The following is a 72,089-nucleotide window of genomic DNA, read 5'->3' as shown; positions in this document are numbered from 1 at the left end:
TGATGATACAAATATCATAATTTAGCTGCAGCAGCTCCCAAATTGTGGAATTAGAAATGATCTGTATTAGTTGTTTTAATGCTGTTTTATTATGGATCTTTTCATTTATTTAAATGTACCGTACTTTGGTCATGTTCTGGTTGTTGAAGAGTGTGAGTAAAAAGAAAAAGAACTAACTTCCAACAAATGAGTCATGGGAGTGAAAGGTTACCTTTCTTTGTCCATTAGTCCATTAGTAATAATTTTTCCTACTGTGAGTTATTTCAGATTGTGTCAAAGGTGGGAACCATGGCAGGCTTCTCCTAAGGTCCAAAAAGGGGAATTTATTGATGCTAACCTTTCAAAAAGCTGTCTGGTGTGGCAATCAATAGACCAGTCTCTTCTTCTGCTCCAATTTGTTTCATAGGCTAAATTTTCTTTCGTTTTCTGCTAGACTTTTCAGTCACATACAGAGGGGTGACTGAAGACTTTGACATGACACGAATGCACAAAAGAACAGTAACAAAACAGGGAAGGGTTGGATGCAGCACACATCTTCCTCTCTGTAAGCTATGCAGTTGACAAAAGAGATTGTCTGAGATCAAGCTTCAGTAAAACTGTATTTTATGTGTGTGTTAATATCTGTCTAGCATTTTATTGTGTGTTTACTTGAAAACACCTTTAACATGAGTGTAGCTATGGAGAAATTATAATTATTTAGAAAGACATTAGGTCCTATTATGAATGTGAAGTTTACGTGTAACTTTGAATAGATCCTTGTTTGTGTGCGTGTAAACATATGTATTGGTATTGAGAATGTAAAATGTTCCCTTTTTTCCCTTCAGTACTTAATTGTCAGCTGACCACTGTGGCACACAAAGGGATAAATAATTATTAGCTAAATTTATTAGAGAAGAACTTGGAATGCCCTCCCATATGAGCCACTTACAGCATTCAGCATACTGAGGTGAGTGAATTAAATTTATTTTTCATTTGTGTTACTTAAACTTCTTCTTGTAGACTGAACTTGTTCAGAGTTTGTTTCTTTCATATTCCTCAAAACATTATAAAAACAAAAATATTTAAAAGCTGTTCACTCTCAGCAGTTAAAATGACATTCATACATTAATGTGCTTCTCAATAACACTCCAAGTCAAACTCAATTTTAAGCTGAAATTAAATATTTAGTTACTCATTCAGAAAAAAATATTTAATATAATGAATTGTGTTTTTTCACACTTTGATTTTGCATCGATTGATGCATATGCTACACAAAACTGCCCTAAACCTAAACGTCAAAAACGTTTTTAATTTTAATGGTTCTTCTTTTTATCTTGGTAAATTTTTCCCTTGCACTTTTGGCTGAGGTTTTAGAGACGATCAACTCACTTGCAGCATAGAATCTTTACTAATTAATGTTCTTCTGACAATTTTTTTGTCTCATTACAATTCCAAACCTCTACCTGTTTTTGAGGGAAGTACCAAGAACATTTAACTGGAAACGCCAAGCATTTATTTTGCTGGTGAGTAAATTTGAGCATGAGAAAAAAAAAACATATGGACAACACTCTGATTTTGGCCAACAGTATTTATTCTTTGGGTTTTCAGCAACCAGCTGCACCCTATATTTCTACCCCTTTTTAACAGCAACAATGATGATAAATCAGCACATATGAACGTGTACCTCCTGGATATCACCACGTCTGTATGAACAAGTTCACACCCCACTAGACAGGGAAAAAAATACATACTGACATCAATAAACCCCTTGATCATGAGGAGTTTTTTATATTTTAAAAAAATAACCTCAACATAGCTGGAAACCTTTAATCTCCAGGTTTCCAGGTTTTTATTGGAGGAGAAGTTCTTAAACTTATCCTCCAATAAAATAAAGAAGTGTCTTGTGGTTGGCTGTCTTCGGTGTATTTCAAATGTTGATTAGCTAACAAAGTTACAGAATAAAAGTTAGAATTTCAATTTTGAAATCAAGTTTATGTTAAAAAGAAAAAAAATCATATAGACAGGGGAAAAAAAAACATATAATTAAAACTGATGACAAAGGTTTGAATTGGTCAATTAAACACAATAGCAGAAAGCTTACAGTCATATTGCAGGTGCTAAAATGAGCACACTCTTCATACTTTGTCCCCTGAAAGCACAATTCAAATTATTATTAAAAGATGATAACTTAATCTACCTATAACATAATCTATAACCAGTTGTCACTGTCACTCAAACCGCAGTCAGAGCACCATGACCATTCAAAGCTGTGACTTGAATAAAGGCATCTTGCACTGAGTGAATAGCAGATAATCTGTATCGCTGTGGCAGAAAAAAGTAAAATCATGACATGAAAGTTGTAAAACATTGTCTGAATAGAATAGAAAAGAATAGAATTCAACTTTATTGTCATTGCACTGTCACAAGTACAAGCAACGAGATGTAGTTTGCATCTATCCAGAAGTGCTCTACGAGATATAAATATTTATTTACAGATGTACAAGACTATGTATGTATGGACTATAAGGGGTTATAGCAAAGAGATATAGATATTGTGTATAAATATAAATATAAATATAAATATGGGAGCTGTATGCACAGATTATACAGATTATACAGAATATACAGATTATACTATAATAGGACAAAAATACTAAAATAAATAATTAATGTGACCATTATACTACATATTTTATTTTGCCAGCATGTACTGATTGTGAATTTTGATTCATATTTTTTATATATTAAATGTTTGTGATATTGGTAAAGTTGTAGTCTATGCTTGTGTGAGTGAATACAAATGAATAAATAATTAAACATAACATGTAAGTTAAGGTTTAAATCTTAAAACTGTATATAATTGCAGTATAACTTTGTGTTATATCATTGGAAAACTATGCGATTATGAAGCGTTACATAACTATAGTAGTAAGAAAAACAGGAACTTAACTCAAAACACTTTAAAGTGAACATGATATGGTGAGAGAGAGAGAACATTTTGAACACAGCTTGTGCCTCAAGGCAAAAATGTTGTGTACATTGTAAAGTCCTTCAAATAACTTATCTTGGAAGTGAAGGACTCTTTTGTTTCAGGCTAGCACTAAGCTGCCACAATCATATTTAATACATTTAGTAAATTATGTACATAAAACTATAGATCTTTGTAGAATGTTAAGTTGAACAGTAGAAAAAGAAAATATCCCCCTTTGGGACTAAGATAGTAGAACTTTTAGTCCAGCTATCCCTTTTATCTTCAAACAGCTGATGATTGCAGTAAAATAATACAGTTTACTGATGTAGTTTCATCCAATCTATGAATACACAGATAATTAGACAGTTCAGTTTGAGGTCGCAGACTATATATTTGGATTGATGAAAGCACCTTTAAATCTGCAAAATAACAGAATATTAACAAAATTGTACAAATGGTTATTTGCACATATTTTTAAAAAGGAACCTACTATAAAATAAACACAGTAAGGAACATGCAAAACATTCACACATGATGCTGCCACCACCCTGCTCTCCATACATGTGCAAATTGAACATATATGGTGGAGAAATGAGTTGATTTGTTCCAAAACTTTAGTTTGAGTCATGTTTACAATTTTACAACTTTCAGAAGTTTCTCAGACACCTTTTTATGAAATCCAAATGTTTGGTTGTAATCTTTTATTCATCTTTGTGGAAAAATTGTGCAGATCCTATAAGTGACATTACTTGTTTTTTTCTAAAAAAAAAAAAAAAGTAATAATATTCTAGTCTTGCCAATCTAGATGCAATCATCATATGTTTCCAAATGCTGGTTTCAACAGATGCTTTATTTCTACCTTATTCCTTTCAATATTTTGAAATAATGGAAATCTTCACTGTCTTTATTGCAGAAAGAAGGTTGACAGTTGTAAAAGATGCTAATCTTTTACAATCACACAATACTGATTAAGAAATTGACGTGACTTTCATTCTGAACATTCAAGGTTCACTGCCAGAATAGAGCTGGGTATACCTCTACTGATAAGATACCAAGATGTTTTATTTTATATTGTATGATTTATAACTTGATTTTTTTAAGTTAAAGACACCGAAAAAATCTAAAAACAAGATGGATATACAATTAATTTGGGAAACAGAAGACAGAACAGATGGCAGATCTGTGCTTGAGATGTTGGAAGTGCATCTCTGAGGAAATGCTCCATTGGACATCTGTTCAGAGTGTGTGTTGTGTAAAGTCCAGCTTCCTCTTTGCATCACTGTGTCCGTGGCTATCCTGCTGAAGCAGGAAAGGATGAAAATCCTCTGAGTCTTTGCAGTCAAGCCACAGCATCTTAAAGGCACTTTAGATGATGTTTGGTATTTGCGACAGTGTTTATTAGTAATTAACTCAAGAACTTGAGACCAATTTAATTCACAGCCTCTAATGACCTCTACCCTCTTTTCAATAAGCTTCATCTCTGATTTTATAATGGTTTTCGGTTCCTTATGCTTGTGCATTACAGGTTTCAGGGACAAGTGTGTTTACCACTAGACAGTTAATTGAGCCGTGATGGTCAAATGAAACTGTAATCAATCAAAAAGCTTCTACGTGCAGCACTGTTTCCTGGTTTAAGTAATTTAACTTTTTGTATTAGCCTATTTGTAGTTCTTGTAATGCTTTATATGTTCTCCACAAGGGTGCTAGAAGAAGTTAAGTCCATGCAATGCTGTGGTTGCTGCCTATTAAATACCATTAGATTCCAAATTTGTATAATTTGTATTTTATTCCCATCAGTGCTTTACGTTCTGTCTGATTGAGCTCCAGACTCCTGCTATGAAAAAGAGCAGAAAATCACTTTTTTCATTCCTCAGAAGCTAAGAAGTGTTTGTCATGTCACACAAACCTGTCATGGTGATATGGACTCTAGAGCTGGCAGCACTTACAGACACAACATTAAGATTTGAAACTTGTTTTGAAATCAATGTTTAATGTTTGATGGATCTTCTGGATTTTCAGCAGGGTTAAAGTTAGGCAACGATATATTACAATGAGGTATTAGAATGATTAGTAGAATGATTCTTATTGTTTGTAGTGAAGGAGATCCAGAAGGGTTGGGGTTAGGGTTAGGGTTATATCCACAGAGTCTGAGGTTGGCAGGCGGTGTTGAATGGAGGCTTACGAATATTACGAATGCTTTGTTTTCCTCCAGAGGTGATGTTTGAGGGTCAGGTTGGAAAAAAAGGTTTTTGCACTAAGATCAGGTGATTTTTCGGCTGTATTGAAATGAATGTATTACACAAAATTGTACAAAACTGACTCATGATTGTGTTGATCACAAGAGTCATGTGATCAGCAACCAAATGTTACTACTGGTGGAAACGCAGCTAAAGAAAAGGAATGAGGAAGCAAAGAAGTGCAACATAGCAACTGGACACAAACACAGACTGAAAAATGAAGAAGAAGAAAAAAGAATAGGAAGAATTAGCATCAGAATTCAGGGAAGAAACACACAAGAGAAGGTGGGCCCAATTACCATGCAATACAGCCAACTGTCTGAGGATATCTGGTCCTTTTTAAGCCCTTCCTGATTGGTTTTGATGAACTACAGCAGGGGGTGGACACCTGCCAGTCACACCTTGCAAAGGAAGAGCTGAGGACAGACATGCATACACACACACAGCTCTGTAAATATGACAAAGCCAACTGTTTATAAATACTTTTTTGTCTGTATTTGGTTTACAGCTGTTTTCCTACTTGGTTTGGGGTTTTGCAGATATGGTTTTCTGTTTTCTATAAAAACTTCACTGTTGCTCCATGGGAGCTTGTTACCTGTGTAGCTCCAAAATAATTTGTAATTTTCCAGGTCTTTTCCCTTTCCCTGTTGAAGAAAACTCAGACGTTTCTTTATTTATCTTTCTTTTTATTTTTTGCTCTATTCCAGCACAGGAGGATAAATTAAGACTGTCGCAATAAGCACATACTCAATCACATAATAAACCCACATGAGCCAACCCAAATTAATATTTCTTGAAGGACAACTTTGTTTACAGAGACTTCATAATCCATTTTATTTATGGTTTTGAAGTTTTATTTCCGTTTTATTTATTGTTCAATACGCGTGTTGAGAGCAGTTCGTCTCGACCGCATAGTGTCAGTTTCTAGGCAGCCGAGGCAGCAGCGTCGGTCCGTAACGTTCCGGGGGTCTTGTGTCGCTCCTGCCACGACCATTTAGCTGACCTTAATATTTCCTGTGTTTTATTTTGGTCGCAATTGTTACACATAGTGTTGATATGTTATTATGTCTAATAGACAGACGTGTCTATTGGACATTTATAAAAATACGGAACTAATCGCGTCCCGTATCACATTTAACAGCCAAATATGTGACGATTCTGTATTTTACGCGACGGGTGGCAACTTTAATAGGACCTCACTGAACTAATGTAATTTGAGAAGATAATCAGCAGCTTCAGATCTCATTAAAGGCTTAGAAGTAGCTGCAAATGTCTGCATAGCCTTTCGGTTAGAATTTTAATTGGAAGAGCCACAACATTTCTGTGATTTAATTTGAAAATTCTTAGTTCAGACTATTTTGTGTAGGTCAGCATCCTAAAATCCCAAATTATACTGAGTAAAATTACGTTGCAGTGCAGCAGACTGATGGGAACACACTTTCAAGGCTTTGTGTTTCCTGTATTACACTGTTACTGTTTAATAGAGCTTGCTTAGTATTGTGCTTTCCCCTTATGTAATTCACTGTTGAATCTGTTGTTTGTTTACTAACTTTAGTCCCAAAATAAATTTACTTGTTGTTAATGTTCTTTTTTGTCACAAGGTTCATTAACTTTGATGACTCATAGCATCTTAATGCAAAACAAATATTGTACTTTATGTAAAGACTAATTTAAGACTAAGTATGTCATCTATAATCTTGAAACCAAACTATGGACAAACCAACCACTTTCCCTCAATTTCTTCTTCTACTGACCTGTTGTTTGTTTTGCAGATTCATATCAATACTGTCCAAATTTTTGTTTGTAGCATATACAGTGGACTTCCTCCTCATTTTATTCAGTTTGCTGTACGGCCTTAAAGGATTCCTTAGGTTTCCCTGCTTTTAAAGACACAAAAAATATTTATGCAATGCATTTATTGAATTTAAAACGTATGCATATATCATTTTTTCAATTCATTTATATGCATCTGTGCTACTGTAGGACTAATCATTATTTTCCATAACTTGACTGCAAATGTTTCCATAAGCTTAATGCGATGTATTGATATTTACACAAAAAGAGTCCTACCCAGCACCGCCGCGTGCTTGGAAAAGAGAAGGTGACAGTTTGGCACTTTTGTCTACATGCCTTTAGGTTGTGATGATGTATTTGTAAGCCAGTGTCTTTGATGTGGCAGCAAGACCTCCTCCTCCCTTTCTTCTTTGCAGCTTGAAAGACTTTTTGCTTTATGAAGGGAGTGTGTTCCTCTGAGCGGTGCTGCAGCATCTCCATACGGAGAGTTTGTTGCCTTAGCAAAGAAAATGTTCATGTTACTGCACATCCAGACCTGTATGCATTTCACTTCATGGATGTTTTGATTCGTTATATTTTAGTCTGATAGTCTGTCGTCCAGATTTTCAGCCAATTCACTTTATTCTAAAATAAAGAATTACTCAACACCTTTATTTTGCATTTCTCTACAAGAAAGAAATTCAGAATACTTGTGATGATTGTAGATCTGCAAATTGATGTTCTTTTACTGCTAATTATGTTTTTCTTGACCTTATTATGTAAGGGGTTTTCAATAAAACGTGTTTTTACAAACTTCTTATTAATTTCTTTCTCCATTGTGCTGTGGGTAGCTAAAGTTGGTATCACTGGCTGTATTTTAGGTTTTAATTCCCAATGGACCTTTTAAAATGTGTCAAAGCCTTTATCTGCTTGGCACAGAAACTGATGAGGAAGAACTCAATAAGTTTTCTTTTTGCAAATTGTCCAAAGGTACCAGCACTTTCTTTAATCACTTTTGTGGTCTAGAAGCAAAATAGCATTTTGTCTTTGTTCATTTGAAATGAAAGTCCAACATTCTCACTTGTTGACACACTACAGGATCCAACAGTAGTTAGCCGTTAGTCATTAGCATCACCAGTTTCTAATCGCTGTTGATTTCCTGCAAGCCCACCAGGATGTTGCTCTTCATCGTTTCCACAAAAGTAATAGTGAAATATTTCATAAAGCACAATCTCCAGACCAAATGCGATTGTTAAATTTAAGCCCTTTTGAATTCTTGAATTCATGTTTTCAACGATAAAATACTCATACAGCTCTTTGAATCCCTTGAATTCAATGCTTCTGTAACCCCTGCTTGTCACCTTCTTCACTGGATTTATAACACACAACTCAACTGGCAGAACTGATGATCAGGGTCTTTTTCATTTAGGGTCAAAGGCAGCACAATCACTCTTCAAAATGTGTGACTGGAAACTGCATGCAAAAGCCTCTACTAGCATCCATAAGAATATTTTTTTATTTCACGTGATTTTTTATTTACATATGATTGTGCCTTTGTGGGAGTTATAAAGGAGCAGAAATAAATTTGGGAAATGATGTAATCAAAAAATAACCTGTTGAAATAAAACAAAAAGTGTTCACATTTCAGAAGCTCTTTATATCTCTTCATCTGGCTTGCATCAGCAATAAAACACATAGACAGGTGGAGAGAACTTTGCCTGTGCTGAGTCAAGTTCAATTTAAATTCAAGTAAGCGACCGAGCTGCAATCAGTGTGTCCAGACAGGGCTCATAAACAAAACCTGGGTGGACTTCAAGGATCATCCCAGCCTAGGGGCACTGATGCTTATAGCAACCCTCAAATTTTGCAAAGTGGCAACAACAAGCATGACTATAAACGCTTCTGTGACTCTATCATGGATAATTAAATGTGTTAAGTACAGGTGCAGTAGAACCTGAATGGCTCCAACCAGCTTTACGTTAGCTAGCTTTGTGTAAAAAAAAAGGTTAAAAACGTGTCTAAATGTTTTCAATCATTCGCGGCACAGTCCTGCTACCATTACATCCTAAAACTGCCATCAGCAACTTTATAATTTAACAGTTTGGAGTTTTTTATGTTTAATAGTACAAAAAAATTTTGACAGACTCAGGTTTGCACTCACCGGGTTGCAAGTGTCGCATGCGATGATGTCAGCTTTTTGAATTTTTGGGTGGGTGGGATGCGTCCTTATTTTTATTTTTATTATTTTAATCAAAAATATTGAAAACATGTACAGAACCGTTTGGCATGCAATCAGAGGAGAAAATCCATCCTCATTCTTCTAAAACATTTTTATTAAACTTCTTCTTATTACTAATGGACTGCAAACAACTTTGGAGGTGCATGCAGCTCGCTATTATACATGCCTGTGTAACCTCATAAACTCCACCTACCATATTCATTTTACTTTTTTTCATTATGTAAAAATGAGAACATTGCAGACATGAAGTTACAATGACATCAGGGAGGCTGATGTAATTATATCATATTAAAATATCCATGTGTCTGATGAAATGAAGATAAAATCATGAAAGAAAACTCAGAGAACTGGAGAAACTTTTAAATCTCAAGTAAAATTAACGAAATTGTTAAATCCTACAGATACATCAGCTGTGCACGAATTGTATCACTTTTTATATGCCTTTTAAAAAATTAGAATACTCATCCTCTTCGCTCCTAGACCGTCAGTTTCGGACGCTTAGGGAGCGCTACAGAAATCAATGAAAGCACCTTCAACGTCAATTATTGACAGGAAGGGGGTATCCAATGTGTCAACAAGTGATGCAGAGGGAACCTGACCAAGCGTCCATATATGACGAGCTGGAAGTGAGAATGTGTTGGGAAGTCGTGTCACAAAAACTTTAGAGAAAACACTCAGAAGCAAATCGAAGAACAAGCAAGCCATTTTACAACCGTGTTCCAATTATGCAAATTGGATTTAAGTGTCATAAAGATAAAATTTTTTGTTGTGCTATTAAATTTATAGATTGTATTGTATGTCGGGGCTCTTTGAATCACTATAATTAATTTCAGAGAGCTGGGTTGATTAGTTTGTCTGGTGAGCTCAATTAAAGGAAATCTGCATAAGAAGGATGTTCCTCATTATTAAGCAGGCCACAGGTTTCAAGCAATATGGGAAAGAGAAAGGATCTCTCTGCTGACGAAAAACATCAGATAGTGTAGTGCCGTATGACAAGGTATGAAAACATTGGATATTTAATGAAAACTGAAGCATTATCATACTGTGAAGAGATTTGTGACTGATTCAGAACAAAGATGGGTTTGTGCAGATAAAGGCAGAATGAGGAAGGTTTCTGTTAAACAAATTTATAGGATTAAGAGAGCAGCTGTTAAAATACCCTTACAAAGCAACAAGCAGTCATTTGAAGCTGCTGGTGCCTCTGGAACCTCAAGGTGGAGGATCCTCCAGAGGCTTACAGTGAATGAACCTGCTATTCGGCCAACCCTAACCAGAGCTCACAATCAGAAACGGTCGCAGTGGGCCCAGCCGTACATGAAGATTAATTTTCAAACAGACTTGTTCACTGATGACTGCTGTGCAACCATGGATGGTCCAGATGGACGCAGTAGTGGATTGGTGGTGGATGCCACCACATCCCAACACGACTGTGACGTCAGCAAGGAGGTGGTGGAGTCATTTTTTGGGCCGAAATCACGGGGGGAGAGAGAGCTGGTCGGCCCCTTCAGAGCCCCTGAAGGTGTGAAAATTACCTCAGCAAAGTATATGGACTTTCTGACTGATCGCTTTCTTTCATGGTTCAAAAAGAAGAGCCGTACCTTCAGTAGCAAAATCATCTTCATGCATGACAAAGTACCATCTCATGCTGCAAGGAATACCACTGTGTCATTGGCTGCTATGGGCATAAAAGGGGAGAAACTCATGGTGTGGTCACCATCCTCCTCTGACCTCAACCCTTTTGAGAACCTTTGGAGTTTCCTCAAGCAGAAGATCTGAGGGTGGAATGTAGTTCATATCAAAACAGCAGCTCTGAGAAGTTATTCTGACATCCTGCAAAGAAATTCAAGCAGTAACTCCACAAACTCACAAGTTCAATGGATGCAAGAATTGTGCAGGTGATATCAAAGTAGGGCTCCTATGTTAACATGTAACTTGGTCTGTTAAGATGTTTTTGATTGAAATAGCTTTTGATTTTAGTATATGTGACCACTTAATGCTGCACATTCAAAGAATGACCGTTTTCAGTTCTTTATAATCCATAAAATGTTTAGAAAATCTGCTGTGCATAATAATTTGGAACAGTGCATTTTGAGTTTTTTATTTTTGAAAAAAATACTGTTCTCATGGGGAGCTTTGTTCAGTTTGATTTATACTGTAATAGTTCATGATTTGAAAATTATACTGACCATCATTTGCATGGACCATTTAAGAAAATCTGAGAAAATATCACTTGCATAATAATTTTGAACATGGTGTATGTGAAGCTGTATCAAAACTATGAGGGGAATTTAAGTCTCCTGGTTGGGATTTCTTCCAGAGAAACTGCAACAGAACAGAACTGGGTTAAGTTTCCAAGGGGAATACTGTCGCTGACTGGCTATTAAATTTGTTGCATCAGACAAGAGGGCAAGTGACAAGTCTGAAACAAATTGAAACAGAAAGAAGAGCAGATAGAGGAGCAAATAGAGGAGTTGTTCCTGAGCGATTTTGGGACTTGATAGTACAGTCATGATTTTAAGGCTTTACATTGACCAAAAAAATGTGCTTTGGCTCCAATATTAGGAAATCTCAATTAAAAACATTTTGTACATATTTGTTTGTATATTATGCTAACAGAGAACCATCTGGATAAAATCATAGTGTGGAGTTGCTTTTCCTCCAAAAGAGTAGGCTTATGAACCCATGAAGCAGTTAAGAGCAACACATCCTTTTACATTATTTTAGATGTTTTTGTAATCATTTTTGTCCAGTAAAAGTCCAAGTTTAGTTTGTCCACCTGAAGCCATCCATCCATCTGTAACATAGGACTAGTAACCACATCCACAAGCAATTTTAGCAAGACCCATTAACCCATGAATGATTGTGTACCGTAATTGAGCACACCTGAATGTAACATGTAACATGAGGTGTAACAATGACAGATATTTTTGACTTATAGTGAAATCTGTACTGGTATTACACACAAATACAGTAAATATTTTTTCCAAACAGTGCATGTAACACGGCTGCTTAAAAAAAAAAAATGCAGAAGCCAAGCAGGAAAAGTCATTGATCGCTATCTTCATCTTTCTCCACGAAAGACGTCTTTTTCAATGTTGGAATTGAACACCCTCACACACGTGTTACAAAATTAGAATAAAAACTGCATCAGTTTTGGACAAATGTGAGCCTACATTGATACCAGAGAATGTGACTTATCTTGTCTATCTAAAGGCATCTTTACTCTAGCAAATTGGACACGGATGTTTCTGAGACACTGGGACACCTAGAATGAGTTTTAATGGGGAAAGCTTCATGGAAGTCATATGAAGACCTTTATTAGGCTTTAACAAATGGAGAAAAAAATCTAATAACTTTTTTTTTCATTTGTGCAGTACAGAGGCCAAGTCTGAGGAATGTACTGTACCTTTCTCTTTGTTTTGAACCTTTATAATGACACCATCTCTGTCCGATCATTAAGTAGACTGTGGAGCAGCACTGACAATAAGCTTCAGTGATATTTGAGGCACAGCTGACTGGAAGACAACAATCTGTTCTGGTAACATGTTGCTAACATCTTGTTCAAAAGATCACCTGCGTCAGTCATGCCCCAACAGGACGGCAGATTCTATACCAATGCATGCGACAGTAAAGGAAGATCTAATAAAATGTCAATCTAGGCATATACAGTTCCAAGATCTGTCCTTTCATTCTGACTTGATGTTCAATTCTGCTGTCATTGTGAAGCTGCATTGGTCCAAAATAATCCATGATTCCAAAAATGTTATGATTTCACTTCAGATTGAAACTATTCTGTTGAAAATTACACATAGAAGTAACTGTTTTCTTAGTTCTCTGATTGCTCTTTCATGCAAATTTATGTTCTGTGTAAAAAAGGCAGCCCTCCACACTCTCCATGTCCACTAAATTAGCAGAGGAAAACATTTGCTTCACTCACTTACTGATTGGATTTCATGAAGATGGCTAATAAGCTTCAGATTATTTGCTGCTGCTGTCTGCTCAGTGCACTGATCTTTTTTTCTTTTGTGTGAATGTCTGATATCTTATCTGTATGGCTTTTGTGTGCTTGTTCTCTACCGGGTGCTCTGCTTGAATGTGGCTGCAATTAAGCAGGGCTATATGACAAACCACAACGGAGAGGGCGCATGTCTTAGAAAATTAAGTGGGAAACAAAGTGGAGTGGGGAATGTATAAACAGAGCATGTTGATGTTTCAGATTACTCAACACATGCAGCTGGCCATTAAATCACTTGCTTCCTTGGTTACCTTAAAATTCAATGCATCTAAAACTCTTAATTAGACATGATACAAACAAGAGATTAAACAAAGATAAAATATTGTTTAAGTTTAATTTTACTTAGAAAGCATCTGGTTTAAATTGGTTGACTGAAAATATATGTAATTTAGTTGGTGTTTTCTAAAGCATTGATGAGTCTGAGTCCCAAGAACTACTTGCAGGATTTTTGGGAACAAATGGTTGCTACTGAGCTAATGCACTGCTTCTTTCTGAGCATCTCATAAAGGTATGTTTTAAGTGCACAGCAAAATAGATGCTCTCTCTTCAACCACAGTGCTGAATCCAAGGACTAATTATAACTAGTACATGATGGCTGGGATCTTTGTACAACATTTGAAAAGCAAGACAGGTTACCAGGATCATGGTGAATAGCAGGAAGAAATCCTTGGTGATTGGTGAGTGCATGTCTGAGAATAGCTGAACTCATTAAAAGAAATGTTCTATGAAGAAAGATGGGAAAGAATAGCTTTAGAAATGATGTTCCTCTGTCTGCATACCTAATTTCTGAGTACACTAAGTGCTGTTGAACTATAAATACAGTAGGGTAAGGGACAGTGAAAGCTTTGTCAACATTAACACAATGATTTAAATGCAGAAAGTCTTTAGGAACAGTTTTGGTGGTCTACCAAAGTTCTGGCTGGATTATCAACCAATTTCATATACAAATTGTAGATCTTATGTACATAGACTGGACTTTAAGTATATTTCATGTAATTGATGTCAGACTGTTACATTAATATCACCCTGATCTATCTGCTCCAAAACAATTTCTGATTTGGTTCCTGTTTATCTTCTGCTTTTAACCATGTGACCTAAGCTGTTCCTCTCAAATGAAATAAAATAGCTTTGGATGTTCATAAATTGTCCACAGAAGGTGGTTTTGAATCCTAGATTAAGAGTGCATTCACACCATCCCTGTCTAGTCCACTTTGATCAAACTCTATTTTGTTTGCCTAGAAAGTCCAGATTGCTTGGCGAAGTGTGAAAGCGAACTCTAATGTGGACCAAAAAAGCTCCAAAAGCAGGGAGTGGATTATACTGCAGGCATTCTGAATAAATACAACCAAAACAAACATGAGAGTCTAATGCTAGTGGGAGAAATGCCTTGTGATCTTTTGCCAAAGATAAAAGAGAAATCCTACAACTGATAAAATCTGAGACAACTCCATTTTAAGGAAGTAGCGTTCGTGTCTTTTTCAGAAGTTTTTGAGTCATTTCCTTCAGTAGATCTTGGTGCTGCACCACCACAGGTGAAAGGGTAAACAGGTTTTTCTAATGGTTTGGATCATATGACAGTGCACTGTGAAAGAGAATCGCACTAGCTGAAAGGGTAACAAATGTTGTCATTTTGGTTCCCAATAAAATGGAGCTTAGCGGGCTATCAGATGTAAAAACAACCTAAAAGGATTACACTAAAGTACCAAACACATATTCCTAAATTAGAATTAGGAAAATTGCAGGTACTCAGATAATCTAGTATAGTAAGTAAATAGAAAAGTTTTATAGTTAGACAAGAGAAAGATTTTGCTGTTTGGTCGTATTGACAAGAAGAATATTTTGAGTCAAGGTAAGTGTCATCCTAACCATATCAACAGTTATGCACAGTAGTGGTAGCATTATGCTTGACTGGTTTTGCATGTTTGTTATGGCCTATTTGTGTGTCATACTGGTATGTTGTACATGGTGGATAGAATAACAAAGAAAAAATCTGCATCCACACTTTTCAAATTCCTTCCTAACTAACGCTTTATTCTCAATAAAAGACATTTTAATGATTAACATTGAAAAAGGAACAGGATAACTTGGGCCATAGGTTTTCATACATAGAAAATAAACATTTTATATTGGACAACCGTTTTTATTTTTGTGGGACTCTGTAATCGCTGCACATCTTGGACCACTTTGTGGTTGATCTGCAACATTTCCAGTTTTCTGAAACTTGAAAACAAGTTTTGCCACAGCGTCGTGTGTGTGATGTGTGTGAACGTTTAACAGAAAACGTTCCATGTTTTCTATTAAAGTTTTGTGCAACCATGCGACTGCTTCCCAATCCAGCCATCAGTATAATTTCAATTCTTTGCTCCTATGTCAAACGCATCTTCTTGGGTATCTGAAATATAAAAGAAATACACATTTTACATTTTCCTATGTATGGAAACTTATGGCCCACCCTGTAGAATGACCTCAATGACACTGAAAACTTTTAGATTAATTTTTAAAAGCCAGAAACATGCCATGAAACCAAATGATTTACTTTTATCATTTTTGATAACAATAGACAAAAATCCAGTCCAAATGCAAGTTGTATAACATTCTTAATGGGGAATGTCAGGTACTCCAGCTCAGAACAAGCGATGTTGAAATTTTTTTCATGTACAGCAAGATACCAGAGGTCGTCTACTGGGCTGTGGTTTAATTGCAGACTGATATATTTCTGTCTGTAGGGGAGAAAGCATCAGTGCTGGAGGGGCCAGCAGGACCTATGAAGTCAGTGAACTGTCAGGAACAAAGCATTTTCAGGCAAGAGTCTTTTGAAACAGGACAGGATGAACATCCTTTATCTTAATCTGTGGAACACTCTTCATTATAGTCATTATTTAAAAGTTATATATAAACTACTTTTACCCTGTTATCCATCTAAGTAGTTGTTAGTTAATGTGTTCTTATACAAGCTTAACTGACTTATGTAACACTGTAATCTTTTTTTCTGTTATGTATGTAGGCTAAAGAGTTTTCCAAGACCCAGATTAACAAATTATCTATGCCATACATAACTGTCAAACAACATAAAGATAAAATATTACTACTTGTTTTAAATATAGACCATTTCAAACCTAAATTCAATAAAGAAATCAAATTAAAAACAACTGTTGTGTGGGTCTCAATCATTAGTTTCTTGCTACCACATTGTAAAACATGCAGTGGGATAATTTTCTGTCTTTTGCAATTAGAATTATTTCTTCTTGTGATGCATTTAAGTTTTGATAAAAACTTCTGCAGCTGGTCTCCTGCTAATCCCAGACCTGTCACATCTGTGCCATATGTTTATAATCTACATTATTTCCCTACATATACGGGACGTTTATGCACATTCCTGATCAGTTTCGGCTTTAATGAGAAGATGCTATTATCATCGGGAGTTTCATCGTCTCATCAGTTTTCTGCAAAGTAATGCAGCATGCCTTCCTATCCAGTAGTTTTTATTATTTGTCTATCCAGCAGCCATCCTAATTATTGCACAGTCTCTTTTGGTAGTTTATTAACTACTGCGTAAATTAGCTCCTAATGCACACATAAAGGAGTTCTGCTAAGGATATTAAAAGCTGCTTGGGTGGGCTGCTGTAATTTTTTTAGCTGATAGCAATTCATACAGAATAAAACTTCAGCTGATCCTTCTTTTTAAATGCTCTTGTTGATGGTAAAACAATATTTTTTCTCCCACTCAAACTCCTCTCGGGGGTAATTTTTAAAGATTTAAGTGTTAAACTGGAAACAGATTGTGTCTTTGTTCCAGTGCTGTTAAAAGTGTCTAAATATCAAAGTTAAAATCAATTATTTGCTAAGCACTTAGTTTTGTGAAGGGACACTTATTCATACTTTCAGTTCAGAAGGTTTTAATGTGTGAAAGATTTATAGATTAAAGTTAAGTGGCTTAACTGTCAGAAAAATATCTTTGTGTTCAGCAACAGAAGACACAAGTACAGTACATAACCAGACATGACTGACTAACCTTTTGCAAAATGTTCTTGAAGGAAGATTTCTTCCTTAAAATGCTTAGAAAAACTTTATATTAGCATTTTTCTTCTCCTGGTCAAGATCAGATGAATGTTTCCATTACAGTGTCACATTGAAACTGCATTTTTTAATATGTCTGGTTATATTTTCAAGTTACTCTTCTTAAATGTAAGTGCTACACATCACTTTTGGTTAATAAAAAAATAGGTTAGCATTGAATGTACATTGAAACAGGGAACATCAAAGGGCAGGTCACCAGGTAGTTGCTGCACACATTAAGCATTTATTAGCAGCAAAATGACAAGCAAAGAGTGGTATATGTTTGAAACCACGAAAAGACACAGACAATAATCACAGTGAAAAACAGCTGAGTGCTCTTGGCACATGAAAAGACGAGATTAAAAATAATCCTTTTCAAGTCAACTTTTAAAGCTTCTGCTGCAGCTGGAGAGGCACTGACGAACATGCAAAAAAAAAAAAAAAAAAAACACAGCTAAATTGTAATTGGATGTACTGCACAGCTTCACAGCCAACACATTAACTGAAAGTAAATTAGATGCTGATTTTGATGTGGAAAACAAAAAATGACTTACAAGCCATACAGATAGAAAATTATGTGAACAAAAACTAAAAATTATACAGAATTTTGTGTCAAAATCTCAACAAATAAGCTCAAGTAAAGAAAATAGACATTTTATATAACTGCAGACTTATTCTTTAGAAAATACACGATATAAACTATTCACAATGTGACTGTGATCCACATTTTACTCTGTGTCATGGAACATCCCTGTCACCCAGACACTCAGGTAAATTAGTCAATATCAATCTGATATGTATTACAATAGTGACAATGGTTGGACAGACATTAAATTGGGAAAATAGACAAGTAGTTTAAAAAAATGACAGCAAAATTAGAAAGTTTTGATAACTTTAAAAGCATGAGGCACTTACGTTGGATTTTGAAGTCAGATTTGATTATTGAGGTGAAATCTCACAGATTTTCCAGCTGAAATGGAACGCCATAGGTAGTATTTTTTTATTAAAATGAATCTCTTCTTCTGTGACAAGCAGAAAGTGAATTTACGCCTGCAAATGTCTTCAAAGAGACAAACTTTCAAAGTGGAAAAAACAAACACAAGGACGTATGCAACATTCTTGCATATGTTAACATTTTTGTGACCACAGTCCTCAGGAATAACCAGGTGCAAAACGGAGGGAGTTTTTGCATTCTGTAGTAAAGTGTATCTTTTTGTCTTTTACAGTTTTCTATCAACATACTTTTCTGACATGTATATTTGTTTAAATATTTTTCATTGACATAGGAATGTCAATGACATTCCTATGTCAATGAGTTTCCTTATAGTCAACAGTTAAGACTAACTTCTTGTAGCTGTGGCATAGTAGCACAGTCTTCCTGGAAATCCCACTGTGTTTCAGTTCTAACACTTCCTTCTTTTAAGTGCAAAATACTACTTTTGTATTCATTTTCTGAATAGTTCATTGTTCTGCAGCATTACTGTTAGCTTCCTTTAGCAGCTAGCTGTGCTGCAATGATAGCATGAAGAGCAACACGTACAAAATTTGGATTCAGCAGTAAATTCTTTCAGTTCTTATTTATCTCAACTAAAAAACAACAATGCTCATTCTGACTATTCAGTTTACACATGCTTCAGCTATAGCTAGCATGGGCGAGGGTTGATATTAATTCCACTTTCTGTAAAGTGCTACCTTGTAGTGTTTTCTTTCTTTGTTAAACCACAACATTATTGGTGGTTAAATTTCTTTATTTAAAATTCTCCAGAACTATGACAAGTTAAGAATGAAGGAAGGTTTCTAAATTCACTAATAATAATTTGAATTATCCCTTTTGTCTTTGGTATGAGTGGCTTTTCCATAACTTGAAAACCAATAAATAATCTTTGGAACCCTTTTTTTGAAAATTAAAAATTGTTTCCAACCCCTGTCACATAACTTCTCCTTTCTGCCTTTCACTTTAATGGCACAGGAGAACAAACCTATATGGAATAATGCTCTTAATACCCTTCAACACAGTAGGACTAACAATTTGATCACAAGCTGACTGCAACAAATCAATTTAGACATAAGAAATTTGGCTGCATGAAAACGGCATATCTTTCTCCATGTAAGTAGCAATGCTGCACATTAGAGGCACTAAAACCGATCAACACAACTTTGACTCAAATGATATAATAACATCAATAAACCACACTTTACTATCTGCAATGGTGAAGATCCACTCACCTCAGCATGCTGCATGCTTGAAACTGAAATTGACCGGTATCTTACTTTCTGAGTTATTTTGCTAGTAATTTTCCAACCTTCTTTGGTGACTCAAAGAACATTGGAATTTCCCCAATTCGCCAAGACCATTAAACATTATGTGAAAGAAAAAATAAATAGAAGCAGACAATGACATCACAGCAAAAGTAACATACCAAGACCTTATGCAGCAGAAACTGCAATTTTTACAGACTTTATCCCAACAAACATTCACCTTTCAGACCAGGGGCACATCAACAACAATATGTACTTCAAAGATGCAGCAGGACTTTCAAAATATCCAATTCACTCTCTGCAAAATGCTCTTATTTTTATACGACAGTCAAAATAGCAAGGTAGGAAACAGTGATTCAAATATCTACTAGGATAAAACATAAAATTCATAAAAGACATTGTATGGAAAATTTCTCTGGACCCAACAAAACATTTTAAGATTTTATTCTCTGCTCAATGGAGGTAATGGAGAAATATAGCACACACTAAATCTTTAGAGGTTAAAATACTTTTTTTTTTCTTTCTAAAAACAAATGTTTCATCAATACAACATTCCAGGCAATAACTTGTTTTTATGTCTGTCATGCTACCTGTGCTGTCACTGCTATCTTACAAACACCCTGTTTTATGTAAACAATAATCTGTGCTTCTTCTGACTGGAGATTCACATTTAGTTTCAGATGTGATCCTAATTAAAGGTACACACCAGTTAGCAGCAAGAAAAAGAAGGAGCTTCCAAAACTTTTTTAGGTACATGTTTCTAACTTCAGTACTTGTATGCAGGAGCTTGCTTCTCGTTTTTTAAGGACACATCTATTGAGTGGCCTCCAGAGGCAGTTGGATAAATGGAGTTTTCTTCATGACAAAAATAAGGGCTCTTTTGTTGTCTCAATCCTCTCATCCACATTCTTTTTACAATGTGCAATATCACAGCCCCAAAAGCCCTTCTTACCAGTGCAGCATGAGTTGTTACAGGTGGATATTAAAGTTAAAGTCAAATGTATAAAATGAATATGCTTGCTTTTAACACCTGCACCAGAGTCACAGCTTGGGTTAAATGAGTTCTTTAAATCCAGGTATAAATATGATTCGAGTGTCTCGTTGAGTCTCTCTTGAGAATAAAAAAAGAACCTGTTGATTAGTCCTTTCAGCCATATAAAAACTTATGAATCGTGTCGGGCACTGGAACTAATTTCAGTATTGACTAATCCACAGAGTTCACAATGCTCCTTTGCTTTTAGTTTTCATTTGTGTTAGCTACCTTTGTCAGAATTTAAATTACACAAGAAAGTAAAGAGTTCCACGGCTCCACCGGTAGAAAATTTAATCAGTCTCTTTTTGCATTTTTTGCCAGCTACAGCTCTTCCTCCTCATCCTCAGCAGTTGCACTTATATTCAGCACAGGCAGGTTTTCCTTGAGTGAGATATCGTCCACTCTTTTGGGGCCGCTGTCCTCCAGCTCTTCGGGTATGGAGGGATCAGAGTTTGTCATCACATAACCCGGAAGGGTGGCATGCACGTTGATGGAGGGCGCGCCCGTGCTTCGATAAGCTCGACTCGAAGCAAGGGTGGTGGAGCGTGTGGAAAGGCCTCCACCGGCCAGGTGGGACTGACTGCTGGTGCTGTTGTTGTTGAGACCTACGACCACGGAGCCGTAACGGTAGCGACCGCAGACCACCGGGCCCTCCCACTCAAAGGCAAGGTTCCAGCGTGTCCATGTTTTCTTTATTTCTGTCTGAACCTGCGAGAAACCGAAATTATTTTTTAATATCATGCTGACTTTATTTCACCTTTAAGTGAATAAGGTGATATTTTGCAGTAACACAGCAATGTCCTTAACCTATCTAACCCTGCTTTGGAGCAGTACATTGAGATTCTTCTACAGAAACTCCTGAGGGATTAAAAGACTTATCGAGAAAAATGTCCTGGAGCGACTGCAGAATCCAGAACTTCACTTGTGTGGTGGGCAAATTATTATAAGTTAACACCTGCTGATCATGTTATATTAAATACTTGTGAACTCTCGCCAAAAGAACTTGTATCGGTTACACACACAAGGTTGGAAGTTGTTTCACACTCACAATGTACAGATATTAAGTTGACATATATATATATATATATATATATATATACCACAAAGGAGATCAAAAATGAAAAATAAAAAAAAATCTAAATATGTGTATGCATGTTAAAGTGTCCAGTCATGTTAACTTGCAGATGTTATATTATCCTAACATTGGATGCATTGACTTTGTGAGAGCTTTGTCTGTTTCTCTGTTGTGACATAACAGATATTTTAGGGAGTTGCACATAACTTTTGATTGTCTGTCAGATTCTCCTACACTTGCCTAAAACACATTGCTATATTTGCAGTGATACTGCTCAAGCTTTCATGTGTTTGTTCTAGATATGTCAGCTTCTCGTGAAATGAAACACTTAGATGCTGATCTTGGGTCTGCATGTGGACCAAATTATATCCTTAAAAACACATTTGTTACAGGGATTCACTTTTTGGTCACAAAATGTGACAAGGAGTTTTTTTTAGTATATGTTCACTTATTTTTTTTACGTGGAGATTGTTCCATCAGTGTTACTTTGAGTTCAGTAGTTTAAGAAATTAAGAATACTGCCACCGCACTTATTTTTTTCAAGCATGTTGAATATTTTTAACATTGCGAAACAATTCACCGATGAATCATTTTAACCCAAGACGAAGTTTAAGAAATATGAATTTTCTCTTGGTTCAAAGTGATTTTTTGTGTTTTTATATTCAATTTCTAGCTGAATGAAAAGTTTTCAGTAACAAGTAATGTAGAGTAAACATTAAGTAAAAAACAGCGTATAATTTGAACATGTCAAAATGGGTTTGTTGCTTTTGTAATTGGAGTACTTTAAGATATTTTAGCAAATTCTTTTGCAACCTGTAAATTTATACTGCTATATTTATATTTGCTTTTAGCATTTGCTCTCCAATAACTATGCTTACAGAAAAAATATCAACTCACCTCTCCGTTGCAATAGCAATAGATAATGGACACAAAGAAGCCCTGGAAAAAAAATAATGCATCTTAGTAACTCAGGGTAAAATGGATTACACTATAATTATAATCACATGTTCCATATGAGGGCATCAGAGAAACAGAGAATGATGCCAAGAAAGGCTTAAAATTACCAGCCACTGTCTATTTGCTTCTCTTGATACAATAAACAGAAAGAAACCAGATTCAGATTTGTTCTTCCATGCTTTGCTGTGTGTTGATTCAAATCATGACAGGGACAAATTAAAAGTATGATCCCTGTGAAAATTGAAGTCATTTCAAAAATCACATCACAGACATTTCACCTTCTTCATGGAGCAAATAATCTAATATTGAAAAATACTGAATATTGAGAAATACACAAGGTTAGACCAAAATACCTTTTCATGGTAAAGACAAAAAAGTCTTTGGAAAAATCATTACACCAACACCTACAAATTTGAATTGCAAATATATACGATAGACCAACCAAAAGTTGGTGTTTGTGGATACGTCTCTCCCAGTTTTGCAGATCGAGAGACAGAAAAATTGCACCCATTCTTGGACTGATAAAATCTGTGAACATCCAATTTTTTTGTTGATTTTCTTTTGAACTTTGATTGGGCCATTTTAAGACATAACACATTCTATGGTAACTGTCTGATTGTGATCCTGCTCAAAAGTGTTTCGTAATTTCCATATTTTCAGCTCCAATCATCGTCCGCTGACTATGACCAGCTTCCTCAACCCTGCTGAAGAAAACAGTGTTTCCATTGGACTTTGTAGAGATTGTAAACAAGTATTTTTGTTTGTTTTTCTATAGATGTGGATTTTTGTATACAATGGATTATTAGGGCCATGCTAAGAAAATTTAAAAAATAAAATTATGAAAATAACGTCATACAATTATTAGAATAGCGTCACTATTGTGAGAATAAAGTGAAAATATTACGTTACTGGTAATATGACTTTATTCTCGTAATATGACTATCATATTATTACGACAATATTCTTGTATAATTTGCAATATTATGACTTGGCTCTATTCTCGCACCACTTTATTCTCATTATTTTTTTTTTTCTTAGTATGGCTCTGTCGTGATTGTCCAGGTACTCAGGTTTTATCCCCCTGCCTAAGAACATGCTTAATAATAATAGTAATAATAATCTTATCCTATAACTTGTACAGTCTCCACTGAAACACTGACTAGGAAATAAGCAGTTATAGGCACCAAATGGACGAGCATACAAAGCTTCACCTTCCATTTCTAAGTCTTTGTTTTTATAATCTTTGATGTAAGATCTCTCCCTTTGTGCAAGTCAATTTTCATTTAGGCTTTAAGATGCTTTTGCACTTGTACCTTTTAGCCAATAAGCTTTATAAGCTGCAGGTCAGTGTGTTATTTGTGTCATTAGGTGGCAGACTAATTTTGATCTTTATTATACAACAAAATAGCATTTTACCATTTACCATCACAAATGCAAGAATAGTGTCCACATCAAATTCACTACCAAATGAATTTGATGTGGACACTATTCTTGCATTTGAGGAATGTCAGTCCCTTCACTGATGGGATTTCAGTGAAGCAGAAATCCCATCAACCTTCACTGATGTGATTTAATGGCTAAGGGGAATAAAAAGGTTCCATCCCTCTCAGTTTATTTAATTTCTGTTTCTGTCAGTAAGACCTCTCCACCTGCCATCTGTTACGTAATTTGTGGAATGATTATTCATGATTTATGCATTTCAAGTAAATGTAATAAAAGAGTAACCTTTCTTATTAAGGAATCAGGAAAAATTTTTCCACTTTTTAAAACTATTTATGAAAAATCTACCTACACAATAATTATACACCTGCGTGAGTCATAATTTCTGTCACAAAGCTTTATTTTCAGTTTCACGCCTCATGAATATGAAAGGATATTTTTATGTACTGCTGCTGTTCTTCAGTTCATCCATCTGACTTTATGTTACCCACTTTGGTCACGCTAATCTAATAAATTCTGACACCAATTAAAAATGACGAACATACTTTTTTAAAACAATCCTTGAATAACTGGAAAAACAACAACAACCGGGGGTTTTTAAAAATTATTTTATTCATTAAGAGGTAAATAACATCCTAAATAACCTAACCTTGTTAAATTATAAATATGTATTATACTCTGATTAACCACATTTTGGACAGCTGAGTTCAATTTTATTATTAGTACTGAATACTGATGACCTGAAGAATCAAGAAAGCAATTAAACAGACAATATAAATAAGACTAAAAGGTCTCAAAAGGCAATATGACTCTTTAATTATCAAAATCCCCCCTAAACCTCAAAGCTGCTTGTGCCACCAAGCCGACAAATTTTTGTGATAGCTGGTTATTTTTGTTTGATGTAATTTTTGACCCACTTTTGCAGAATTGTTTTAATTCACCCTTATTAGATTGATTGTTTTGAGCCCATTGAAGGTCATTTCACAACATCTCAATCTGATTTTTGTCCGGACTTTGACTAGACCACTCTGGAATCTTTACTTAGCTTGTTTTTCAAACATTCAGATGCAGATTCAATCCATAATTCAAGTATGTTTTAGCTTAAGGAATTACATTTGAAGAAATTCCTGGTAATGAGTAGAATTAGTCAAGGTCCTGAAGTGGCAAAGCAAACTCAAACCATGACACTGCCACCACCATGTTTTACTGTTGGCTAGTTTTAAGCCAGATTTAAAGGACACACCTTTCAAAAAAATCCACTTTTGTCTCGTCAGTACACAGAATATTTTCCCTAAGTTCTTGGGGATCATTGTAGCTTTTCACTTACTGTGACGGTTCATCACTTCATGTTTCAGCTTTAATTGTACTGGAGTTCCATAGCCGTAGAGATGACTTTGTCCTTACTGATAAATGCTAGGATCTTTGTTTTTTTTAATCTCAAAAGCTACTTTAGTTCCAAGCATAAAGAACAGGGGAAATTACTTTTTCACATGGAGTCAACTTAAAAAAAAAAAAAAACAAAGCCTGCAAGGTGATATTTGCCTGATAATCTGCCACATCCAAGTGTAACAAATGAGAAAAACTACAAATCTGTAAAAGGGAGCAATATTTTTCCACAGCACTGTAACAGGGAAAAGCAGCTGCTTAAATCCATTTAAGAATGAAAAATAAACGTATCCACTGCAACTAATTTATTGACGGCCTGTCAGAAGTCTTTTTTATTAATCATCAGAAGAGATTCAGTGACACACATAGCATATCTAATGTTACGTTGGGACTTGTGTCACAAAGTGTGATGTTACACATAAATAATTCCCTAAATATTTATTCTTTTGAAGAAATAAATTAGATATCAAGCAGACATCTGATGTGCTTTGGTGTAGATGTTATTTTCTACCTGAAGCAGTGAATGATCTGGGTTTATGGGATTTTTGACTATATTGTTTGCAGCAAAAAATGCTTTTGTTGCAAATGGATTTTGTGAATTTTGAACACTGCGACCATTTCTCCATCACAAAACGCTCCTGAGTCAGAGCCACCCCAACCGTGTCAAATGCAAAAAAAAGATTGCACATCATACTTGGTCGAATGAATTTCCAGCCCATCAGTTTATAATGTTGGGTAGAACGAAGGTGCAATATTTAAATCTGCTGAGGGACAAGTTGAACTTTCCAATGGTGCAAAACAAACAATTTTAACTGTTTTCAATTCATCAATCTTTGATTAGTGTAATATGTTTTCACCAGATCTGAAACATTTAAAACATGATTCTGCCCAGTTGTTCCACTGTCCAAATATTAAAAAAACTAGATAAGTCTTGGGTAAATGTCACTTTATCACAAATTTACTGGTGTCATTGTGTAGCTAAAAAGAAACCAGGTTAAATAAATTTCCCAGCTCAGGATTTGTCTTTTGTTTTCAATATTGGTCAAAACGTTTTCTGTTAAACTGATGAACTCCTGAAGAACTGCAGTAGAAAGCTTGTCATTATAGGTTACTCTTCCAAGTAACCTCATCGTAGGCTCATTGTTTCAGCAATAGTGACATGTTTTAGTCTGAAATATTTTCTCTACACATGTAATTAAGTTTTTACTGCTCAAAAGAAAGTGATAATGTGGCCTAAAATAAAGGCAGCACTGATTCTAACACACAGAATTGCTCATTCAACTTAGGGTGAGCTTAATTATGAAAGGGAATCAACCTCATTATCATGCTTCTTTCCTGCATATTAAAGTGAAGTAATAACTCTGACACTGACAGTCACCCAGAGTAATTTATACAGGCTAATTTTGGATTCCTCCCACTGCATGAAGTGGAAATGAAAAGGTTACTAAAAACCTTTGCATTGACAACAACACAGATCTCAGTGTGTGATCTTTGGTTATTTCTCTGCAGCTCCTTTCACAAAGATTGTCTATCTTGTTGTGTGATCTTGCAAACAGTTAATAATAATGAAACACTTTTCTCTTTGCCTTTTTCTGACAGAGCAGTGCATTGTTCGCTTAATAAGCAAAAGGGATCCTATGATTATAATGAAGCGATTCACAAACAAAGAGTATAAAAAGTCTCTACTGTGTGAAATGACAGGACTACTGAATGCTCTTATTTATTTTCACAGGGGATTTTATATCCAAGTCATGCATTATCTGCAATGCAGAAAATATTGTGTAGATGCTGGACTTTGTATGCCTGAATGGTTTTGTCAGCAAATAAGTTTGTGAAAATCAGCTATTCCAACTTTAAACATTATTCTATACCAACAAAAATATTCATACCCCTTGAACCTTTTCACATTTTGTCACAACATAACCACAGACTTCAATAAAGCTTAATGGATTTTAGTCCTTTCAAAGATGAAAGTATATACTTTTGTATTAATTTCTACAAATAATAAAATTGTGCACTATGTTGTTTCCAAAAGTTAAATTTTTGTCTCAGTTTTTTCCACATGGTTTCTGGCTAATTTCATATCAACAAACTATTTTTTAAGTAGTTGTTTTCTACTCTTAGACTTATTTTTGAGTCATGCTAAAAGGAAACAACAATCAGTTTCCTATCAGAAGTCAAAAAGTTTAATTTACAATCTCTATAATCCAAACTCATCTGCGTGTGATTTCTTGCTGTAACAAAACTGTTCCCATCATGTTTAATCTGCAGAATCCACTGAGTTATTGTAGAACCGCAAAGTAAATGTGACTGTGGTCATTTGTAATTTAAGAGCAAAAATATGATTTATCACTTCTATTACATTACATAGTATAGTAAAAAAAATAAGAGTTGGAAGTATTAAACTGTGGAAGAGCTGGTGATGTTTCATTTCTGAGCCATATTAATTGTGCTACAGTTTTAGAAGTCTGTGTGAACTGGAAACATCTAGCACACCTGCTGATTAACATCACAAACTAAGAAATAATTAAACAAATGGAGAAGTCTGATCTTGACATAATCAGAGTTCTCCAGAACAAATTGAGTCGTCACCATGTACAATATCAGTGCAGCTACAGAACAAATGAAGCAGTCATCTGTTCCTGATTTATCCACCTGGGAAAATATATATATATATAAAGACACTTGGTTCAGAAAACAAACAACCTACAGCAGAAACCAACTCCTGAGTGTCAGGGAAGTGAGGAAAAAGTATGAGCATTTATCTTTAGGTGTCAGGGTAACAGAGTCTGCAACAGAGAGGTCTCACAAAATGCAATCAAGAGTATTTTAAACAATAAAACAAAAACATAGGGACATGTAAAGTACATTAAGTAGAGCGGTACAAGGTAATGCTGGTTAAAAATAAATAAATAAAACATATCAGTGCAGGAAGCTCTGCTGGTGCACTGCTTCATTCTGTGCCTCGATTTTACAAATAAATGCTACCCAGGAGTTTTGTTTTTTGGGGATTTTTTTCTTCTTCTTTTGCTTATGTAGCATAACTGAAAAGTAAGCAGAAAGTACCTGAAAGGAGTTGAAGAATAGCTCACAATACATGCGAATCTCCCAGCTTGGTCCTTTGAATGTGTGAGGCAGTCCAACGAAGATGATGTAGTGGATGCCAAACACCAACACCAGCACAAGGGTGGACTTTGCCAATTTTCTGTAGAAGCAAAAACAATATATTTATAGTTGGAACCAGATGCTTACACACACACTTTTTCCTCTGCAACTTTTCCTTTTATCAGTGAGTATAAACAAAATTATTTCTAGGTTTTAGGTATCAGAATTATGATGTGTTATTTTAACTACCGCCTTTAAAGTCAGAAGTTAAGCATTTATATGATGGGAGTTAAAATATGGACATTAAACATATGTGGGGACACAGCTGGTACACCTCATTACCGGACATCTGACAACAAAAATGTCATGTTTTCATTAGCTGTTAGCAGAAAATGATAATAGTTGACAGAAATAAAGACTTGGTAAGTAATTTATATATGTTTTACGTTTTACATAGAGTTAGGAAGGTAGTAAAAGTCATCATTTTAAAAATTAAGAATTAGTCTCAGTACTGAAGACTGAATCGTTATGTCTCTAGCAAATATGCTGGTCTAAATTTTTCCAAAGCATAACACCAGTTTAGTATTCACATCCTACATGAGGCAAAATAATTGTATTTACAAGTAAATCCAAATCAATAAAGTGTTTGGTTTGATCTAATAAATCCAAATACTATGGAAACTTTCTTGAAGAACATGTAGGTGGAGAGTCTTTTGCACTTAGTTAGATTATTTGCTCTATTTTCAGGTTTTTTCAACTCTTAGAACTATGAACTCATTCATTTTCACATTTTGTTTTAATTCTTATCCCTGCAGACAGAAAGCAACAACACAGAAATAAGAGGTAGACTGTGATTTATTCCCCTTTTCAATTGAAACAAATGAGCCTAGCAAGCAAGCAAGGGTAACTCAAACAACCCACCTCCTTCATGTGCATTAATATTCATCTGTCATCCTCAACACAGATTTCTTGAAACTTAGTTTGGCAAAGCCATTCTACAAGCTTCCTGGTGCACTACTAGCTGTCACACTATGTTTGACCTAAAGGTTAAAAAAATACTGATTCTGATCTAAAACATTACAGACGATGATACAAACACAGAGCTATGTGATAAGTTTGTGAGGGAGTGTGACGCACCAATAAAATAGGATTGTTCCCTTTAAACCTGCAAAATGAGATAAAACTGTAATGCTCTGATGTTAGATGAGAAGCTGCTATCTTCATCAAAGAATCAATCCAATAAATTAAAACATTTTTTCCATCATCCAGAATAGAAAAATATATTAGTGACATTAGCGGGAGTGCAGCGAGAGCAGCTAGTTTAATTTGAAATCTTCTTTTTGATAGACAGAAATGAAATGTGTGTCTGTTAAAGATTGTTATTTGAAGGGATAAAAATATGTAAAAGGAAAGTAAATATGGTGACATTTAAGAACTGTATTGGATAAAAGTATAAACAGTTGTGACTGATGCAACAAACAACTGAACATTATTATCATCGTTCAGCTTTGATTGTACCTCTAAATGTGCCTGTTGAGTCTTTGGATTCATAAGTAATCTTTTGCCCATCAGTCAAGACATCTTAATTAACAACAGCCACTTTTATAACTCATAAATGGTCCAACTGGTGACACATAAAAAAATACATGAAGTCTTTACATCTGAAGTTGTGGATTTGACTTGCAAGTACTTTCCTATTTGCTTGCTGAGTAGCTTTGATTATCAGTTACATTTGCTTTAATCACTTCACTTCTTTTTTAGAAATAATGACATCTATTGCATCTGACATGTTTATATGGTCCCCGGTTCGTCACCCCTGATCACAATCATTTATTCTGATAAATTGTCATCTCAGCTACATAGAATGTCTGCACCATTCAAAGTGGGACTCCTCTTGGTTGATACGCTATAATTATTATGTTTTTATCTGACATGCTGACGCCAGCACCAGCAGGGGAGGGAAAATACAGATAATTACAGATGTAGGAATGTGTGTTTGTGTGTGTGTGCGTGTATATCTGCATAGCTCACATAATGAGAGCTAGTTTCAACTTTCAACCACAAAGTCAGAATCAGCTTGACAAAACTTAATTCTCTGCTCTTACATAAAGGTGAAAACTTCCTTCCTTGGGATCAAAAAAAAAAATACTGAACAATTTTATTGGTCAGTCAATAAAATTAGGCCAACTTGATTGTAACATCTATCTCAAATAGCACATCTCAAAGCAGAACATGCAATCTTCACACAGAAAGGCCCAGTTAAGATTCAGAGGACTTTGCTGCAGTTCAAGTAAAACTGATGTTTGTTTTGTTTGTTTTTTGCTTTAATCAGGTGAAAAATTTCTGACCAGCTACGTAATCTGTGTAAAGACAGAAAGTAATTTTTTTAAAGCATTTTAATTAGTTTCTTATTTTGTTATAAATATTGTCAGGTATTCTTTGATTGACTACACTGTTCCATGTAACTGAGTAACCTCTCACAAATGTGAGAGGTTTTAAATAAATATCCTAAGAAATATTTTTTTTTTCTTCCTTGTGTCAATTACCGAAAGTATCAGATTATGGCAAGAAAAAAAAGGTTAATTGTGGAGTTTATTGTCTAAACTCAATGCTGGTGTCTGTATTTTCAGTAGATCAGTGACATTTTTAAATAGGATAAAGATCACTGCCTATTTTTGCAAATAAGAGTAAGAGGGAAGACATTCAGCAAAGGTCCCAAGGCCTGAAACAAACTACCCCAGAGAGCTGAATAAAGGACTAAAGGCCGAATGTATTTATGGTGGTGTAAGATGATTTCCACTAAAACATCACACACCACCTTTGCCAGCTTATTTACATCAGTTTAGTTCTCTTCTGTTCACCCAAAACAACTGCTCTCATTCACATATTCAATTGCACTGAACAAGTGAGTTAGAAATCTTGACTAAAATTATTAACTGCTGCAAATGTGATGCAAATCGTAACTTTTTTTTTTTTTTTAATCACATCTACTGGCAAAATCACTCGCATAAAGAAAAGACAACATGAGGTTCTGAGGAAAAATCTCCAATAGACAGAATGTACTAAGCTGTACTAAGTTTGTCTCTGTTGACATGGAGACTCCAGCAACAACAAAATTGAGGTGCAAAAACAGAATAAGTTTCCATGTTTGGGGCAAATTTCGTCAGTATAAAGTGATTATAGAAAAGCTTAACAGAGACTTTTCTCTGTTAAGACCCTCAATAAAGGGTCTGTCACAAAGAACCAGTCAGTTTAGAAATATTGCTGCTCTTTTCTGCAAAGAGTACCAACAGTTTTCTCCTTAAAAAAGAAAAAAGCAAACTATGTCCTTCATCTACTCATAAAGATGAAGATCATTTCAAAAAGTATAATTTCAGTTCAAAATTGAGTGTCACTCACATTCATTCATTAGACTAGGTATTAAGAACTAAAAGCCTTGATTGCAATATCGCTAGCATTCAGAGTTGGTTTCCAAAATCACAATAAAATTATTTTTTGTTCATCTTATATTAAAATAAAACAACATAACAGTTGTTATGTTGCTTGTGATACATGCCTCTGACAAGCCTACACCTATTAGAAAGAAAATCACATTTCCCTTTCTACAAACTCAGTACATTTATGCAAGTGCATACAGCAAATGTACAGCTATACAGTATAACACAATGTAAGTTTTATAAGGTAATTTTTGTAAATTTTGACCAATTTAATGCAAACCTGTACTGCTTCCTGGTGTCATATCTCCCTGCGTTTGTCTCTCGAATCTTTGTGGCCAGCACTCGCACGATGTTCACAAACAAAATAAAGTTGAGCTGAAAAGGAAGAGGAGAAAATAGAAAACTTTTGGAATTGTGACGTAAATGTTAGGGACACAAACTAAGAAATAAGATGATAATTAGATTTTTCTTTTTTAGAGAAAATGTTCTAAAGATGTGATTATGTAAATCAAACGGAGGCCAAACAAATCTCCTCCTCTGTGAAGATTATACACCAGAATAACATCAAAGGTTTACTGACATTCCACTTAATGCAGTACATGAAGGAGCTGTACCTTTAATAAACCCTTGTCATTTAAAAAAAAAGCTGTTAATCATACGGATGGACAAAGTGCAATTTCTACTCAGTTGCTGCTCATTACCATCAGTATTATTTTAAGATCAATGAAACTGAAATAAAATAAGAAAAATGCACATTAATTCTTTCGCTTTGTGCAGACAAATGTGAATAACATTATAACATGACATAAAGAATATAAAGCTTCCCTTTACCTTTAAGTTTGGACTTCCAGTGACTAATCAGAACCATTTGTTTTCCAATGTAGAATGATTATACAACAAATGACTTAAAGAAATAATTTTCATTTCAAAAGGAAATTGGTATCACCAGACAACCTTCAAGTTTTTTTTATTGGTTATGAGGAATTTATAATATGAAACTCAATCTCCATCAACTAATGTAAATGATAAGCATAAGAGAAAAAGCTCCAGTCTGACCTCTAGCATAGAAATACTGTTTTCAGCTTGTATAATATGTTGAACATATGAGCCACACAACTTGCATTTTGAATTTATTGCATATCTAACAAAACATGTATGAAGTAGTTGGATAGGATGGTATTACCATAGTTTCTGGGATTACAATTTGTTAAAAATCTGTCCAAAAAATGAACTATTGATCTCTTCTGATCAGAAAATATCTTCAAAGGAGAGATTTGTGAGTTGACCTGCTGAAACAAAAATCTTTGACTCTACCTCAGATGGATGAACGATAAATCTTTGTGGCAAAGAGAAATGCGTTGAAGGCAAGAGACGTCCTAGATATATTTGTTTGTTCTTCAACAACATAAACATTATATAGGTACTCATCCTAATCCAGTCAACGGCTCAGTCACAGCTTCCTAATTAGTAGAACCTATATTGAGGTTTTCCATTTGAAGCTTTGTGCCAAGCTAATTAACGATATGCGCTGAGAGAATTGAATTCAAAGCGGTTATTTAACTTTAATTTTTATAAACATTTTGTAAGTATTATCATAGAATAGGGCCAAATGCTCTTTTTGGCAGCTTGCCGGCTCAGCTGTCGGTCACCAGCACAAAACGTTCTTTCATAGTGGCAGTTCAGACCCCAGCTGTTTCACATGTTCAAGTGTCCTTGGGCAAGACACTAAACCTCAAAGATAATGTGCAAATACAGTCGACACACAAAGAAGGGTTGAAGGAGTGTGTGTGTGGGAGGGGGAGGCGTGTGGGCGTGTGTGTGAATGGATTAATGGTAAACTGTATAAAATGTGCTATATAAGAGCAGTTGGTTTATCAAAGAGACAAACAGACATCCACGCTGTGGCCAATTTGCAATCCCCAAAGAATTCAGCATGTAGGTTTCTGAACTGTGGGAGGAAACGGGAGCACCAAGAGAAAATAGATTCAAGCACGGGGGACAAAATGCACCACTTAGAATAAAAACAAGTCACAATCTGCTTTTCTGTGATCGAGCTTACAGCTACACCACAATGTTATCCAAGACCCTTTCGCCCAGTTTTAGTACACTTCGGTGTTTGCTAATAAGAAATTTTCTGTGTCAATGAGCAAAGATTACTGGACCAGATTTCTAATGATTATAGTAAGACAGACTATTTCCAGCATGTCCGCTTTCTTAACGAGTCTTCAGGGTGAAAATATCTGTTAAATCAAGCAGGACATGCTAATAAAAAACAGCAGGTGATTAGAATCAATAGATTTTTACAGTTGCAAATTGATGGAAACTTAATTATACAAGGATGTATAAAACAGCCTTCACAGTAGGATAATAAACAAGGAAACATTTTTTTAAATATCTTATTAATTTAACTGTTTACAACTATTTTAAGTACAAAGGCTCTTCTGCCTGGGAAAAGAAAGACATTGAAATATGTTGTTTCAAATTGTAAAACATGAAATGTTTTTTTAAAAGCTGTTTCAGAAATGCTTTTGTATAACATCAAGGTAACCGTTATAATTTAAAAATAATATTTGTTCTTCTACAATGGACCCTTGTTTTCCAATACACATCCTTTATATGTATATCAACATTTATTGGACAAAAAGAAATTCTAAAATATAAAAATTTAAAAAAAGTAAGTTTGGAAAAAAATTTCCAAATGATAGAAAAGGCGGTCTGGGCCAGTCTTTGTAATTACTGATTTTCCTAAATTTCTTTGCTGCATAATTGAACTCTTGTTGTCTTTTTAGAAAAACCACAGATCATTATAAATATGTTCAACAAACTCTACGGAGACATCTCGACTTAGGGTTAATTATTTCATAACCACAAATGTAGCTCGTCACACCTTTAAGTACTGTACATAACCGTTGGCTTGGAGAGAGTCAATAAAAATTGTAATCAAATTTAATAAGTTATTTAGGTTATTCAATCATCAGGGATTTCAGGAATCCCTGATAATTTATGGAACTTCTTTGAAAAATGCTTCTGTAAATATGTGGACTGTGGATGCTGACATTAGCGTTGGGGACATCTGTGCTTCTGTCCCCAAGGCTAACTCCTTTTAGCACAACTTGCACACAACAATAGTCTTTTACAGTGTCCATGAGGTTGTTTTCTGAAGCAAAAATTGCTAGCAACATCGTCCATCGATGTTAGCAAGTGTCGAGTGTGCATCATATTTATAGGCATACTAGAAACACAATTAAAAGGTTCCAGCTCTGGGCATTTGTATGTAAGAAAAAATTCTCAAATTAATTACGTTTAAAATGTAGAACCTGTTGAAATCAATGTAATTAATAACTGAAAAGGTTAGAGTTGAATCAGAATTGGGGGTGACAAAAAAATCTATGTTTCTTCAGTAAAAGTGTTTAGGATGATGTGGGCAGTAACTCAACAAAAGTGAAAAATAAAATAATTTAAAACCTCAAACATTTATTAATAAGAGAAAATTAGGAGAGAAATTTAGCATTTTCTCAAGGGAGTTCAGGGAGAACCTGTGGATGAGGGCAAAATGACTCCTTTGATTTCTTGAAGCGCTTCAAGAATTGTCATCTATACAATAATCAAGTTACAATTACAAGAGATCGCTGTTGTCAAGTCCTACAATACTGATCTTCACTTTAAATGCCACTTTAAACTTCGAAGGGCAACAAAAAGGTCATGTTATCATTTTAGGGAGTGGCAGTGACTTGTTTGGGCTCAGGGCTTCTGTGACGATAGATGACTGAATGGTTGAATTATTTTTCTGATCAGAGAAATCAATCATTCAAATTTTAACCTTTGTGGAATGTATGTTGCAGGCTAACAAATCTAGATTCTGTCCATTTTTTCTTCCCCTTTACATACAAAACTGACAAACATATGCCTTTTAATCAATTAATGCTGTTCATACTTACCCCAATTGCTGTCAAGATAGGAACCTGGTAAATCCATTTGACGTTACCAGCACTTAACTCCCAGCACCTGATGATGAAATAAACAGAAAACAATTAGGCTGTGAAATAAGTTTGATGTAAAGGTTAAAATGATATCTTGTTTTGGTTACATACTATGAAAAAGTTATTTAATTATCAGAAAGATGTCCCAGATAGAAATCCACTAGACCTGACAATACAGTGTCTGCAACACATATTGAAATGGATGACAAAGATGTGTAGATACCCTTATAATCGATTCCTCTTTTATATTATTTCACACAGACAACTTTAGAAAAGTGCAACCTTTCGGTTCAGTAGATTTATTCAGCGGGGAGAGAAAATGTTTAATCAGAATAATCCCTCAAAATTTCATCCATATCCCTTGCAGGGACTCAGGTAAGCTGGTGCTTATCTCCAGCAGTCTTTGGGCTAAAGACATGGAGCACCCAAGGTAGGTTGACATTACACTGCAGGGCAATGCAGAGAGACGCAGGGCAAACAAACATAGTCACTCACTCCTGGGGGCAATTTAGACAGACCAGCTAAAGCAACACTTTTCTCAACTGCAATTTGTATTTACACTTAAACTTTTGATTTTTCTGGGAAATCTTGAAATTGTTTCATAAATCCATGCTTTTTTAATTACCTAGGGTAAACATGCAACATTGGAGAGATGTTGAGTTATAAAACATATTTTGTGATTATGCACAGGGAAGATTGTCTGGTTGTTTGGGGGCATGCCAAACCTTCTCTATCCAATAAATTCAATGCAAACATGCTGAGTTAACTGAAACAAAACAATCCGGTTGTGAGTAAAGATACAACTTTCAACAGACCAAAGATATGTCGAGATATGAATTTTTGGTCACAAACATTTCAGTTTGGTCTGCTGTAAAGCAAAGGGCACAAATGTGAAAAGCACTTCATGCCGACTAATTAGTACAGCAGAGGATCTCTGATTTGGAGGGCTTTTCTCCTTTTCTTTTTCAAATGCATACAAATAAGAGTACATTCCATAATCAACTGTTTAAAATGTCAAGAAATTATAGACATACATTTGGTGGCCTTGGCTCATAGGGTGTGCCCAAATCAACATAAGAAAAATGGTTCAACAGCCTAAATCAATCTTTTTCCAGTGGGTACAGATGTCCTCAGATCTAAATCTTATAGAAAACCCTCACAGAGAACCATGGAGAAGAAATCAAAAGAGAGGATACAGGGCAGGATTATCTAAAGCAGGAGTGCCCAAATCCAGTTCTCTAGAGCTACTATCGTACAACATTTAAATGCAACCCTGTACCGACTCACCTGGTCCTTTCATTAGCTTTCAGCTCTGCCAAGACCTACTAATCAGCTATTCATTTGATTCAGGTGTGCTAGAGAAGGGAAGTTTCAAAAAGTTGCAGCATAGTAGTTCCTGGAGACTGGACTAAAAATGAATGGTCGAAGATCTTTCCATATCAAAGGTGGCATCAACTAAATATTTACTGTCTTTTCTTAGTTTTTTAAAACAGTGAAGAAAAAATCCAAAGGCCACCTGCCACTTTGACAGACTACAGTTCACACCCATAACCACTTGGGGCAGATGCAAAGACACTCTCAACTTCATGCACAGAATACAGGTAACTAAAATCAAAGAAATTATTTACATGAGAGCATCTGATGGTGTCCAGCATCTTGTCAGACCTGGACACCATGGTTAATGCTTTCTGCTATTTGGGATTTTTAGACCAACATCACAGTCCCCATAAAAGGTCATCTATTGGAGGCAAAGCCCTCATGACAACTGCCTCTGCAAACATTTGATTCCTCCTGGCTCATAATGACCAGAAGGAAGTTATGAGATTGTGCGTTCACGCCACAGAAGGTGAATTGTTCATATTTTATTTACTGCGACCACAGTCCCACATTAACATTTTTATTAATGTAGGAAATGAAGTTACATTCATCTGATTGATGTGCGATGGCACAATGGTTTCTTCAGCTTATTCGGGTTAATTATTAATCAAAATGAATAAAGTTAAGTACGACACATTGATTTTCATGATCAATTAAAGGTTGAATTTTTCCAAACTTTGTGTGTGTGGGGGGGGGGGGGGGGTGTTAATGTAATAAAAGATTTATTTTCAATGAAAGACTTCATTCACATCTTTATCAGTGAGAATTGGTGTCGTATATCAGATCCAAACTCAACTTTTCAGCTTTTTCTTTTCTAAAGTATTTCCTTTCTTATTGACAGAAATTTCTCTCATATTCTTGATTTTTTTATTATTATTATTTCAATGAAGAGAAAAGGAACGGTCTTTGAGAAGCAGAATAATTTCTTTCCTGTAAATAACAGTAGGAAGGATGTTCTTTTCATCAACTGTAGCTCAAAACAGGCGCTGAGAGAAGTACTAAGATTTAACTTCATCTTTTCACAGCAATTACTCCCAGTGCCACCTGTTGCATTGTGTGTCTACTCTTGTTCATAACTGTGTTGCATATTAAATTAAGCAAGTATAATTGGATTTCACGGGTGACTCAAATGTCACATGAATTAGACTGTAATTGTGCAGTCGCCTTTTGTCTCTGTTATATTTGCTAATAGATGGGTTGTCTTGTTCCATTGATTACAGTTCAATCTTTAATCCTTTTATTTCGACAAAGACAAAAATATGCAAATAATGTCAAAATAAATACTCATGCAATTTGTAAACGTGTACCTTGCGTCTGCCAGCGTTGCCCTGATGATAGCCCAGATTGCGACAAACACGGCAGGAACACCTGAAAGTACAAAACAAGATGTGACTCAGTGGATTTATTTTTTTTTACTCGATGCAACTCCCAGCTCAGATTTCACACTGCATTTCCTTCATGTCACAAGAAAACAGATACAAAGTGTACTAGAGTGCTGCGGAGACAGTAAGAGTGTATATATAATCCCACATAATGATGGTATGCTGACATATAATTACTACACACTCAGTCAACGTGACAAACGTACTTCCTATCCAGCAGCTCTGTTGCATGTCACATTTCAGCAGAAACAGCAATTTCCACACTTTTACTACCCATCAAAGCACAAGGATGCTGCAGGATTTCATGTACATTATATCTGTAAAGAAGTTCCTATGCTTCATACGTAGTTATATGTTATATAAAGTTACCAGGTGTAGTCACTTCTTTGCTGTAAAATAAACAACTCAGTGCTGCTACAGTGGAGCAGCACTGAGCACTGAATTTAGTTGGGAAGTTAAACAGGCATAACTTCCCAACTAAATTCACAAAGGCACTATTTCTTTGTTTAAGATTTGAACCATAAATCTTTGTATAACTAAGACTTCTTGTTTATTTCACCAACAGTTTCTTCTCATGCTCCACATAGATGGAAATGTCTGGTTACAAGTTCATTTTAGGACAGATTTTACAATATTGACTTTAATTTTCAAGGGCCTCGATTCAAGCTCCGCCTAAATAAGTGGATTATTAAAGCCAGATACTTCAACTCAAGCATTGACATTGTTAAGCCAAATTTTGCTCATAGTTCCAAGAATCAGATATAAAAATTCAGGGGAAAGCTTCCTTTCTTTTTATATTATCTTGGACCTTAAACAATCTATCTTTTTAGGATAATTTTCAATATTCATGCAATTGTTTATAATTATTTCCATCATTTGGTAAACATATACAAACAAGGTCACAGTCTTGGTTTATTTTATTGTTATTCATGCTTTCTTTTCTTATACACTAGTATGTGTATATCTGTTTTACTAATTTTATATGGCAATATTTTGTCTCTTTCCTCATTTTTTGGAGCACTTCAATTTAATTTCAGATGGGTTTCTGTTGTACAAAATCTTTTTTCTGAAGCACCAAAACAGCTTTTTTTCTTTTTTGTTTCAAAAGTTCCAAGTAACAAAATGAGGTCATGAATATTGACACCTGTCCTGCAGAGCTGGATGAGTAATTTCATCTTTAGTTCAAGATTTATTTGTATCACAAACCTGACTCACTATTTATATGTGTTTCTCACTCTGTTATGCTTGGAGTCTAAGGTTTCCAGATCAGAGATCAAGACTTTTTTTTCCGAGCATTGATTGGTTAAGAGGTGGTGCAGTCACCACCTCTTAACCAATCAATGCACTATTGTGCTTTCAGGTCTCTCTTATTTCCTCTTCTTCTGAGGATTAAATTTTATTTTTTTATTTTGCAAGTGTACAAATGTCAAGAACAGCTTCACCTGGTTTTAGTAAATTATATTATCTTTTAAAAATAAGGCATCTCTTTTAAAGATGTAATTTATTTTTAAAAATGGAAAAATCAGTGGTTCTTCTTGTGCTGCAACTATTTTCACTCTCTTGCTGGTGATTTAAAACACTAATGCATTAATCAATAATGCATATCCACGTTCATGCACACAATCACATGTGACATATCAATAAGTATGAGGGTTCAATGTCTTTCTCCAGTACAATTTAGAGGGAAGTGGTGAGGTCTATTGTCAGATCCCCGCTCCTCCCCACTGCTGATTACAGATGTTGGAGACGAGTCAGAATCAGCAGGGTTGAGCTTTAGGAAATCTGAATCTGACCAGATAACCGTAATTACTGCAGCTCTACTTTCGGCCTTTGAAATCGAACCATTCGTCAGATTTTTCTTTAGAAAATGGGGGGAAAATTGTATCTAATTGGATGGATGATGAGATAAAGTTGGAAAGTGTTATCAGCTTTACACAAGGAAACCATCACAAAATGGTCACCAAAAACAACAAATGTGAAATAAGATGATGCAGAAGTCGATGTTAAAAGCTACGTACATCTGCTGCTTTGTTTTTAACAATATTATCAGATTGCTCATGTAGATTTGATAATACATTTAAAGCACTCTTAACATAGTTGATTTTTGGATGAACTTCAAACAAATTGAATCCTAAACTGAATTTAGGATTTACAGGACTGTTTACAAAATCATAAATGCAATTGTTCCAGAAATTATTTAAGTTATTCTAAAAACAAAAAAAGTCTAAGTGTCATTAGTTACCATAAAATTAGGCTGTAAACCAAAATTTAACATATCTATTCACTTACACTGTCCTCACTCTGTTTATTCAGCATAAACTACTTTAGCTGTGTAATCAAAAGTCCAAACAGGAGATGTGACAAGAATCGCTGAAGCAAATCCTCCTCCATCATCTTCATAAGAAACCCGTCTAAATGTTAACACCACTTTTAAATTAAACTTTATTGGACTGACAAGTGCTTCGCCCATTTGTCGGCATCTATTCTGTTAGCTACAGACATCTGAATTAAATGCTTTATTTTATCTATCGCTCCAGCTAGAGAAATTAGGTCAGAAGAGCTTGCTGGCACTAAGAACGGAAGCAAATGGAGAGACACAATTATGATCTTATCGACCCGTATATAAGTGTTTCTGTAGGCTTTAAGTGTCACTGACTGTCCAATAGACACGTGTAGGGCTTCTTAAATTTTCTTTTGCACGTAGAAACCATGGAGTCCAAAAGCACATGCAAGTAAAGAACCACTGTTGATTTTTTAGAGTAGATTTTTATGCTGGTAGATAAATCTTTCACACATTTTCCTAATAAAATATCAGTGAGAATATGCTTCGCCTGGAGCTCCTTTCATCATGTCAGCAAAACCGTTCAAGCTATGTGCTGGGGAAAAATATCCCACACACACAAACACCCACACGCCTCACACACCTCATCTTTGCCATAGGCTTCCACTGAGAAAACAGCTTGAAGTGTCATTTTCTTTAAAGAAATGTATTCTGGCCTATAAGTGAGGCACATGCATATGAGAATAAGAACCAATTCAAAGGAACTTCTGGGGGAGTGGGTTGTTGTAAGACTATTGGTGTCATGCAACAATGTTTTTAGAAAGTGTCATTTGAAGTGGTGCTGATGAGAAATGCAGGTACAGCTCTAGAGGAAGTGGATGATGAAATTAATAAATTTTAGTTAACAAAACTGAAGGGCTGCAGAGGCAAAATGTCCAAGAAACAACCAGATTAATAACAAAGATAACTCTAATTAACCCAGAGCAAAACTCTAGAAGAGAAAATCCGAGATATGTGTAAATATCCATAGAAAAGTAATAATAAGCTCTCACTAAATGGTGCATTTATTAAATTAAGCTGTTGTAAATCATGTGTAATTTGTATCAGTCTTATTAGTTGAAAATATATTATCACCTAATGTCATGCTTCAAAGAAAGGAATCTGATGAATATATTATAAAAATGAATGAGAATAAAATCATTAAAAGGGACCTAATACATAAAATTTACATTTTGTTGAATTTTATGCTTCCATTTTGGTCTTGACTGCTTCTAAAAACAACTCAAAAACTAAAAAACAAACAAAAAAAAAAAACAATTTTTAACTATAAATTAATTTTTGTTTCTTTTGTGAAAAAAATACCTGTTTCAAAAATGTAAGGAATGAGTTAGAGAATGAGTTATTGTGCAGCACATTCAGAACTAAAACCAGCTGACCAAACGTAGCAGGAGCTCTGCTTCGGTTGCTAGGTAATGGGCTAGGTTTCGCTGGGTTGCTAGGTAACGGGCTGGGCTACGCTGGGGTTACTAGGTGAGGGGCTACGCCTGCTGATTTGTGACCAAACAGAATATAAAATGAATGTTCAGAGGACTTGAAAAATTTTATTTTTATCTATTTTTGGGTCTCTCTTTCAAAAGATAAACTCCATCATGTTATAGAATGAAATAACTGATTGTAATATTTTACTTTGGTCCATTATCAGATTGTGATGTCGCCTTTCTCTGGACACCAATTGGATAGGATCAGAGTCCCAATCAATTCAGTTGTTTCCCTCATAATCTAAATATCTTTAACAACCTTTAGAGATAAAGGTTGTTAAACCTTCACAACTGGTTGTAAAGAGAGGCTATTTTGGCTGCTGTAGCTTCCTTTGACCACACTGTTTAAATTTGAAAATATTTAAAGCAAAGTGCTAAGTTTTTAAAGCAAGAGGAAAACCTTTTTGTACGTTTTTTATTTCCAGATCATCTTGTTTATTACAAGGTTCCCTTACAGCTACTCATATTGTTTGTTTCTCTTTTTATTTATTCTCTCTGATAATATTGTAACTTGTTATGGATTTGTGATCTTTATTGTCAAGGTTTTATTTTGACAACATACATTTATGACTACCTTTAAGTCCTCAGTATCAGTCTGCTTATGATTCATTTGCAAAAGCCTTGTTTAACAAGTTAAAATCTTAACAACCACCATAGTATCAAGCATCAGAGAGCAGAGTTTTAGCTAAAGTTTTTCTTCTGCTGTTTTCTTAGTAATGATTTATATGCAGTTCTCATATAATACAAGTTGAAGCTAACAGAGAAAAAAGAGAACAGGACTGATTAACACAAACCAAAATAATTTCCCACAAAGAAAAGAACTAAATTGAGAAATCTATGATCATGAAGAAACAAAGCTGAAACCAGATGAAATAAAACATTAAACTACAAACGGAATAAAATGTGCAAATATTTAACTGGCCCACACATCATTTTGGAAGCTATTAAATGCTATTTTGAATTATAAATTACTTTAAAATAACTTGAATAGATCCAAACATTTGACAATGTTGATTCTGTAAATGGGATGCAATCAGTCAGTGTGCACCAAAACCAATTTGAACTGGCAACAAACAAAACATAAAAAGGCAACGATTTAATATAAAATTGTCTATCTTAATGCACGCCTCTTGCTTATTTCCAGGATTAAAAGACATTGGATGAGACAGACCATGTTAAAATGAGTTGTTAAAGCCTAACTCAGTTTCCCAATTCTCTTTTTCTTTACTGAACTTTTTCCATTCAATTATAGAGAAATCCAGCAGCTTAGATAATGTCAAAGTAGAAAGTGCTGTAAGATATTAGCAGGCTATTTGGGTCCCCTGGCACAAATGTACCATCAGAGCCTTCCTCTGCTTTGTTTTTGATCTAAAATGTGCCGCTTCTTCTCATATCTTCAGGAAGAGTCATTTTATCTCATTATGACACAACTTTAATTACTTTAACCTACTCTTTTTCATGAGGAAGACCTAAAAACATCTTCTTTAACAAAAAATATATATATATATTTCTATTTGGGTTACACGGCTGTTAAAATGTCTTATAAATGTTAACCAAATTCAATCTGTTTTATAAGGAATATAATTTGCAAGAGGCTGAGGTGCCAGCAGAGGAAAAAATAAATGGTTTTGTGGTAAAAGTGGTGTAAGAAATTGTAGGTTTGCTCCTCACCCCATCCAATGAATATGAATCCCCAGAGGTATTTGGAGTCTGAGCGAAACGCCATGAAGATGAGGCTGTGCAGGTAGAGGCCTTCCACCAGGATCCAGAAGTAGTTGGTGGCCAGGAAGTAGATGAAGAGCAGCACCGTCACCTTGCAGCCGATCTGGCGACACAGCATTCAGACTTGTCGCATATGATTTGTGTTCATTATCATGCAGCTTACTTGTTTTGCCTTTGTGCTGACACATTCATCAGCTGACCGCATTACTGCACACAAACAGCTCCTGCACCATAGGTGAGCCCAAGAGAGCAAACAGTCTGATTGCAAAGTGGAAAAGCGTTACTGTATAAATTTGCATATGAATGAAAAAAGGTACACAAGTGAACAAAGTAAAATCATAAATTCAAGCTGATGATGGATGGAACATTTGAGGCAACAAAAGTATTTTCCTACCACATAGTGCTTCCACAAACAAGTGACTGTTAATTTTAGTTTTTAAAAAATGCTATATATATCAAATATGGCTTAAAACAAACTTTGTAATTTAACACTTTGAAACTGATCTCAGATGCTTGGAAACTCCAGCTACAAGGTGGAGCAGTGCCTTGAAGGTCCTTCCATTTGTTTTTCACAATTGAATGGTCGACACTGGAGATTAAAGGATTTCTCAAGCATGTATGAAAGAATCAATTCAACACTCCATGTATGTTTTTGATGAGGGAAAAACATAACATTATATATGATGTTAAGCTCAAAAATGTCAAATTTACATAAAACTGCTCCTTTAAGTCTGTAAATCAGGAGTGTCCAAGTGTATCTTGCCCTTTCAATTTTTCTAAAATCTGATTTTATTACTACTATTGAGTACTTTAAACTCTGTGTGTCTGCAAAAATGTTCGGTAACCACATGAAGGCAAAATAAAAAATGAATTGTAATTATTTTTGTAAGGCTATTGTAGCCAATAAGCATCAGCAACAAATATGGAGTGTTTTCTTCTACATAAACCCTGAGGTCGCAAGTCTGTTTATAAAAATTATGTTTAGAGCTTTGTAGACACAATTATGGTTTTCTAGTTACATGACAGGCATTTGCCATCCATCCATCCATCCATCCATCCATACATACATACATACATGCTCTGATATCCTCCAAAGAGAAAAGTCCATTAGGCATCGAGATCAGATGACAAACCACATTTAATTAATTCATTTTATTGAACACTGTTTGCACTCTGAGCTTCCCCAGATGACATATCTCATCATCTTATCTGTAATGTATAACAGTTGAAGCCAGATGGTTACAAATACTGACTTTCCATGTAACTATATGAGGTGCAGATACATCATCTCGATATGCATCTTTATTTTTCTAACATGTCTTATAATGGAACTGCAGCATACCTTCAGGCATATGTTGCTCTAAACCAATAGTGACACAGTCACAGTTCAATAAATAATCTGAGCTGTCTGGCTGCAACTTTTTTTTTAATCAGCGCAGATCAGAAATTCAAATAAAAAAAACTCCAAGCTGTATTGTGTTTGCTTTTTATTTACTTTCACTGTGCAGAATGTTGAGTGTGCACAGTTTTTTAAATAGGCTCTTGTCAACTTTATCTAATAAAGATGAAAAGATTTTCTGAGTCATAAATTGAATTTTACTCCATATGAAATACAAGTATCATGTTCAATAGCATACCATGGAGGAAAAGGTTTTTAAAGGTAAAGTGTACTTTTATTCTGCTTCTACAAACTCAGAAATACCAAAGTCAGACTGTTCTGTAAAGCCACTATGGTTGGATATCGCCATTTGTCATTGAAGATATTGATTTATTCCATTTATGTATGGGTTGACATTGGAGAAAAGATTTGCAACAATGAAAAATGGCAAACCACCACTCATTTTTCTCAGCATGTTGTAGATCTGACAGATTACATAACGTAAATCAATACTTTTTATATGTTTTTAAAATTAAAATATTACTTTCTTGCTTTGACTTACAACTACCCTGTCGTCATATTTGGGGGCCATTAAAAAAGTGAGAATTATCCAATTAACTTCTTTTTGAATAAAATTAAAATATAATTATTCACGAATCACACTTTATAATCAAAACCATTAAATTAAGCAGATTTTATGTTTCAATGTTTTAAAGTGATTGCATTTAAATTGCAGATTACCAGATTATGTCAATAATTACACTTAGCTTTGGTCAAATAAAACTTACTCCTGTGTTCAGAGTGTAAAAACAACACTTGAAAAGGTGAAAAACAACATTAAATAGATGAATAAATGTATGGTTGGACCAATTTTGCAAACATCTCTTTCATCCTGCTATGTATTTTTTCTCTCCATCTCCCCTTGCTTTTAATATGTTAACAGAAACAGTGCAAGCATGCTGGAATCTGAGTTTGTGTTCACTTTAACTGTGTGAGATGTTTTCCTGCAGCCAGACTGAACAAAGGAACACTATAGCTTTCATTAGTATGCAGAATATAGGTCATTATATTTATCTTTGTCTCCACGTGTTGCCAAATCTTTAAGATCTTTGCATAACAGCATGGATAAAGGATAAAGGATGTCCCTTTATCCTTATTTTATTTCCTCTAAGTTTTATGTATCTATCCTCTATGATTCTGATTTTAATAAGCTTATGAAAGGAAACCCAAAACATTTGTGCATTTTAAACAGAAATTCAGATAAATATTAGAGAAATCTACACATCTGAACTGAATAAAGTCAAAAAAAAATTAGATACATTATGTTAACATAAATATTCATGCAAACGTCATTAGCACAGAATATTATGCTTTCTGATGTCCTGTTCCTGATAAAGTAGCATGAGTTTAACAAGCTCTAATTAGAAATTTGACAGACATGCTAAGAGTAGCTTGACAACTGTAGTTATAAAACAGAGTGTGCAGCTGGAGCGCTCTTACTTTCTTTGCCACAACTGCCAAATCTGCTTTTTCTTTTTAAAATGAGGTCAAGTTTAGAATCTGTTTTTTTCTGCTGCTACAGAAAATACAGACACTGGGCTTTTACCTGGTCTCTCATTACAAGAGAGCCATGACAAGGACATGAATAGTTTAGCAATTTTAAAACACTTAGCAATGTATTCTCTTAAGCATCAATCTCCTTTTAATTATGATAAAATGACAAGCAGGCATTTTACAAGAAAACGTTCAAGAAGACGACTTGATACTTACATACTGGGACTTGTCGAGTGATGAAATGCTCGCTGTTTTCAGGTTATCCAGCAGGGCTGAGTCAAAGTCTTGCAATCCGGCACTCGAATAGACAACTTTGTCCTTCACGAAAATGCTGACAGCCCGCAACATAAAGGAAACGAACAAGTGCATGTGGATGTAGTTTCTGGTGCAGTGAAGGCGCCTGCCGGGATCAGAGAAGTTATGGTTAATTGTTATGAAAAAACAAATAAGTAATTTCAGCCCTCCATTATAACTATGGAGGGCTGAAAAACCAGGAATATTATACAAAAGTAATGTAAATGCTTTATCTGGCTTTGTATACAGTTGTATGACCAAGAACTCCAACTAAAAGCCATGAAATTTATCAAATATTTAGAAATTATTTTCTTTACTCTGCAATAATAAGGGGTAAAAAAAGGAATATATGTAGTTTCTTTTGTTAAATACAGTCTAAACAGTCTCTCACATAAGGTCCACCTCAGCTTCAACACAAGTAGTTGCTGAACATCAGATCAGCTCCCTGCATACAGTAAAAAGCTTTTCAGTAATCCAACACTACCTTGATGAGAGCTACAGCACAAGGATGTAACTCAGTTTTTCAATGCAAAAAATTGCAAGATAAACTAGGGAGGAAGTAATTGTCAGGGACACTGTAAGCCAACTTATTGTACTCAATATGGGACTCACCGTTGACACGTTGTTGCTCTTGCAGAATTTATACAATAGGAGCCAACAGAGAAACTCCACACACTTCAGATTTAAAGCCTGCTTTGTTGCTCTCAGTGACTGCAGAAGTTAAGCCTCAGGCACTGACAGGTTTATCGTTCTAACCAGCTCCTGCATTGCTGATGCTGCTCTCAATTATCATGAAAGAGCAGAGCCAACTCCGATTCAATGAGTGGCCCACTCATCATTTTCAGGGCTGAAGATGACAATGTTTACAATGAAGGCTTTCACATAAAAAAATGACTAAAACCTGATTGCAGTCCTTAATTAGCAATGATGGGCTAATTACTATTCAACAGTATACAGCTGTAATAAGAGGCTCACATAAACTAATCATACGCATGACTGTCATTTGAATTTTGAGCTTTTAAAGATTAATTGGGAACATTCTTTTTCAGAGTGAAATAACTATGCAACAAACTGATCCACTTATTCTTTAGAAAAAGAATTGGCTTGCATTTATTGTGGCCTTTTTCCAATCTATCATAGTCTGAATTATTAATGACTATTAATAATTAGTCATTGGTAAACTCACCAACCACTTTATTAGGCACATCTGCCTTAATTCTTCCTGGCACAGATCCTGGGTTTCTGCATGTTTCACCAACTCAAATTTACAATTTTTTAAGACCTTTATAAGACCACCATAAATGGAATTTAAGACCAGATAAATAAATTGTATGGGTTTGCAGCAAAAGTGAGCCAATGACAAATACGGACATTGTCCAGCCAACTGGCAATAAATTTGCACATAACCAAGATGGATGTAAAAAAAAAGAGCTAGCTTTACTCTTGCTAGTAAACTAGCTAGCAGGGATATATTAGCAGCTACGGCAGCTGCAAACACCTTGAGTCACAGAACGCAGTGAAGATGTCTGCACATGACTCAAAGTTTTGAGTCAATGCAAAAACTTAAACTACTTGGGAAATATGAGATTAAACGAGCTAGCAAGCTTATTATTATATTTCAATTAATTTAAAGCTTTTTAAGGTCTTATGTTTAGATACATAAATGTAAGATGTTCTCAGACTATAAGGATATGTGGGCAGATGAGATTTGGTAACCATGGAAGCCACTTCAGTACAGTAAACTCGCTGCCATGTTTTAGAAACTACTCTGACATAATATAAGGTTTTTGAAGTGGTAAATTATCCTGTTGGAAGTAGCTGGGTTATACAAAAGGACCCAAAACATGCCGCCATGCAATTACACAACCACTACCAGCCTGAATCCTTGATAAAAGGCATCATGGATCCACGTCTTCAATTTGTATATACCAAATTCAAACCCTAAAATCAAACTGCTTCAGACCAGGGAAATTTTTCCAGTGTGTTTAACCTCCAATTTCTGTGACACTGTTCAAATTCTAAACTCGTTTTTCCTGTTCTTTGTAGACATGAGTGTCAAATGGTGAGATGTTCACAGCTCTCTGTATTTTTTCTCTTTTTCTGGCCATTTCCAATAAACATGAGAAGTACTTGTGCATGAAAATCCCAGTACATCTGTTGGTTGTGAATAAGGCCTCGTTTGATGTAAAATGTGTGCTTCATGCAATCCTGCTCTGCCAGTAGAATCGAATCTTCCTTCACTGATACACACACCAAAAGTGGCAGAGATACTAGAGTTGGGAGGAGAGCTGATAATAGTCCTGAAAATCAAGATTATTAAAAAATATAATTCAGTCCCTCCAGGATTTCACAGTTTTGTGGCTCTGCTTTAGAAATATTTGCAAGGAATTTTGAACAAAAAGATCAGTCAATAAACACCTTCTAAAACATACATAAAGAATAAAAAAAAGTCAATTGCAGACTTCTTTTGCTGGTGAAATATATTAATGCAAAGTGTGCAAAATTATTTCCCGCCGCCTTCATGTAGAACAGAGGCATACTTTTTTGCTCGATCCTTTGCGATTATGTATGACATTAAAATGACATTAAATGTGACTTCTTAATTGCCATATCAATCACGGCCTACAACTTGACTCAGCAGTGTGGTAAAAGCAGAGGTGAGGCTAGACATTATGGTTGTCCATCATTTTGACCAATAAGTAAAAAAAAAAAAAAAAAGTCATAATCTATTTTTGAAATTATAATACTGACATCCATCCAATAACGATAAAACTATACTGTTGAGTACTTAAAGTTTACATAGTATACTGTGCTGCAATTGTAGTAAAGCTTTGCATTGGCGATAAGGGAATATTCACACTAAAATAGGAAACTTCAAAACAGCAGTAAGAGGTTTGTAAAGATCAAAGATTCATATGTTGCTTTGTTGAGTCAAACACAGCAGATGTGAGACCTCTGTCTAAAGGCAGCTTGACGGCCCTTTGAAAAGGCAGCAGCAACTCATGCAGGATTTATGCTCTGTGGTCTTTATCAGAAATGCATGTCTGTCACATTCCTTTATTCCTGTTTTGAAGTGTGCATGTTTTTGTCTGAAGTTTCTGATACAAACTAAAAGACCAGATGAAAAGATGCTGCCATTCAAATCAGGAGAGTTTAAAGGCAAAAAAAGAATTACTAAAATGGTTAAAATCTCTGAATGTGTTTGAATAAAATCTCGTCATAAAAGAAAATTATATTAATCATAGTTTGAAAGCTGCTGTACTTTATTTCACATTGTTTGCGCATTTAAATGTTCTGACATTAGTTGTTTTTATTTTAATAGACACATCAAGAACTTGAAAGAAGATTTTTTTAGAAAGGTCCAAGTTTTTATAGATAAATCTTATCTTCCAAGAGAAGATAAGATTCCAAAAGCATCTAAAGTTATCTGGAAAAGGTTTTCTAATAAATTACATTTTGTTGAGAAACATAAATGAGTATTTACAAGTTCACTGCAAAATAATCTTATCAAGTATTTTTTGTCTAATTTTGAGTGCAAATATCTTAGTAAACTTAAAATATGACAAAATAACTTAAAAGAAAACATTTTATCAAGATAAATAAGCTTGTTATAAGTGAATAATTCTTGTACATGTAAAAAAAAAAAAAAATAGAAGTTCCGCTGACAGATTTCTTTTACTTTAAAACATGAAAAATGTCTTGTTGTAAGTGGAAAAATCTGTACTTTATGCTAGAACAGTATAAAGTACAGTGTTAGTACTTTATATTTTTTTGTAGTGTTGATCATTACGTTAAATAAACTGTAAACTGGATTGGTCATAACACACTAGCCACCTGTATGGGAAAGTGCAGAGCAGGATATACTTCCTGAGGAGACTGCGGTCCTTTAACATCTGCAGCAAACTGCTCTGGATGTTCTACCAGTCTGTGATTGCCAGTGTCCTCTTCTACACCGTGGTGTGCTGGGGAGGCAGCATATCCAAGAAGGACACGTCCAGACTGGACAAACTGACCAGGCGTGCCGGCTCTGTGGTCGGCATGAAGCTGGACTCTCTGGTGACGGTGGCAGAGGCGAGGACACTGAACAAACTGCTGGACATCATGAACGATAGCAGCCACCCTCTACACGCCGTCATCAGCAGCCAGAGGAGCCTGTTCAGTGACAGACTGCTGCTTCCCAAGTGCCGGACCAATAGATTTAAGAACTCTTTTGTCCCCCATGCCTTCAGACTGTACAATTCCTTATTGGGGGGGAGGTGACACAGGACAGAGGGTGGAAGGAGTAGTGACCCCTTGTACTTTTCTCCATACTTATCAGGTCAAACCACATAGTGCAATACAATATCACTGGTCAATCTATCCGCCAAATTCTTATATATTTTTTGTGTTGTATTTATATTTACTTATATTCTTATATTCTATATTCTTATTCCTTGTTTCTTGCATAATTTAAGGTTTTTCTTGCATAATTTAAGGTTTTGGTTACTCACATTTGGTGTGTACCTTAGTATTTAATTTGTATTTTGTATTCTTTTGCACTTTTGCTTACTGTGTTATCTTTGTTTTTTGCCTGGGAGCTGCTGGTAACTTCAATTTCCTGAGGGAGTCTTCCCAAAGGATCAATAAAGTACAAGTCTAAGTCTAAGTCTAAGTCTAAATTCTCCATATCTCCATTCAAATTTCATAAAGGTTAGATTTTTGGCATACTAACGGTTGTCTTGACGACAGAGTTACCAAAAGTCTCTCTTCTGCTTCTCTGTTTACGGCTGTGCTTATCTGGCCTGTCAGTTTAGGTGGATAAACATTTATTTTTGCTGCTGTGTCACACTGTTCCAATAAGGAAGAGGAACTGAAAAATGTATAACTTGGGTTATTGTTTCTAAACCTAACTCTGCTCTAAACTCTCCATAACTCCCCCCAAACTAAATTATCTAATCTAATCAATCAGACTTTTATTTATTTATTTATTTATTTTTGGTGAAGTGTAAAAATTATTTTTCTTCCAGCATTTCATTTTAAGTGAGATAAAATTTTAGTTTTCTCTGTTTATTTGTGGTGTTTTGTTGGACTTTCTTTCCAAAGACAGAGTTAATGGGTCCTGAAGGCTTTTCTAATTTTCTTCATGTTTACAATAAAACATAAAGCTGCACTTCTTCACAGTTTTGTCCTTGAGTTTGCTTGGAAAGCTCCTTGATTTGCGCTGTTCCCTTGGTGATTTTGAAGATGCTGTGGGTTTTCATATCAAGTTCTTAGGTGAAGCTGTGGAATGTCTACGTTGTGAAAAATGTGTGCAGAATAACTGAATAGAGACATAATATTAACGATCAAACCACCCCTTGAAACATCTGGAGCATTGCTGAAATGCTTCCCTTTGGGTAACCTTTTCCATTTTACAAGGGGACTTCTCAAAACTGTTAAAAAACAAACTAAAGTCCATTTTTTGTGCTGAGAGTGAGTGACTCATACAATGAAAACACAAAAACTCTCTGTTTTGAATCCCCTAAGGTTTTAAAATGTCAACCAGTTTATTATTATTATTCACCTGCTTTTATTTCCACCAGCTGGTTCAGACATATAAGACTTGTGAGCAAACACATACCTTTTTTTTTGTCAACAAACCTTTCAAAACTGTTGAAGGGCTGTCAACGATTAAATGATGCAGTTGTTTCAAAAGACCTCAAACTGTCACTTTTTGCCAAGTATTTGTAGTTCTATAAACTGTGCAACAAATTAGTTAGTGATCCTTTTAACTAGTCATTAACCAGTTTATAAGAATACAGGAAGTATTTTCTTACCGAAAGTATCCAATGATCATGATGGCCACTAGCAGAGAGCTGAAGGACACAGCGTAGCCGGTGGTGTACATGACATATAGACTCTCAAAGAAGTCTTTCTGTGAACATGCAGGAAGAAAAAAGCATGCTGTTTAGTTCACTTCTATAGAAAAAAACACAAGCACGGTCTCACAGGACTGTCTAGACAGTCTTAAACAAGTCTTACACAAGCACAGTAAAATGAAAATGTCCAAATAAGCCTAAAAATGGTCTGAAAACTGAAATTTTCCAACCAATGGTCAGAGGAAAATAGGCTGAAAGATGTTGGTGATAAAGTCAAAAGGAGGCTCCATCTCTCTCCCTAAAGATGTTTATTTATAGCAGATTATATTTTTCAAACACCATGGTTGCTGGTGCAGCTTACGGAATATAAAAAGGTGGAAAACATGATCTTCCAAAGCATTTCTGCTTTATTTGTTTTTCATTTTATGCACGGAATCCATATTTGCAGGAAATAAATAAATGACAGCCAAAATTAAAGTGGCACTATTTCAGTTTAAGAGAAGCAGTAAAACTGAGCGTTCATATGTCGAGAAAAAAAAAAAATTTATTTGAAGTTCAAGTACCAAATCAGCAGGGAAGTCAGGCGTTAAAACCAAATGGATGAGAGCGCCGCGGACACTCAGTCACACCATCTGATGATGACATTTAAGGCACAAAGCCTTAAAATTTCTCACTGAGTCACAAAGCATAACACCTACATAAAAGCTTACATGTCCACAAAGGATGTAGAACCTTTTATTTTTACTTGCTCTATTATGTTAGAAATGTATTTTGTTTCACACATCAAACTGAGTGTGAAAACATTAAAACGCAACGTAGAAGTCAGAAAGTTAATGTATTATTTTGAACACAGCTGGTATAAAAGTGGAGGTATTTTGTTGCTATTGTCTTTGTTTAATTTAATTGTTACAGGAAAGAAAGATGCTGGTTGCGTCTTTTTAGCAAAGATCTAAATCAAATCAATGTTTATTTGTATGGCATATTTGAGCAGCAAGGCAGTTCAAGGTGCTTTACATAATAAAAAGAGAAAAATTACAAAGTCATAAAGAAAATACTATAAATTCAGCAAGCTTCTCTATTCAGCCTAATGTAATTCTTCTGCACCTCTTCTATCAGTGAAGCCAAACAGTGTTTGCTCTGTTGGTGAGCAAACACCAGAAAATATTTCCATATTCAGAAAAAATCAAAAACACAAAATAAAAATCTAATTCTTTCATTGTATTTATTTTTTCTCCTTATTGTTTTGTGCTTTTTCTTCTTTCTTTCTTTCTCATTTATGAAGCACATCAACACATAACACTCTGCGCTTGCACTGCACCTTTAATTTTGTTTCTGGGTCTGTTCATCTAATCTTAATGCCTTTATTTGATTTGTTTACATCACAATAATATAATAAATAATTAGAAATGTATTTTTTCTGTTTAGTACATTGAAGATGTATGGAAATTAAGTTTAAATACCAAAATAACTTGCTTTTCAATCAAATCAATGAAGGTTAAGAGTTTTCTACCAAATAAAAATGAAATTTGTAAAATAAAAAATAAAATTTTGATTCTTTTACTGACAACGTTGAGCTGAAACATAGAAACCTAAATTCATTTTGGGGTCACTACAACTGAAAAATACTCAATCAGCTGTGTTCTTCTACTCCCCAGTTTTCCATTAATTCCAGTTTTTTTCCAACTTTTAACTTGATGCTCTCAGTTTTGTACTCTTCATAGAAGCAATATCTTTGATGCCATTCAGTTCAACTATGATACTTTTCACTTGAGCTAATGCCGGAAACAATATAATGTTCTCGTATCGGTTTCCTTGTTATATTATTTTTTGTTATCATAGTAAGAAAATAAGATACCATATAAGATGTATTCCCATTTCTGTATAAATACATTGAACTCCACTCACATAGTCAACAGTTTATTTCGAATCTAAGTTTTATAAAGTGCATAATAATGGTAGAGTGTTATTTACTGCATTTTAAGCAATGAAGCTGACCAAAATATTCATCCATCCAAGCTGTAATTCAGATTTCCCAGAAAGCCTCATCGTAGTTCATCACAGATCATCAAGGTTTGATGAATAAACAAGCTATGATGCCTGTTTACTGGAGTGAAGGAGCTGACTGTTTCTGTGATTATTCCTTTTGTCTCATCAGTTTTTGATTAGGTCATAGCTTTCATATTTTAATGTTCCTTGCTACGATGCTTTTGTGAACAGTTTGTTTGTTTCTTTAGTACTTCATCACATAGAAGAAAAAGTGCATTTATACAGATTTGCTTTTCTTCTAACATGCAATGAAAGGGAAAAAAGAGAACTGATGCTTTACATATGAACTTTGAACACTGGTGCAGCCTTTGTTGAAGGGTTGAGCAATCACAAGGCTCTCTGAATGACAATATTAACAAAAATTCTTGTTATATTCAACATTAATACTTGCTCTTGCTTCCTCATCACTGAGGGGCTGAAGGAACCGTAGACACTCTGAATAATTGGTCCATGTTTTGTTCCATTGCTCCACAAAGACCCAGGAACCGTTGACATCACACCTCCTGTAAGCGTGTCCTGCAAACGTAGACTCAAGTTGGTGCATTTCCAAAAAATATTTGCAACATACAGACTGCCTGCACATCTTCAATTCAAACATTTTTGGCATTTGGGGACATAGAAGTGACATAGAACATAGAAGTGCTTTAAAACTAACTAAATCTGATGTACAGAATTACAGTCTTGAAAAATCCATGTATGAATAAGTACATAAAACTATAAAAATATATTTTTGTTTGCTTTTATCTGCTTTTCTACTTGTTCCATCGTTTATTATCAGTCAGTGTTTAACCTCGTCTCTGTCTTAGACAAAGCCACTAGCTGAGCTGTTGATGAGACTAACTATAAATGCTCTCTTTCATCCCATGGACATTTTGGTTTAGCTGTGCTTCTCACCTAATTGAAACTACTAAAGACGTTGCTACTGCCATTGACTCTTTGCTCTTTCTTAAACATTAAAGGTACTTCTACACCAATGCTTCTGTTTCTTTTTTGTTTGTGTGGTCTATCTATTTAAAGCCCTAGATGGTGATTCACATTTAGTCCAGTTCTGCTGGAGGTTTCCTCCTGTTAAACGGGAGGTTTTCCTCTCCATTGTCACCACATGCATGCTGAGTATGAAGAACTGGATTAATGTGTGGAGGTAAAGAAGAAAATTGGGGGAATCAAGGCTAATGCACTGCAAATATTTCCCAGATGTGTAAAGTGCCTCTGTTAGATCTATATAAATTGCAAAAGGAGAACATTAGAAGCTTCATTAGAACGTCTTTTCATGTTGCTAAGGTGTAAATGATGCTCAGTAGATAAGAAACACTTCTAAAAACCTCTAGATTGTTCTATGCCTGGCAGCCAAAGCTTGACCAAACTGAGTCCATGCCACTGAACATTTATTTCAAGCGCAGCTACAAAACTTCAACTGCTTGGGTGAAAAAGAAAAATAGTTTGCTATGATTTAGCAATGGAACTTTAGGAGACCTTTCAATAAACAAATAACACCAACTGTGCTATTTTACCATGCTTATTGCACAATGACGTAACAACGTTACCTTCAGTTGATATAAAAATGCTGCACGTACATCAAGCGCAACAGAAGAGAATTATGGCCTCTGTCTCTTTAAGAAGCTTCTGCTCTTCCTGACAATCCGGTTTCAACACGTCATCACAACACTGCTCCGCCTTAATGCAGTTTACAGCCATTCTTAGGAATGTTTGACTGAGAAATAGTCTGGATGAGTTCAACAGACTCAGTTTCACCAGGTGTTTACCGATTGCTGCTGCCGCTAGTCTGGAGGAGCTGAGTAGCAAGCCCTGACTCGCTGCCACGGGAGATTTTTTAATCATGAGTAAAAAGAAATAAAGCAACACATTCAGACGTTTTGATGATATAAAGCTTAACAAGTCCATTTTACACAATACCTCCCCTTTAAAGTGCAGATGCAGATTCAGAGTTGGTTAATGCGAAATTATATAGCAGATTTGTTTGTGTTATTATAAAAAATTAATCCCTTACAGGTTTCTTCTTTTTTTCTCTCTATTTCATTACTGTTATGGATACAATTTTCTCTTTTATATCGGAAAATATGTTTTAAAAAGATCTTTTTTTTCTGTTTGTCCAGGGTATATTTGTCTATTTGTCATTATTTTAATGATCTGAAACATTTAAGTCTGACAATCAGCCAAAAAAGGATAAATCTTAATGGGAGAGCATAGTTTTTCACTTTACTGAAGCTTATTGACCAAGTGGATTTTTTTTGTCATTCCAGCACTTTGTTTTGTCACACACAGCATGTCAGAAAAGCTGCATAAATGCCTTCAAAGGACTTTTATGGAATCCAATTTTTTAGGCATAACGCAATTTTGTGCTAAGTGTTTTCTTTCCCTTTGTAGATAAACCCATTAAACAACAAAAAGAACAAAACATTCATCCTGTCCAAGACCCCTGGGTCTTTTCAAAATTTGCTTTTTAGATTTCAGGAGGTACTTTAGCACAAAGTGTCGGGGTTAAAAGTGGTTGCATTACCGAAATATCAGCAAAGAGAGGGTTCTGAATTTATCATTGCATTCAGCGTTTCACATTCACAGTCATTGCTGGTACAGAAGAGAAAGATTGTTAACCTTTGTGATTGAAGTCATAGATGTAAGCTGGGCAGGGAACCTTCATAATCTGCCCAGGTGAGCCATGAGGCCAACAAATAAGACCGTCCCAGTCTGGAGGGCACACGTCATCTGCAGCGAGAAGACACAGAAGTCACACTTTTATCTATCTGGTCATTAATGAGTGTCAAAAACCATCGATTGATCCATATCCACTTATTGCTGCAGCCTGGAATGTTTTTCTGGATAACTTAAGTTCTTTTTATCCAGTTAGAAAATATAAAGACTTGAGGATTTCCACCATTTTTGTAGCTTTTTAAAAAAATCAAGTTCAGGTAACAAAACAAAATTTTGTTCACAGTTACAGGCTTAATAAAAACCAAAATACAGCTCTGATTGGAGCCATTTTTTCGGATAAATGGACAGGATGCTAAATTAAATGAATGATGATTAGACGAGCTTGTGTCCAGCACAATAAAAAGCCACATGTTGCACAGACTCATTAAACCTGCTGTGAATCGCTATTGTCGCAGCATCCTGCTGTGGGGAAAGTTGGACAAGAGCTGGGAAAGTGGCCACAACTGAGGGAATAAATAGATGCTGCTAAATAGAAAAAATATGAAAATAATGCTTCAATCTTAGTATAGTTGAAATATTCTACAGAAAAGGCAGCTTGTGCAGCTGAAAAACTGAGGAAAAAATTATACTTGACATGCTATTGGCTTTCTTTTGCAAAACAGCCAATCCAGAAGTGACATTTATTTTCCTAGTGCTGACAGGCTGAACCCGGTGAAATAGAGCGTTTTAAGCGAATGTTAGGTATTCTTTAACCCATGCAAATATCGGGGATCCAATGTACACAAATTTTTACCTATGATGGAAAAAGAGGCATTTAAAAGAGAAGATGAAATTGTTATGCATGTTGATGTCTTCTTTCATTGAGCTATCTGTTTTGATATGGTTAAGATAACTGATAACCTGCTGAATGTACACTGATAGTGATAAAGCAAAGGTGTTTGCAAGAAGTCTAAAGCCCATAAGAATAATATGACTTCATATATTATGAAGTCATATAATATGACTTCAAGAAAGTCTCAAATAAAATTTAAAAAAGAATAAAAGTCTGATTATATTCAGGCAAACAGAGAGCCTGAAAGGTAAACTGATTGATTCATGAATTCATTTATAGACAACTCACTTCATACAAATGTTGTTAGAATAAATCCTGATGATTAAAACTGTGCAGATTTATGGATTGGTGTTTGTACCTGTGGTTGTTGGTTCCACACTGGACAGGTTCTGATAGCACCGCATTTTGACTTCATACAGGATGAACATCTGCTCCTGTGCAGAGAGAGGACTGTCGAACCCCATCTGTAAAGCACAAACACAAAGATCAGCTCTCTGACCCCATGTCAATATAATATGTAAATAAACTGGAAGCATTGCATGAAATTTTAATAACATTTGGGACAACTAGGCATCCAGCATCTGCTTTGGGCAGATGTTGCAAACTGAGAAAAGACCACAGAGATCAGAAAGTAGTACAGTTCTCATTTTTAACAAAACTTGTGATCTTTACCTCTGAGAACATGTCCAGTTATAGAAAATGTTATAATTTAGCTACTTTATGCAGTAATATTACTCTAATATAACTCTGCAAGCTAAATGTAGTCTTTTTCAGTAGGAGCAGTACTGCAGTGCATGAGCATTAATAAATGAGCAAACTTAATGAATAAATTAAAGCACACTGATACGTACAAGAATTAAATGTATTGATTCTCATCATTAATCTGGATGTATCATGTTGAGGTTACAGCAAAACAAGATAAGAGATAAATGAACTTTCATTGGTTGCAAGGTGGCACTTAGAAACACAATAACTAAAACAGGAGCCATATTTCTTTTACACAGCTGGTTCACAACTTTTTGGATTAAACTTACTGTTTGGGCTATACTATTGTCAGTTTCCATAAGGTATAATATGCTTAGCAAACATAGGTCCAGTTGAGGTCACTAACATCTTAAGAGTAACTGTAAATAAATGAAGAGAGTTTGAGTTAACATCTGTTTTAGCACTAGTTTTTGACAACTCTAGCCTACCACTGGTTGGCTCTAATTTAACACACATAAACTAGTAAAACTTTGCTTGAATTGTTCTACAGTAAATACATGCATTCTCCATAAAGTGAGTAGGTGTAGTGTAATATGAACCAGCTTAGTTTCAGAGTTTTTGCAGCTTCCATGTTAAGTTGATCTACATGACATTATTATATACTGCTCAGCACTAACTCCTGCTCAGATCTTTACATGATCTATTTGATAAAGCGCCAGAACAACTCTCTCAACTACAACTTGTTTTAAATGTAGCAAGAACAAAAGGTTTTTTATTGCTTCAAAAATGATGTGATTACACTAAGGGAGAAAATCGTGAATAGAAAACCAATAGAGTTAGTGTCTACTTTAAAATATTTGTTTTTTTTAATCGATGATCATTTGGTTTTGAAGAACCATATTCAGTATGTTAAAAATGTTGCATGTTGGATTTTACTAATGAAATAACTCACGCTTCTATTCAAAAATTAGCTGCACAGCTTTATATATATATGATAATTTAGTCATTTGCATGTTTATTTTGAAAGCTATTTTGGGTACAGCTCCTTGTCTCTTAACAAGTAAACATAGAAGTTACGATCTTAGTTCTATGGATGTTCTGCAATTTGTTGCCCCCAAAGTAGGAACTGAAAAGAAAACTTTTAGGTTTTCAGCACCTCATGGAATAAATTACAATCTCTGCTTAATTTACTTTTTAATCTGCCAGTGTGAGATTATGCTCTTGCTGTAAAAGAAAAAATTACACGCACCTTTTCCAGGGGTGCTAATGAGGATAGAGGTCACCAACACCTGAACCAAAACATGTAGAAAGCTTTTTAAGGTGAAATGGTCTTTCTATTGATTGTGTTTATGTGGCTACAGCAGACTTTGATGTTAAGGAGATATTCACATCAAATTAGCATCGTTCCATATTGAAAATGATAATAAAAGATGAAGTAGTCTGTCCTGACAAAAACCATTGTCTTGACTTTTATGTGGAATTGAGAGGTTTATTTTAGTTGTGACACCAAAATGTCAAACTGATGGTTAATTTTCAAAAATAGGATGCATGCAAGAGCTTAATACTCCATGCCAGGGACCATAAATGTCAGCCCCAAAGTGTCATCTCAGTCTTTCCAGTAATTGTGGAGAGATTTCACTTGGTGCAAAACTGGATGATTTATCTGCAGCAAAGGTTACAATCCTTCACTGAGAACCTCTTGAAGTCCTTAATGTAAATTTTTAAGTAATCTTCAACTATCAAAGACTGTCTATTTGATCATGTGACGTGTTATAAAGCTCTTTAATTTTGACAACACTTAAAAATAGAAAGCAACAAAAAAAGAACACCTGGCCTTTTTTTCCAGTAAGTTAATGTTTGACCCGCTCCAAAAACTTCCCGAAAGTAATGTCACAGATCAGCAGGCATTGCACCATTACTTAGCAACCCCAGGAAGCCTAGCAACCCAAACAGAGTTCAAGCACATGTAGTCACATTTGCTCATTATGAAAGTAGAACTGACCAGATCTCATTATCTAAGAATGATTTTGTGATAAAAAATGTTACAAACATGTTTTTTAAGCCCATATACCTCTCCTAACCTGTTCAAGGAAGTACTATAGGTCACCTTTAAGCTTACTAACACTTGGGTTATAATGTAGAACAATGATCATTAGCTCAGCAGCAAATTAAACTCAGAATGTCTCAACAGACAGAAACATTTTTGCCTGGGAGAAAAGGTGAGGATCCAGATTCGGTCCAGATTGGGGGAGTTAATTCAGATGGTTCTGTTAAGGATGCCTTCTGGACACCTGTTGTTTTCCCGCCACAACCTCCTTTGAGGAATCTCAGCGGGACCCTGAGAACACCTTGTGATAACCCATAATGAGCTGGAGTGTGTAAATGGGAAGAGGGATACATGAACCTTTGTTTTGAGCTGTTACACCTGCAACCTGACTTCCAATAAAGTGAAGAAAAATGTCATGTTCATGATTCTTACACTTTTTTTCATGTAGAAATGACATAATACTCTGGATGTATGGATGGATATTTGTACACTTGAAGTAAAACCCAAGTCATTTAGCTGTTTAAACCCTAGAAGTGAAGACTACTTCACTGATAAAATCCTGGAAAGTGTGTCTATGTAGTGTCAAGTCTTTCTCTTTGCACAAGACGTGTTTAAAAGAATCCCAGCTCGTGAACAGATGAGGAAGTTTTATCTTATCAAAATCTTCATATTCTGCAATAATACAGAGGTTAATTGTTCAATCTGTCCTAATATTCTTCTGCGTCGGTTTACAGCTTTATACCACACAGCTTAACAAAGCCATTATTGATCCATCAGCACCTGTCAGGATATCTTGGAAAGTCACATCACAACAGGGCCAAATCAAGATTACAGACCCAAGGAAAATTAAGTAGATCAAGCATGCCTTAATGTTTCTGACAGTTTCCTGCAATATTGCTATGATGCTTAGGACCTGGGATGAAGCATCACTGTTTCTCAGTTCTTTAGATTACTCTTCAGTAATTTCGTACAATAACAGAAAGTTCTCTGTACTGTTTAACTAAAGCACGATTAATGTTTCAATGATTTCTGAAATTAGAAGCAGCAAATGTGGCAAAGCTAAGGCCATCACTCCCTTTGGTCTCATTATCGTTCTTGGTGCTTGCCATGTAGCTGGAGGGTCTCCTATTTACATATGGAGACATGACTGCCATTCAGACGTAAACTATGTTTGTTTAAACATTTTCTAAGGCTTGGCCTGCTGATGCAGTTCAGAGCATGTTAATATTAACTATTCATCAAACTCAATGCTCATAAACATTTAGTAATGCTGTTGCTATTTAATTTTCTTGATCAAAACGCTTGAAACTTGGATAATTAAATATTTCAAACTACTTTAAAGCTTTGTTCAAATGTTGGTGCATAATTCTATGCAGCTTTTAAATCAATCCAGTCATCATCTCTGCATCTGTCCAACCACTCATTCAAACAAATCCATGCATTTACCAATCCAAGACACGTCCATCCATCAATCCATCCGCAGGGAGAATTCCATTTTCACTTGTAAAGGTGTTTTCACACCTGGCAATCAATTGGGGAGGGACTAAAATTGAAACATTTGCTAGCTTTTCAGCTGGTGTGGGTCATTTGCATACTGCATTGTGTCAAACCATTCAAAATCTTTAAATAACCTGTTCCCCTCCTTGCCTGTGGTGGCGCTGCACCAAGAACTACTGACAGAAACTACACACGAGCACAACTTGCTTCTTCACAAATGAAAATAAAAATGAAGTGTCGTCAAATTTTAGTGGTTGTAGAATTTCTCTTTTGACCACAAGCCTTTTCTCCCGCTAGCGCATTTGTTTTGGTTGTTGTTTATCCCCAGAATACCCTGCACTATAGATCATACCTAAATGAGCTTAAAAGAATCAACTGGCATAAACATCTCCAAATAGATATGTGCAATGTGCATGGTATAGGTATTATTTATATATTAATAGCTTCCAAAGGGCTCTTTCTTTCCATCTAATAATTATTTTCATGCTGCAGTTATCTTCAACTATAAAACCACATCCTACAAGCTAACTTCAGAAAGCCAAACCAACTGCATGAGAGCTTAATTCCTTTTCAAGGGGCGTTCCACCAACAAAAGCTCCCGATAGGTACCAGAGAACTGAACACTAACTAATATTTGCTGCTTGATCACCATGGTTCTACACCGCCATGCTGGGAAGGTCTCCAGAATGGTAAAGGGGGGAAAGTAAAAGGAACAAAACCACATCAGGAGTCATTTCCTGAAAAAAACATGACAGCTTCAAACAGAGATGAAAAGAATAAGCACAAAAAGTTCTGCCATGCTGTATGTGGATAAAGTTTCTCTGAGGGAGATTTTGGGAAATAACTTGCTGGTTTTAAAACCTAAAGTACCTGTAAAAACAATATTTACCCCAGAGGTTAATTCCCCAAAGATGAGAAGAGGGACACTGTAAATTAATTTAAATGCAGCAAGAAAAGGACTTTAAGCAGGTGAGGTAACATAACGCAAATTCTCACATAAATATTTGAGGTAAAAGTAAAGAATTTGCTAAATGTGGGTAGGAAACACACACAAAGTGTGAGGAGGTATGCAGTTTAGCTTTCGTCCCTGTTGGAGTTCTCTGCAATCTGGACAATGTGTGACTGAAATTTTTGAGATGTTCACCAAAAGATGGTTGGCCCTGTTCTAGCTAAATTTAGTCTCAGCTTTTAGGCATTTAGTTAAATGCCACAGTTTTTAGACACGTTATTTTATTTAAGCATAATAATTCTGCACCACTTTATGTTGGTCTGTCACATCAGTTCCCAACAAAATACAGTAAAGTTTATGTTTATATTGGGGAGAAACATGTACGAGTTTCAGGTGTATGAAAACTATCACAGTAACTGTACCAGTATTCATACCATTCCTCTGAATGCTTTGGGTGTTACAACAGAATCATCATCATCATCAGAACAGAAAGTTAAAGTTTGAACAATACATTTCTAAAAAGCCACATAGTGGAAATGGTGTAAAATGGAGGTGATATTCAGAAATTGAAATCTAATTATAACGCCGACACACCTCAGAAAACCATCCAGAAAGCATCTTAACCCTTAAACCTTTTTGTTTTTCTGCTGTACATAATCCATTGATTTCAACAAGCCTTTCATGCATTTAGTGCCTGCAGGAGCAGCGCTAGCAAAGCAGGCCCGCAGCGTGGCTGCAATATGTTTTTTTGTAGAGTAGATAATTTCTTATTTACAGCCCTGATTGTTTTTTTCTTCCAATTTGGCCCAATTTGTGCTACGTTTCTCTCTCTTTTTGGTTTCAGTTAATTATTCGGATATTATTTGCTTTGTTTTCTGATTTCTTTTCATAAAATGATTTCCATGTGTTTAAATCTGTGGGCTCAACCTGTAGGAATCAAACTGAGAAAGACCAGGGTAGAAGTGATGATGAATCTGTGAATGTTTTCTATCAGGCGCAGACAAGGTTAGAGATGATTTGCCTGAGAAATCCGAGTATTTTAATTCATCAATCACTGAGAATGTAAATTAGCAAAAAAAATAATTATAGAATGCCAGAAATCATCTGCTGATTAATAGCAAACTTTTTAATCTATACCGTCAAACAAATATATCAATCAATCAATCAAATTTTATTTGTATAGCACATTTCAGCAGCAAGGCATTTCAAAGTGCTTTACATCATTACAAACACAGAAACACAATGCAACATAGAATCAAAAACAAAGCATTAAGTCAAGTTCCATCAATAAATTTGTAATTGATTACATTTCAAATACAATTCTATACAATTCTAATATAATGTACAATCAGTCAGATGGGAAATATGTTTGCCAGTACGGCCTGACTGTTTAACTAGGGTGCAAACCCCATCTACATACAAAAGGTGGTGTCAACTGGTATAACTGAATTTTGTTGTTGAATACCATTCAAACGTTCTTTATTAGCAAGTATATATATGCCCACTGTGACAGATTGGCGACCTGTCCAGGGTGTACCCTGCCTTTCACCCGAAATGTTCCCTGGAGTTCCCTGCACCCCTCCTGACCCCACTAGGGACAAGGGTGTACAGAAAATGGATGGATGGATATATACCCAGTTTTCAGTGGGCAATTTTAAAAAGATAGTATTATGTAGTTTAAGGTGCCTAGAATCCAAAACAATCAAGACACTATGTTACCTTCACATATCAGAAACAACTTAAAGAAAATTTGACTTTGCATCATTGCCATATCTGACTCCTTAAAATTTGTCTCTGTCTCTTTAAGAACCTCCTACCATTTCTGACACTCCCCCTTCATGACATCATCACAACAACTCTTCTCCATGCCTTCCACGGATACCGTCTAACATTAAAGAATGATACAAAGCTCAAAAGAGTTGATTTTGCGTAATAGTCCCCCCCCCAAACCGTACTTAGGACGTTTGCTAAAATCTAGTCTTTTTCTGATGAACACTTTCCTCTTGATACAATATACAGAAATTCTGTAAGGCATCTGTATAATATATAATATTATTATATTTATATAACATAATATATATATATATAAAAAAACTTAGAAACCAAATATTAAATTGAACACAAGTTTTATTTGTTTTAAATTCATCTTGAATATTTTTTTTAATATCTTGTGGTATAGTGCACTTCTCTAATTTGAGGTGTGCAACTATACACTTTTAGGTGTGCACACCGATTTTACTCTATCTATAGATTTTGACTGAAACAAAGAGAGAAACGGGTCTGTTTTTGAAATCATTTCATTAGAGAAAAGAAATTTCAATATCAGGACAAATATACCTTTTCAACAAATCTAGAAAGTAGAAAAAATAGAAAAAAGTGGGATTTGGATCAACAGAAATTAACATTAGCAGGTTTAAAAAACAGAGATTTGTGCATATTTATTTGAAATAAGTCAAAAGTCAAACATAAAATAAAGTTTTATATCCATGTGATTCATGTAGAAATCACAGTTATCCTACTGATTCCTTCCTCTGCCATTAATCAAAACCAAAAGCTATACATTCATGCTCTTTTCCAAAGTTTATTGGAAAAAAACTTTGGAGAAGTCTCCTCTACTTATTTACATTATGTTTCTCTGTATTTCATTGATTTTGACCTTTATTCTGTTATTAACCAATGTGACATTTGCTTAGTGAAAATTTCCCCTGGTGTAACATTGCTGTAATATTTAGGAGCATTGTTTTCATTCATTATGAGAGGATTTGGAACAAAAAGGCCTATGCAAAAACAGTGACAACCAATTTGCAAATTAAAAGAACCACTTTGAACCTCTCCAATAGCTCTCTTGGCAGTGACTAATACAGCAGAAAATCCAGTGATTCACATATCATCATGTGTCACCATTTTGCCTAATTTCCATTCATCAAATGTCCTGAGATTTTTTTTCCCCTGTTGAGCTCATTGCTACCAGTGTTCAAATAAATCAACCTGACAGTGTCTGCTATCTCTGTACCTCAAAGAAGCACTTGGCTTTAGACTCTTTTAAGGTCGAGCTCCAGATAACATTTAGCTGGAAAAGCAGAAATATGTTGCTTTACCAAATATAGCCTATACTTGCAGAATGTAAGATGGGTTGGAGCTGGATTTTCTGAGGTAATTGTTTAATTTACAAATGGCAGTAAAATACTGTGATTCCAAATGTATCTAATTGGTGTTTCTTTTGTTCTAGAAGACTGTAAAAATGTGAAAAGATGCTTTAAAGAGTAGCAGATATGTCTCAAAGTCCTCATTAAAAAGGACTGTCAAAATAAAGTCCAAAAGTTGTTTTTATATGGCATCCATGAAGGATATAAAACCTTATAAAAACTCCCATAGTTAACAAAAAGCTGAAAAAAGGAAGAAATGCTTGAATAACTGGAAAATAAACCACAAATAAATGTCCGTAAAAGCATACGTGTAATCAATAAGATACAAAATCAAATGTCAAAGTAAGTAGATAATTAGGAAAAAAATATATATGTTGTATTTCATATACAATATTACAAGTTGAATAGTTTATATCTTCTGCTGTATATTTTATGTCTTTTTTCTTGATTTAAGTGTTTTTAGTCCACCACAGAAGTACAAAAAATGGGGAAGACAAATGTGAAACGATACAAAATTAAAAAATATTAACATTGTGTAAAAAAAATGTTTTTAAAGAAAAACAAATGAATAATGAATTTTTTAAAATGACATTTAAGAAGGTAAGTAGGAATGTTGAACTGGAGTTAAATTAACATTTTTAACTTTACATTTTGTATGCCATATTATTTTACAGAATAAAGCCAGTCCAAATGTTTGAATTAATCTCTTTGTTGCATTGTTTTAGCTGTGTATCTATTTTTAATGCTAGTTCTTCTTTATTTTGACAGCTTCAGAGCTCCATACAGGCGCAGCTGTGAAGGAAGGCTATTTATTCCGATGACTCATTGCCTGTTTTTTTTTAACGTAAAGACTATTTTCCATTAAGCTGTTTAGATATATAGGATTTTACCATAGCTCAAGAAAAACAGAGGCAAATAACAGACAGTTTCTTACCTGTGCTTCAACCCAAGTCCGATAAATTAAAAAGTTAAAGATCCACAAAATAAAGTTCACAGTTCGTCGCGCTTTCAAAAACATTGCGAAAACGTGTGTTCAATTGAATCCTCCGTGATGTCGGCGCATCCTTAAATAAAATCTTCACCTCATTGCAAAGTTTCGCCTAAAGTTCCGTTTGAAAACCTGAGCCGCGGCAGGTGGATTCATCAAATCCTAACATCCCCACTTCGCTCCTGGCACATGCAGAAGTATTCCCAGAAATGACTCCCCCGCTCCTAGAGAGCGTGCAGGACCCCGTGACTGCTGCCTCTGCAGAGGAAGAGACCCCGCTGGACGCCGGCTGGCTCCGGAGGTCCCCGTTAACCCGCTGATGTGGTGTCCAGTGAGCCGCATGCAGAGATGGAGCTGGAATAAATGAGCTCCAATTTCAGGTGGCAGCACATTTCCATGTGTCATGAATCACTTCATAGTGTGGTGGGAATTTTCTCCACGGAGCACCCACTGCATCCAACCTGACTGCTGCTCCTGCAAGTCACCATGTGACGTGTGGTAGAGGCTCCTCTCTCTCCATCGGTTTTACCTCAATGAGGAAACGCGCGTCTCTGATGCATCTTCAACTTGCAAGCTGTTTTTCAGTCCCATCCAAAACTATTCCAAGAGCAGCAACAGGGATAAATTATTTATTATACAAACACTGGTTTGCCTTCATGGTATGTACAATATATTGCATGGATATCATATTTTTCACATTTTATCACATTACGTCCACAGACCTCATGGTTTTATCAAGTGGTGCATATATTTATATTCAGCCACCCTGAGTAAATACTTTATGTCCACCAGCTTTGCCCATCCAAAACTGAAATTATATTTCCCATTCTTCTTTGCAAGGTAGCTCAAATTCAGTAAAACTCATTCACAACTCATCCTCAATTAGATTTAGGTTTGAACTTTGACTAGGCCGTCATAACACATGACTATACTTTCATCTAAGCTAGGGATGCAAGTTATCAATTAATGAGTTAATGATGTGTTTAAAGTTGATTGAGCTTATTGATTAATTGATAAGCGGCTACTTTCTTAAAAATCTTAAGTTTTTGCTTGAATAGAGGTTTGACCGTCTTTCCATAACATAAAGAGTTAAATTTAAAAAAAGAAGCATATTAATATTTTTTAACAATTTCAACTTCAGTCAAGCCATGAAACTTAAGGAGCTTGTCGAGTATTTATATTTCAAACCAGAGTCTCACATCGAACTCTTTTTGGGCCATTTCCTTTTTCAGTTCTGATATGGCCCCGCCATCTTTATTCCTGTATCAACTGGCTCGCTTCAAGATGACCAGCAGTGCCCTCTATTGGATGGCGGCCAAACTACAACACTAAAAGAAGGTCTAAGTTATTAGTTAATCACTAGAACTCATTTTAATCTAGCAAACCATGAATCAAAATCAGCTAATTGTTTGCATCTCTTATCCATTTTACTGCAGACTTAGAAGATGTTTAGAATAATTTTCTTTCTGGACGGTGAACTTTCACCCCCGCCTCTAACTGGTTTGCTTCCAGGATTACCTTCTATTTAACTCCTTCCATACATCCACTAACTGTGACGACCTTTCTTGTCCCAGTTGAAAAGACAACTGACCACAACTTGAAGCCATCAGCAGGAAGTTAATGATGACTTACATGATTCAATTAATTTTAAAACTGAATGCAAAAATTATATACTTTATCGCTTCAAAATGTGGGTACTTTACAATCAAACCATTTCATAGAATTGAGTGATTATTAGATGTTATAATCTGACAGGTAGTACAAAAAGGTTTTGTCCCCTAGTCTGTTTTTAGTGAATTTGTAGCTCAGATCTTGAGTTTGCTGTGGTCATTATAGAAAATCATGCATGTTTATTGCTAAATGCAGCGGGATGGCTTTGGGTCCACGTTTTGGAGCACTTTTCATGATACTGTGAAGCATTGCCCAATCTCTGTGGCTGAATCTAAGCAGAAAGTGAATCCCTGTCCGCCTCAGGAGTTATCCAGCTGCTTCAGTCTATAAACGCCTGTGACCCAGTGCCACTGGATGTAATGAATGTCCTTTCCATCACTCTGCCTTGTGTGTTCCTGACACTTTAGATCATGAGCTGTGTTAAACCTTTATTATAACTTCTTCCACAGTCTGCCACACTCTTGTCTTGGTTTCACTGCTTAGACGACTGTTCCAGAACAAATGTTGTGTTTTGTTGTTTTTGTCTCCACCTTTATTCTTTTGAATTGGAAAAATCTGTTTTCTCTGTTCTGTTATCAGACTTCATTATTAGAGTGTGGGTGTTAATTTGGCCACGCTTAATGTTTTAGATGGACGTTCTTTGTAGCAGCCTTTTCTCTTGCAAATAAAGCTTGGGTATTACAGCAACAGCTTCCAAATGCAAATGGGAATCTTGGAATCCACCAGATTTGTAGCCTGCATAAATAAAGAGAAGCTTACAGCTGACTGCAAGACTTTCTTTCATTCCAGCTGTTTATTTTAGCTTTTTTCTAACTTTACACCACAAATGTTGTCTTCAGTTTGTATTCTAAAATCCCAAGATAACAGATCACCACATTTATTTCCAGATATTTTGGAGCCAAAGCCTCCAGACTCGACGGCAGATCTCTGTTTAGTTTTCTCAGACGCTTTTCCTCTTTTATGTTCAGTGGTTCAGAAAGTGGTAAACTCTTTTTGTTTCCCAATTGCTTCTACGCACATCCTCTTGTACACAATGTTTTTACAGCTGTTCCTTTTGAAGAAATCTGTTTTCTATTTGTGGTATAACAGGTGACTGCAGGAAGGACATCCAGAAACCTGACAGATGCACACAGCTAGATTGTAAAGAGGTGCAGAAAGTAGTCATGATTATATTTCATCCCAAATCTAAACCCTCATTAAGGCATTAATTGGATCCAACGATGTTAGCTGAAGTGACAAAATGTTACTCTGCATAAATTCACCTAAAATGCATTAGAAGGTAAGCTATTCATGCAAAGCAATTTTACAATTAATCATAAAACATTTTAATTCTTTTAATCTAGCCATGTATGCCTTAATTAATTTTTCGAATCATGATGCACTGTACTGTCAAATCAGCACACAATGGAGGAAAATACAACTGCAGCTGCTAACTTGCACACTTTACATGATACATGATACTAGAACTAGTTCAGAACTGACAAAAATATCTAACAATTGTTCTAAAAGTTTGTTTTGAACAGAAAAACAGTTGTCCAGATTAGGACAACCTGAGGATAGAGGCTCCAATTAAACACCTGCTACCACTTGACACATACATTAATTACAGATTAATTCTGCTATCTTTTGATTTAGGCAACTAATGATGCCATTTTATTCTATTCCAATAGGGCAAAACATTTTAGACAATACTGTTAACTCCAAACATTTTAAGATAAAACATCATTAAATGTGTACTAAGGCAATCAGCTTGTGTTTTCAACACACATGTAGCTCCCTTTTCATTAAAGATGAAACTCATACTTTTGTCTTTCTTTAATAATACATTTTACTGTTTTTAGATTGACTAAGCGTTCCTGTAGTAGGGTAGCTAAGCATGACAGACACTGGGATCAGCTATTTCAAGGCATGAGAAACAGCAATGTTTCTGCAAGGACTTTTAGTTGTTGGTGTCTGCTGATAATCGAAAAATTCTCTGCCAATTATTTGCATATAAGAGAGTTGTACAAATGGCATTCAGACTGTGTGTAGAGTGAAAGTTTCTCCTCAGTCTGTGAAATGCTCGGCTCTTACCATTATAATCAAGCCCTCACCTGCATGGCCGAATTTCATTTCTTCTCTCAAGTTTTCTCCACCTGGTTAAGCAACAAAACACAAATGATTTTATGTTGGAAATGCTTCCAGTAAGAGCTCTGCTGTTTGTCTCTCAGGCAAAAAGATAGCCAATGCCACA

At 35.3% G+C, this 72,089-nt stretch overlaps 1 protein-coding gene across 1 annotated transcript; it reads right to left on the bottom strand.

Moving 5' to 3' along the window:
* Positions 1 to 17,423: 17,423 nt before the first annotated feature.
* Positions 17,424 to 68,702, bottom strand: pth2ra (parathyroid hormone 2 receptor a). The gene is made up of 13 exons (XM_032568816.1): positions 68,132 to 68,702; positions 59,212 to 59,317; positions 57,965 to 58,075; positions 55,743 to 55,867; positions 53,264 to 53,361; positions 47,391 to 47,574; positions 44,192 to 44,345; positions 38,627 to 38,687; positions 35,901 to 35,967; positions 32,243 to 32,337; positions 28,487 to 28,625; positions 22,535 to 22,576; positions 17,424 to 21,270 (listed from the first exon to the last, which is right to left on the bottom strand). The coding sequence occupies exons 1-13, from the start codon at positions 68,213 to 68,215 to the stop codon at positions 20,884 to 20,886; spliced, it is 1,653 nt and encodes a 550-aa protein (XP_032424707.1). The 5' UTR covers positions 68,216 to 68,702; the 3' UTR covers positions 17,424 to 20,883.
* Between the last annotated feature and the right edge of the window lie 3,387 nt (positions 68,703 to 72,089).

Source organism: Xiphophorus hellerii, chromosome 7, assembly GCF_003331165.1.
Source record: "Xiphophorus hellerii strain 12219 chromosome 7, Xiphophorus_hellerii-4.1, whole genome shotgun sequence".
Lineage (NCBI taxonomy): Eukaryota > Metazoa > Chordata > Actinopteri > Cyprinodontiformes > Poeciliidae > Xiphophorus > Xiphophorus hellerii.
Note: the sequence above shows the minus strand (reverse complement) of the source record. Positions and strands in the feature narration are given on the sequence as shown.

Bases quoted from the DNA above. Each gene is read 5' to 3' on its own strand.
- pth2ra (XM_032568816.1), bottom strand. From the start codon at position 68,215: ATGTTTTTGAAAGCGCGACGAACTGTGAACTTTATTTTGTGGATCTTT. The intron at 35,968-38,626 runs GTACACGTTTAC...TTTCATCATCAG, and splicing joins GCAACGCTGGCAGACGCAAG to GTGCTGGGAGTTAAGTGCTG. The intron at 21,271-22,534 runs GTGAGTTGATAT...GGTTTCTCGCAG, and splicing joins ATTGCTATTGCAACGGAGAG to GTTCAGACAGAAATAAAGAA.